The sequence below is a fragment of the Arachis hypogaea genome, chromosome 15, assembly GCF_003086295.3.
Source record: "Arachis hypogaea cultivar Tifrunner chromosome 15, arahy.Tifrunner.gnm2.J5K5, whole genome shotgun sequence".
NCBI lineage: Eukaryota > Viridiplantae > Streptophyta > Magnoliopsida > Fabales > Fabaceae > Arachis > Arachis hypogaea.
In genome coordinates, this window is record NC_092050.1 from 74148995 (window position 1) to 74209942 (window position 60948).

General features: G+C 36.9%; 1 protein-coding gene and 1 non-coding gene across 6 annotated transcripts; both read right to left on the bottom strand.

The window, feature by feature from the left end:
- Positions 1 to 42705: 42705 nt before the first annotated feature.
- Positions 42706 to 47818, bottom strand: LOC112750301 (uncharacterized). Of its 5 annotated transcripts, none has more exons than XM_072216368.1 (10): positions 47453 to 47818; positions 47074 to 47161; positions 46821 to 46950; positions 45963 to 46243; positions 44794 to 44997; positions 44593 to 44685; positions 44413 to 44520; positions 43878 to 44324; positions 43189 to 43326; positions 42706 to 43011 (listed from the first exon to the last, which is right to left on the bottom strand). In XM_072216368.1, exons 8-10 carry the CDS (start codon positions 44091 to 44093, stop codon positions 42907 to 42909), a joined length of 459 nt encoding a protein of 152 aa, XP_072072469.1. In that variant the 5' UTR covers positions 44094 to 44324; positions 44413 to 44520; positions 44593 to 44685; positions 44794 to 44997; positions 45963 to 46243; positions 46821 to 46950; positions 47074 to 47161; positions 47453 to 47818; the 3' UTR covers positions 42706 to 42906. The 5 variants fall into 5 exon arrangements, with proteins under 5 accessions (XP_072072469.1, XP_072072468.1, XP_072072470.1 ...); XM_072216367.1 differs by having other exon boundaries at positions 47068 to 47161; XM_072216369.1 differs by lacking the exon at positions 47074 to 47161 and having other exon boundaries at positions 47453 to 47797.
- A 1556-nt stretch (positions 47819 to 49374) lies between these two features.
- Positions 49375 to 49482, bottom strand: LOC112752746 (small nucleolar RNA R71). Its single transcript, XR_003177165.1, has one exon. It is a non-coding gene; the product is annotated as a small nucleolar RNA R71 (small nucleolar RNA).
- Positions 49483 to 60948: the final 11466 nt, after the last annotated feature.

The following is a 60948-nucleotide window of genomic DNA, read 5'->3' on the forward strand; positions in this document are numbered from 1 at the left end:
AAGAGCAGAACCTTCTGGCTAGGTTCAAAAACTTTGGACGATATCTTCCTGTCATGCCACTTCTTGGCTCTCTCCTTCTAGATTTTTGCATTCTCGAATGTAGCAAGTCAGAATTCATCCAACTCATTCAGCTGGAGTAACCTTATTTTTCCTGCTGCCTTAGTATCAAAGTTGAGGAATCTGGTTGTCCAGTAGGCTTTGTGTTCTAGTTCCACTGGCAAATGACACGCCTTCCCATAAACTAGTTGATACGGTGACGTTCCTATAGGTGTCTTGAAACCTGTCCTGTATGCCCAGAGAGCATCATCAAGTTTCTTTGCCCAATCTTTTCTAGAGGTGCTCACGGTCCTTTCTAAGATTCTTTTCAGTTCCTTGTTGGAGACCTCAACTTGCCCATTTGTCTGCGCGTAATATGGGGTTGCCACTCTGTGGTGAACGCCAAAATGGTGCAGAATGGAGTCCACCTGTCTGTTACAGAAATGATTGCCTCCATCACTAATCAGTGTCTGTGGGACACCAAATCTACTGAAGATGTGTTTCTGGAGAAACTTCATCACTACTCGAGTGTCATTAGTGGGTGATGCGACTGCTTCAACCCACTTAGACACGTAGTCCACTGCTACAAGGATATAGGTATTTGAGTATGAGGGGGGAAAAGGTCCCATGAAGTCTATACCCCACACATCAAATAGTTCAATCTCTAGGATCCCTTGCTGAGGCATGTGGTGACCATGAGGGAGATTGCCAGCCCGTTGGCAACTGTCACAGTTACGTACAAACTTTTGGGAGTCCTTGAAGAGTGTTGGCCAGTGATAAACCGCTAATTTACGATTTATTTTGTATTGAATTGAGTGAATTTTATCCATTATTCTCACACTTATTCATATAATTTGCATGATTTACATTTTCCTTCCTAATTTTGTGCTATGATCGAAAACATGATTTTTTTCCTTAAATTCGCTAATTTTAATCTTCTCTTATTACCATTCGATGTCGTGATATGTTTGTTAAGTGTTTTTCAGGGTTTATAGGGCAGGAATGGCTTAGAGGATGAAAAAGAAGCATGCAAAAGTAGAAGGAACACAAGAAATTAAGGATTTTAGATTCTGGTAGCGACGCGCACATGTGGATGACGCGTACGCATGACGAGCGTCACGTGCTGCAATTAACAGAATTCGCTGGGGGCAATTTTGGGCTGCTTTTGACCCAGTTTCAAACCCGAAAATACAGATTAGAGGCTGCAGAGTGGGGCTAGAAAGGGGGAATCATTCACTTTTTATACACACAATTTTAGATTTTAGATGTAGTTTTCTAGAGAGAGAGGCTCTCTCCTCTCTCTAGGTTTAAGGTTTCTTCTTTCAATTTCTCTTTAGGTTCAGGTTCAATCATCCTTTAATTTAGTTTTTGTCTTACTTTTATTTGTTTAAGCACTTTAGTTCATCATCTTCTCTTGTTAATTTCCCTTTTTTGTCATTTTTATGTTTATGAGCTCTTGTTACATTTGATTTCTGTTAATGCAATTTATGTTTTCCATGTTTATTGCTGCTCTCTTTAATTGTTAGTCATTGATGCTTGCAATTGGTTGTTTGGATTTAATATTCCTTGTTAATTTTATCATGCTTTTATTTTGTGCCTACCAAGTGTTTGATAAAATACTTGGGTGGATTTTAATTTAGCTTTTTACGTTCTTCACTTGGATTGATTATTTAGAGACTCTTTAGTTATCAAAAGTCTTTTGTTGATTGGTGATTGAAGATTGCCGGTTAGCTTGAACTTCACCAAAGCTAGTCTCTCACTATGAGTTGGCTAGGACTTGTGAACTCAAGTTGATTGTATGCACTTGACCTTCCTCCATTGGTTAGAGGTTAATTTTTAAGAGCTTTCGTAATTATTACATTATTTTCTTGCCATTTTGACTTTCTGGTCTCTTAATTCAAAAATTCCAAAAACATTTTCCCATAGTCAATAGTAAGTACACTTCTCTGCAATTCCTTGAGAGACCACCCGAGGTTGAATACTTCGGTTAATTTTATTGGGTTTGTATTTGTGACAAATAATTTAAACATTGATTGAGGTTTAATTGTTGGTTTAGAACTATACTTGCAATGCAATATTTTTGTGAAAATTTTTATCGACATTTTTCTTCCGTCAGCCAGTAGAAGGCGCTTTGGAGGACCTTGGTGGCTGTTCGCTCTCCTCCAAAGTGTCCTCCATAATCTGAGCCGTGGCAGTACCATAAGATTTTTTATGCTTCTTCTTCAGATACACAGCGGCGGATTATACCGTCTGAGCATCTCTTGAAAAGATATGGTTCATCCCACAAGTAGTACTTTGCATCATGTATGAGTTTTTGAACTTGTTGTTTGCTGTATTCCTTGGGAATGAACCTTATGGCCTTGTAGTTTGCAATGTCTGCAAACCAAGGTGCTGTCTCGATTGCAAAGAGTTGCTCATCAGGAAAGGCTTCTAACACCTCAGTAGAGGGAAGGGATGTCCCTGCTATTGGTTCAATCCGAGACAAGTGGTCAGCCACTTGATTTTTTGATCCTTTTCTGTCTCTGATTTCTATATCAAACTCTTGCAGGAGTAGCATCCATCTTATCAGCCTTGGCTTAAAATCCTGCTTGGTGAGGAGATATTTGAGAGCAGCATGGTCAGTGTAAATAATGACCTTAGATCTTATTAAATAAGATCTGAACTTGTCAATGGCATAAACCACTGCAAGTAATTCTTTTTCTGTGCATCATTTAGAACACAACTGGCATAATAAATGACATGCAAGAGCTTATCATGTTTCTGTTCCAAGACTACGCAAATGGCATAATCACTGGCATCACACATCAGTTCGAATAGTAAGTCCCAGTTAGGTGCAAAAATGACCGGTGCAGTGATAAGCTTGGCTTTCAGAGTTTCAAAGGCATGCAGGCTCTCCTTGTCAAAGACAAAAGGAGTGTCAGTGACTAACAGATTGCACAGGGGTTTTGCAATTTTAGAAAAATCTTTTATAAACCTTCAGTAGAATCCTGCATGTCCCAGGAAACTTCGGATTGCCTTAAATTGGTGGGCGGTGGTAATCTTTCAATTACTTCCACTTTAGCTTGATCCACTTCTATCCCATTGTTTGAAATCCGATGTCCAAGAATAATTCCCTCAATTACCATGAAGTGGCATTTTTCCCAGTTTAAAACCAGATTTGTTTCTTGGCATCATTTCAGAACTAGGGCCACATGGTCAAGGCAAGAATCCAAGGAATCTCCAAAGACAGAGAAGTCATCCATGAATAGTTCAAGGTATTTTTCAACCATATCAGAGAAAATAGAGACCATACACCTCTGAAAGGTTACAGGTGTGTTGCATAGGCCAAATGGCATACTTCTGTAAGCAAACACACTATATGGGCAAGTAAATGCTGTCTTTTCTTGATCCTGAGGGTCTACTGCAATTTGATTGTAGCCTAAATAGCCATCTAGGAAGTAGTAAAATGAATGACCAGCCAGTCTCTCCAGCATCTGGTCTATGAATGGTAAAGGAAAATGATCATTTCTTGTGGCGTTGTTGAGTCTTGATGAGCGAATATTTTATATGCTTTTGGCATCATTTTCATATAGTTTTTAGCATGTTTTGTGTAATTTTTATTCAGTTTTCATAGGTTTTAGTGCAAAAATCACATTTTTGGATTCTACTTTGAGTTTGTATGTTTTTATGCAATTTTAGGTATTTTCTAGCTGAAATTGAGGAGCTGGAGCAAAAGTTAGCAAAAGCCTGATTCAGAGACAGAGAAAGCATTGCAGATGCTGTCCGGATCTGACCTCCTTGCACTCGGAAGAGCTTTTCTGGAGCTAAAGAAGTCCAAATGGAGCGTTGATGAGTCCATATTTTTCGATGTATTTTTGACTTAATTTGGATGGATTCTAGCACATGAGCTCACACGTAAGCACCAAAATAGCATACCTTTGTGTTTGATCCCTAATTTGATTCTAATGTGAAAACATGCATTTTAATGCTTAGATTAGTGATTTTTAATTCCACTTTTATGTGATTCGATGCCGTGATATGGTTTGTGAGTGATTTCAGCCTTGGAGGCAAAAATGGATGGGCAAAAGTTGAGGAAAGCATGTACAAGGGAGAAAACACGAAGAAAACGAGAAAAAGCACACACAGCGAAGTGTGCGTGCACACAAGCGAGGATTTCCACGTGTGCATGCGCACAAGCACCTGTGCGTACGCACAGGTCAATTTTCAGCCGAGTGTGCGGACGCACATGTCTGTGCGTCCACACAGGTCCCTGCACGTGATTGCATTAATGAAACACGTGCTGCGCAAATTAGGAGGCCCTTGGCTCATTTTTGGAAGGCTAAAATGCTGTTTTGGAGTGCTATATAAAGGAGACTTCAACACTTATCAAAGGGGGGAGGCATTGACGCATAATTTACATAGTTTTTCATAGTATTAGGAGTAGGAGTAGTGTAGAATAGAAAGCTCTCCTAGGGTTTATCAATTTCCATTGTAGCAATTTATAGCAAGCTATGATTTTGAATTTTCTTCAATTGTAAGTACTCTCAATTTCCTCTTTAATTAAAGCACTTTTACTTTCAGTCCCTTTTGGTTCAAGTTACTTTGTTCATATTGCAATTTTGTATTTCTTGAAATTTTGATTAATGAATTTCATGTTCCGTGCTTCTTTTATGTTTGATTGCTTGTTTATGCTTGGTTCTGTTGATAGTTGGTTATAGTTTTCCATTTTACTTTGCAATTTTCCATGTTTTACTTTTATGCATACAAGGTGTTTGTGAAAATGCCAACTCTAGGTTTTGAGTAGATTTTCCCACCTTGGCTTGTGGTTTGAGTTCCTAGGATACTAGAGTCATAATGTCCGACATTTAGTGGTAATTCTTGGGTAGTTAGTTGACTCTTGTTTCCATTGACGCTAACCTTTTATCAACTCGTTTGGTAAGTTGGTTAGGACTTATGGATTAAGGTCAATTATGCTTGCTTGACTTACTCCTCGATGGTTGGGGTTGACTAGGCGAGATTGACTCATCATAATTACCATAGTTGTGGTTATGGCGATGATAGGGTTCCTTGGATACTCATTCCCAAGTCAAGGCTCTTTATTGCACTTTCTTGCATCTTCATTAGCTTTGATCTCATCTTCTCCTTAATTGCATTGATTATAATTTTGAGCATTCCTTAGTTCTTTTATTTCTTATTTCTTTTAATCTTTTGTTCTTTGCACAAAACCCCCCTTTTGTCCCTTTAACAACAGAAAGCATAACATTTCATTTGCATTCCTAGGGAGAACGACCCGATGTTGAAAGACTCTCGGTTATATTTTGTTTTGAATTGGAATATTTGATTTGAGCATTACTAGTTGGCTCGGAACTATACTTACAATACCAATCTTTTCTTGAGATTAAATTCCTAGTCGACGAAAATGTTCAACTATCAAATTTGGCGCCATTGCCAGGGAGTGCAAACGGTGTTATATCTTTTGGTTGTTGTAAATATGTTAATAGTGTAAATAGCTCTTTTTGGTTGTTTGGTTGTTTTTCCTAGTAGAATTTTGTTTATATTTTCTTGATGACTTTTTCACACCATCACCACAATACACCCCAATTGAACCCAAACACCTACCTTTATAATCACCAATCTTATACACCATCACCTCACTACATACAAAACCCTTACCCTCATGAGTTTGATTGTCAACCTTTATCACCTCAATCTTCATCTTCATATATGGATCAAGCCACACAAGAAGTACTTTTCATGCTCATTCAAGAACAACAAGAGTTCCGGGAGAAGGAAGAGCAACTCATGTCTACCTTAGCAAAAGCTTTGGATCATTTAGCTTCATTGCGTTCGTGCCACAAGCAAGAAGTTCTAGTGGGTGAATGCATGGGACCAAGTGAAAAGTGTGGAGTGAAAGAAGAATTACAAAATCAAGAAGAAGATGTCAAGTCACAACACGAAGTGCAAAAGGAGATAAATGAAGAGTGGGTAGGAATTGATCAAGAGGATTCCATCATTCAAGATTTTTTGTCCAACTTGGGTAATTCCTTCTATGACCTTCATGGACCTCCATTATTAGATTTGGAAAGAGATGTTGATGTGAACTTCACATAACCTCCAATTTTTGACTTGAGTGATGATGAAGAAGATTCAAAAGAGGTTGAGGAAGATGGTAGTTGCCAATAAGTGAAAGCATCTGTGCAAGAGCAGATTGAGTGGGTGAAGACTTCTCTAACAAGCTTTCTAGCCCCACATCAATATGCCGTTTTAGAAACAAATGGTCAACTTTGAATCTTTCTTGGAGTAGTGGATGGTGAAGAGAAGAATGTTAATTGGCAAAGAAGCGGAATGTTCATCAAAGGAGCCAACTTAACATTTGGAACTCAATTATGGTGCAAGAGTCAATGTAGTGGACTCCGGAGAGTGCACTGATGAAAAGTCATTTTATGCTAGTTTCACAAGCATTTTTCATTTGTTTCATTAGGTTTTATGCACTTTCTTGCACAATAAGTAAATAGTTAGAGTGGAATTTTGTGTTTATTTTAGTTCAATCAAACATCATTTATTTTAGACAAAATCATGAGATTTATGCAAGAATTAAGTGGTTATTATGAATGATGCAAATTCTTATGATTTTGGTGAGACTTTGATTGCGTGTTTGCTTGATTTTAGGTGAGAAAATGAAGAAATGGAGAAGCATTCCAGGATAGCATTGCGTTCAAATGAAGAACGCCACGCTCAGTAGGTGCGCGCATGCGTATAGGACGCTTACGAGTCAGGAAGCAATTTTCGAAGATCCACGCGTACGCGTGCATGACGCGTACACGTGGTAGTGGTTGGCACTCATTTTCAAAGAGAGCGCTACGTTCATTTACTCAGCGTTTTCGGGCAGATTGAAATTTGGAGGCAAAGTTATGCAATCGACGCGCACGCATGGGCAGCGCTCACTAAGCCAATGTAGCGCTCACTAAGTAAACGCTATCAACGACGCGTACGCGGGAAAGGGGCGTGCGAGCATGTTTGGAGTTGAGGATTGATAGTGACGCGCACGCGTACATGACGCGCACGCGTCGATGAGCAAAAGTGCAAAAGGACGCGCACGCGTTAGAGACGCGTACGCGTGGATGAATGAACGCTGCGCTCACTTTGAGAAAGCAACGTTCCCTTGGAAGCAGCAACCAAGTGCCATTTTGACCCACTTATTCACAGGCCAAAAAGCCCACTCCAAGTACTGGATGACAGATTTAGAAAGTGTATAAATAGAGAAGAATTTGATTTCATTGGGGAGCTCTCTTTTAATTTTCATTTTTAGAATTTTTAGAATTGAGATCGGATCTGAATTTTTTTCTGTTTTGTCTTTGTCTTCTGTAACTTTTACGTTCTGTTTTGGGTTTTGGGGATTGAAGAATTCTTCTGAATTTCTTCAGCTTGAAGTCATCTTTTACTTTTTATTTTTTATTTTGGAGAATTGGAGATCTGATCTTAGCTTTCCTTCCACTTTATTTCAATTGCGATTTGTTGTTTTCTGTTTTGTTAAGAGAGCAATTGAGATCTTAGTTTTCTTTTTGTTTTGTTATTCTTCTGCAATTTTCCATTCTCTTTTAAGATTTCAGAATAGATCTAAGTTTTCATTTTTCTTTGATTCTTCTGCTTCCATTTATGTTTTGAAACTAAAAGCATAATTTACCTATTTTCTGCATTCCTTCATCTGAGGGTTCCCTGATTTGCTGTAATTTACTCTTTCCAGTTCTGTTTTGACTCCCAATACCCAAATCCCTTTATCGTTCATGCAATTTAAGTTTCCCAGCAATTTAAATTCAGCAATTTACATTACTTGCACTTTAAGTTTCAGTTATTTACTTTTCTTGTAATTTAAGTTTTAGTTCTTTTAATTTCTTGCACTTTAAGTTTCTGCAATTTTACTTCTTCTACATTTAAGATTCTACAAATTTTCATTCTACTCTTTAGCTTAGCTGCAATTTATATTCTGTTAATCAAATTTCACCAAAATTATCAAATATTCGCTTAACTAAATTCATCAGCATACTAAAGTTTTTCAATCCATCAATCCCTGTGGGATCGACCTCACTCATGTGAGTTATTACTACTTGATGCGACCCGGTACACTTGCCGGTGAGTTTATGTGGAATCGTTTTTCCCTCATCAAGTTTTTGGTGTCGTTGCCGGGGACTGATTTAGATTGACAATGATTAAGTAGGTGATAATCTAGATTAAGCACTTTTTCTTTGTTTTTGTTAAGCATTTTAACTGTTTGAGATTTTGTTTCAACTAACCTTAACCACACTCTAGCAGTAGAGTATTTTATTTTAGTTTTCTGGTTTTGTTTGTGTTGTATGCCAGGAGGAAGAAGAGGTTCATTCACCTCTTTTGATTCTGAGCCAGAGAGGACATTCCTGAGATTGAGAAGAGAAGCAAGAGAAAAGGGAGTTATAGGAGAAGAAGAATCAGAAGAAGAGGATCAAGAGATGGAGGGTAACATCCCAAATCCACCTGAGGATGCGGCTAACAACAATGGCCAGCCTCAGAAAAGAGTTTTAGCCTCTTACACTATCCCCAATCCAAGGAATTGTGGGAGCAGTATCCTAACCCCCAATTTCCATGCCAATAACTTTGAACTCAAGCCTCAATTGATTACCCTGGTTCAGAATAATTGTCAATATGGAGGAAGTGCTGCTGAAGACCAAACCAACACCTCTCTGTATTTTTGAGAATTTGTGACACTGTCAAAACCAATGGAGTCCATCCTGACATCTACAAACTCTTGTTATTCCTATTTTCACTAAGAGACAAAGCCTAACATTGGTTAGAAACCTTCCCTAAAGAAAGCATCACCAATTGGGATGATTTGGTTAGCAAATTTCTAGCCAAATTCTATCCACCCCAAAGAGTCATTAAGCTGAAAACTGACGTGCAAACCTTCAGACAGCTAGAAGGAGAATCATTGTATGAAGCATGGGAGAGGTATAAAGCCTTGATCAGAAGGTGTCCAGAAGGAATGTTCAGTGAATGGGTGGAAGGCTTGTCCTTGCCTTCAAGGAAAGCTTTGGATTATTCTTCAGGAGGATCCTTGCAAATGATGAAGACTGCTCAAGAGGCACATGATCTTATAGACATGGTGGCCAACAACGAGTACTTTTACTCTTCTGAAAGGCAAGCAGCTCCAAAGAAAAGTGTATTTGAGCTTGAAGGAGTTGATACAATATTAGCTCAGAATAAACTCATGCAACAGCAGCTTCAACAGCAAATTGAGATGATGACAAAGAGGATGGATGGATTACAACTTGTAGCAGTGAGCACAACTAACCAACCACCAGTAGTGTGGGGACAGCAGGAGGAAAGCTATAAAGAACATCAGCCTGAACAAGTGCAGTACATGCACAATCAAGGTCCTGGACCAAATGATTTCCATGGAGACACTTACAACTCATCTTGGAGAAACCACCCCAATCTGAAATGGGGAGAGAACCAGAACCAGCAACCTTGGCAAAGGAACTCTAACCAAAATAATTTCCGCAACACAAACCACCAAAACCATCAAAACACTAACCAAAATCCATACAGAAAACCACAAAACAATCAACCCCAACCCAACTTCTATCCACCCAATAACCCATCAACCAATAAAAATAACTTTCATCCCCCATCAACATCCCACACTCAGTCACAACCACCCCAAGAATCTCAAAGAATCTCCAACCTGGAAATGATGATGGAGAAAATGATCAAGCATCAAGAATTGGCCAACAAGAACCATGAAGCTTTACTGAGGAACCTGGAAAGACAAATTGGACAGTTGTCCAAGAAAACAATAGCTGAAGACCAACCAATGCTCTGCCAAGTGACACTATTCCCAACCCCAAGAAAGAATGTAAAGCAATTTAGCTTAGGAGTGGAAAGACATTGGAAAATAACAAAGAAGCTAACAAGAAGCCAGCAGAGGATGATAAGGCCAACAGCAAGGAAGAAGTGACAATTAAAGAGAAGGACCAGGAAGAGCTAAAAAAGAAGGATGAAGAGTCACAAGCTTCAAAGAAGGGAAAACAAGTCATAACAGAGCCTCCACAAGAACAGAGGAAGGAAGTTAAACACTACATCCCTCCTTTGCCATACCCTCAAAGATTGCAAAGAGAGCTCAAGGATCAACAGTTTCCCAAATTTCTGGAAGTTTTTAAGAAGCTGGAAATCAATATCCCTCTTGCTGAAGCATTAGAGCAAATGCCTCTATATGCTAAATTCTTCAAGGATCTCATCAACAAAAAAAGAAGCTGGAATGAGAAGGAAACAGTGATCTTAACACAAGAGTGTAGTGCAGTGATTCAAAAAGGCCTCCCATCAAAACTCAAAGATCCTGGGAGTTTCTTTCTGCCTAGCACTATTGGCAATATAGTCATTGATAAGGCATTGTGTGATTTGGGATCAAGTATCAATCTGATGCCCTTATCTATGATGAGGAAGTTGTTCATAGAAGAAGTGAAACCTATAAGGATGACCTTGCAACATGCTGACAGATCAATGGTGATCCCTAATGGAGTGGTTAAGAACCTCTTGGTCAATGTGGATAAATTTATATTTTCAGCAGATTTTGTGATCTTAGATCTGGATGAAGAGGAAGGCGATTCTATCATATTGGGAAGATCTTTCCTAGCCACAGTAAGAGCCATCATTGATGTGAAAAAGGGAAAAATGACTCTGAGAGCACATGATGAGAAGATCACTCTAAATGTCTTCAATGAAATTCATCATACTACTGAAGAGAAAAGCTGCATGAGATTTGAAGAGGAAGACTTGAATTGGAAGGAAAAGCCCAAGGAGGCACTCATCAGACCACCTTTGAAGCAAAAGACAAACAATGAAGAAGAACAAAAGGGTAATGAAGATGAGAAGGATGAAAAAGGGTTGCAACCCGAGGCCATAGGATCAATCATTAAAAAGAAAATTCCAGACAAAAAAATTACTACCAAGAAGGAAGGATCACTGAAGAAAGGAAAGAAGAGCAAGAAAAAGGTTCCAAACGGGTGGAAAAAGAAAAAAATACCAACGAAAGAATTCTCAGAAGGAGACAAAGTGAAACTGATCTACCAGCAGTTGGAGACAAACCTACAAACTGATGATTTCTACACTGTCAATAAGATACTCTCGATGGAGCATATAGAGATTATTCATCAAATCACAGGAAGAAGGCTCACAATGAGAGGGGACAAGCTGAGGCACCATAATCATCAACCACCCTAACAAGGGACCAATGTCAAGCTAGTGATAGTAAAAGAGCGCTCCATGGAAGGCAGCCCATGATTTAATGTTCTTGCTTTTGTTTTAATTTCAATAATTAATGGTCTTTCTAGCATAAATTTGAACTCTCATGGGTAAATTTGATAACTGCACACATTGTTTTGAAGCATATGTCTAACTCCTAAGTTTGGTGTGCCTAAAGGCACTCTAAAATGGCTTTTCAAGCATGCTGATCGTATAACCATTTTAGGATATATACTCATTCATTCTATTGAAGTATATAGCCAAACATTAAGTTTGGTGTCTACATATGCTATGAAATTCAGAAAAGTCACTTTTGCTTAGAGAGTCAAATTCATGAAAAGATAAACCATATCTGTATCATTCTTGTGAATTGATTTTATTAAGGTAGAAAATAAAATGTTCCTTGTAATGAATATACTAATTATGACAAAACATTCATTGGGTTTCATCTGAATCACTTAGCAGAGAACAAGTTTGGTGTTCACCAATATTTTGTTCAATTCCTAAGGGGCATAGTTGGTTATTTATAAATAAGGAACATATAGCAAATTTTAATTTTTTTTATATATACTTTGCACTTGATAACCACCACCGTGCTAAATTCAAGTTTTGAGCTTACTGTTGCCTTGATTGAAATGGATAGGTATGAAGACAAAAATGAAGAAAGGACAACACCGTGCAAGTACGGGTGTCACAAGGAGTAAAAGTGAGTCACATGTGCTTGGGAATTGCTTTTTGGGGAGCAAAAATCTGCAAGGTTCAACATCTAGGAGACCGAACCACATGCCCAATGAAGAGGTGGTCCTTGTCCTCATCCTCTCTTACATGCACACCATCCATTCTGACTCTTTCAAAAGACATCCTGGCCATCCAATCTTCATTAAAGTTGCTATAAATAGAGTCACTTGGACTATGCCTCATAACCCAACTTTTACACTCTGTGCATTGAAAAATTTAGCTTTCGGTTTCCTTAAGAAAAAGAATCCTAGTAACCGTGTTCTGTGAGCTCCAAACCAATCTTGTCTCCTTAATCTTTTCTTCTTGCTTCACCAGTAAGCCAACCACTCATCCTAAGAGTCACATAAATCCTCTCTCCCTCACCATTCTCCAATTCTCCACTCAGCCTCGTCCTTCCCTAATTAATGGCTTCATCAAGTTCCAGAAGAAGGAAAGGGAAGCAACCAGTTGAAACTGAACCACCAACTTATGATGACAGAAGATTTAAATATCAATTTTATGAGTCACAATATCATAGGTTGATAGAATCAAAAGAAGTTATTCCAGAGATTGGCTTAAGACTGAAAGAAGGAGAATACCCCAGCATGAGGAGGATAATCGAACAAATAAGATGGGAACTCTTGTGTGAACCTCTCACGGACATAAGTGCAACCATGGTACGGGAGTTTTATGCAAATGTTGTAAGACCAAGCAAAACTAGCCCTCCCTACAAGAGCTATGTTAGGGGGGTTGATGTGAATTTCAGCTCATCATCCATCATGAGGGTCTTGCAGATAAGAGTGATACCCTTTGGAGAACCTAGCTTTGATGAAAGAATGAAGGGTGAAAATAATCCTGATGAGCTACTAAATGGTTTATGCTTGGAAGGCAAAGACTGTGAAAGGGATTCAGATGGAGATCCAAGCTACTTGAAGAGGATTGATCTCATACCTAAAGCCAAAGATTGGTATGAGATAGTAAGAAGATCCATACTCCCCACTGGAAATACCTCAGAGGTCACAATAAAGAGAGCAATTCTAACATACTGCATACTCAAAGGAGGAAAAATTAATATCCCACAAATCATAGCAGACAGCATCCAAGAGATGGCTGAGGATGCAGATACAGATCAGGTAAAGGAAGGCAGAGGAATCACTAAGCAAAGGATGGAAGGTGTCACTGACACCCAGGAGGAGAGAAGAACTCAAGGAAGAAGAAAAAGGCCACAGACGGAGGAGGAGCACACTTTTGGTGCAATGGACTTAAGCCAGATGCAAAGAGCCATTGAAGAAATGTCTCAGCAATATATGAGAGCACAGGAGCAACAACAAGAGCAGTACTTGAGAGCGCAGGAGCAGTAAGAAAGCTGGCAGCTGAAAATGATGGAGCAACAAGAAAACTTCCAATTGAGAACGATAGACCAGCAGAGAGAATTTCAAGCAAGAATTCTGGAGCAACAGAGGGAACAATCTGGTCACTCTCAAGAATCATTCGACAAATTATTCCAACAACACGCTGAACAGGAAAATATCTCTAGGATCTTCGACAATGGAAAAGCTTATACCATGTAGCTGGAAAGGCTCGGCACTTGGACAGAATTGAGTATGATATAGAGACTCAAGCAAAGCTAAACTACGTGGTCTGTGGCATGCCAGTAGTAAATAGAGAGATCAAACCATTCGTCCAATGCCAGGAATTAGTGAACAAGCAAAGAGCAAGAGCCCATGGAAACATAGAAAGAATGGAACAACGGTTAAAGGAAGCTGGACTCTGGGATCAGGTAGATTTCTCTTGGCCTCTGAAACAACCTGCTGAAGAGCCACAAGAAACAAACAAGAAGAGGAAGCAGGAGCCAAAGAAGAAAGGAGAGTCCAGCAAGGAAAAAGAGTACAAAAAGTAGAGGTGGTGGAGTTCTTTCATAATCTTAGTAAATAAGGAAGATGCATATCTGCAACATGATATGCCTTCCAAGTTATGCAGCTTCTATGATTAAGAGTTTGTGTTTTGCACTTCTATGTTTTGAATAAGTTTTGCATTCTGTCATTTGTTTTCTCAAACTCTCATAATAAATGTTCTAGTATAAGTGTCTGCATCACTTTCATCTACTTGAATACATGTCTTGTTCTCCTTTGCATAAATAAGAGAAAAATATTGAAATAGAAAGTAATTGTCCAATGTGGTAGGAATAATAATAAAGTTCAGTGGTGGTATGCATGTTTGATTGTTAAAGTAAGCTCATTAATAAAGGATAAAGGTTAGGATGATCCCTTGTAGTGTGAACTTAGTTGCTGTTGTAAAGCTTTCAATTAATAATTATCCTTGGAAAAAGAAAGAGCAAGAAAAGGAAAGAAGAAAAGCCAAGAATTGGCAAGAAAAATGAAAGAAACAAATAAAAAGGCTAGACACCAATAGCTTGGACCTTAGGACATATGCCTGTGATGCTATTGTATTAGGATCTGCTTGGATTAGTAGGTTCTGAGGAGTATTTTAAAACTTGGTAACTTGGATTAACTAATCCGGGATTACCAACCGAAAATCCACTATCAAGAGCAACCTCATTACAAAGTATTTAGTAGCCCAAAGAGATGCTGGGCATCAATGTCTTCGGATGAATTGTGAGCCAAGTGTCTGTGATGGAGATGTGTTGACTGAAAAACAAAGCTAAAAATCTACTGCAACACATAACACTTAGCTTTGAAAAAAAAAATATAAGCTTATCAGCATGAAAGACAAAAGAAAATCAAACACCAACGATGGATGAATAACAAGACTCACAGCAGCAACTTTGTTTATCATTTAAAGGGACATTTCAAGCCTGAAATCTAATAAAAGTAGAGCTTCAATTACATCTGCATAAAACCCCATGAACCAAATCCAATTACCTGCTAAATAAGGACATATATGCTTCTCTAATTTCTTTCATTTCTTCTCATGTTTTAGTGCTTGCTTGGGGACAAGCAAGATTTAAGTTTGGTGTTGTGATGACAAGTCATCTTATGCTAGTTTAACAAGTATTTTTCATTTGTTTCATTAGGTTTTATGCACTTTCTAGCACAATAAGTAAGTAATTAGAGTGGAATTTTGTGTTTATTTTAGTTCAATCAAACATCATTTATTTTAGACAAAATCATGAGATTTATGCAAGAATTAAGTGATTATTATGAATGATGCAAATATTATGATTTTGGTGAGACTTTGATTACTTGTTTGGTTGATTTTAGGTGAGAAAATGAAGAAATGGAGAAGCATTACAGGATAGCGTTGCGTTCAAATGAAGAACGCCACGCTCAGTAGGCGACGCGCACACGTATAGGACGCTTACGCGTCAAGAAGCAATTTTCGAATATCCACGCGTACGCGTGCATGACGTGTACGCATGGTAGTGGTTGGCGCTCATTTTCAAAGAGAGCGCTACGTTCATTTACTCAGCGTTTTCGGGCAGATTGAAATTTGGAGGCAAAGTTCTGCAATCGACGCGCACGCGTGCATGACGCGCACGCGTTGATGGAGTACCTGTGATGAAGCACGCGCACGCGTGAATGGCGCTGAATCCTGGAGTTGGTATTTTGCTACCCACGCACATGCACAGAGGACGCGCATGCGTGGGCAGCGCTCACTAAGCCAACGTAGCGCTCACTAAGTAAACGCTATCAACAACGCGTACGCGTGAAAGGGGCGCGCGAGCATGTTTGGAGCTGAGGATTGATAGTGACGCGCACACGTACATGACGCGCACGCGTCGATGAGAAAAAGCTCAAAAGGACGCGCACGCGTCAGAGACGTGTACGCGTGGATGAATGAACGCTGCGCTCACTTTGAGAACGCTAGGGGTGTGCATGGCCCGGCTCGGCCCGAAGACCCGACTCGGTCCCGAGCACTTTAGGGACTAATTTGGTGTGATTTCATCGGGTCTAGGGTCGGGTATGGGTCTCAAAAATGGACCCGGTCATTATTTTGGGTCGGGTCCGGGCCATGGCTCGGGTCACCCGAAGTCGGCCCGGTGGCCCGGTCATCATACACAATTAATATTTTGTGTTATTAGTGATGGATAATGGTTATTCTTATGTGGAATTTAAGTATTATAAATCTTAATATTTTGTGTTATTAGTTATCATAAGACTATAAGTTAATGTTTTCTGTTTAAAATGCATAAGATTTTAGACTAATGCATAATATTGTGTTATTTGTATTGATTTAAATATTTGTTATTATTATATAATATTAATATTAATTATGGTTATGCTTTAATTTTAGAAAAGAGTTGGTTCTTGTTATATTTTTCTAAGTGAATTTTACTATGTCAAATAATAGTTAGAGCCTTGGAAATTTGGATATTTTCACATGCTAACTTATAAGAAGGTATAAAGGTAATGTAATGTTAACGGCCCGGTTTTCACCCGATTTTTACCCGGTATAATCGTGGCCCGAAAATGTATAGGTTTCATCGGGTCTAGGGCCGAGTTCGGGTCTAATAAATAGACCCGGTATATATTTCGGGTCGGGTCTGGGTCACGCCAAACCCGGTTTCACCCGGCCCATGCACACCCCTAGAGAACGCAACGTTCCCTTGGAAGCAGCAACCAAGTGCCATTTTGACCCACTTCTTCACAGGCCAAAAAGTCCACTCCAAGTACTGGATGACAGATTTAGAAAGTGTATAAATTGAGAAGAATTTGATTTCATTGGGGAGCTCTCTTTTAATTTTCATTTTTAGAATTTTTAGAATTGAGATCGGATCTGAATTTTTTTCTGTTTTATCTTTGTCTTCTGCAACTTTTACGTTCTGTTTTGGGTTTTGGGGATTGAAGAATTCTTCTGAATTTCTTCATCTTGAAGTCATCTTTTACTTTTCATTTTTTATTTTGGAGAATTGGAGATCTGATCTTAGCTTTCCTTCCACTTTTATTTCATTTGCAATTTCTTGTTTTCTATTTTGTTAAGAGAGCAATTAAGATCTTAGTTTTCTTTCTGTTTTGTTATTCTTCTACAATTTTTCATTCTCTTTTAAGATTTCAGAATAGATCTAAGTTTTCATTATGCTTTGATTCTTCTGCTTCCATTTCTGTTTTGAAACTAAAAGCATAATTTACCTATTTTCTGTATTCCTTCATCTGAGGGTTCTCTGATTTGCTGTAATTTACTCTTTCCAGTTCTGTTTTGACTCCCAATACCCAAATCTCTTTATCGTTCATGCAATTTAAGTTTTCCAACAGTTTAAATTAAGCAATTTACATTACTTGCACTTTAAGTTTCAGTTATTTACTTTTCTTGCAATTTAAGTTTCAGTTCTTTTAATTTCTTGCACTTTAAGTTTCTGCAATTTTACTTCTTTTGCATTTAAGATTCTGCAAATTTTCATTCTGCTCTTTAGCTTAGCTACAATTTATATTCTGTTAATCAAATTTTACCAAAATTATCAAATATTCGCTTAACTAAATTCATCACCATACTAAAGTTGCTCAATCCATCAATCCCTGTGGGATCGACCTCACTCCTGTGAGTTATTACTACTTGATGCCACCTGGTATACTTCCCGGTGAGTTTGTGTGGAATCGTTTTTCCCTCATCATGCACAAGCATATCAATGGTGACAGAGGAATTCATGTATGGGATCCAGGCATTAAGTTCAAGAATTAATACTTAAGGATCTTAGTTGCTATCTTGAAGTCTCTTAAGAGTTTGACACAATTCATTTGGGACCCCGAGGTCGAACCAATAGCAAACTTGGTTGGAGATTCAAGGAGGAGTGGAAGCATAAGCCGCCCTAACAATGATCTCCTCACCAAGTCCAACTTAGCACTATAAACCAAAGTGCTAGGTGGGAGACACCCCACCATGGTAATATCCTTCTAACTCTCTCTCTCTTTTAGCTTTTATTTCATGAATAAATTGGTTATTTTGCTTGGTTAGTTGGTTTTATTTTGATGTTTGTTAAATACTTTTAGTGAAATAATGTGTTTTTGGGAGTTTTATGATGTTTTAGGGCCTGAAAACCTGTTTTGGATGTCAAGTTTGGTGCCTTAGAGCCAAAAATTTCATTGCAAGGACAGAGACCTGTGCGTCCACATAGCTCTGTGCGCGTGCACAGCTCCCCTGTTTTCCATTCCTGTGCGTCTGCACACCATCGTGCGCACGCACAACCCACAATACTCCCTCTGTCCGCAGCATGCGCACGGCTTGTGCGTGTGTATACCACCCTCTTTTTCGCTTCTGTGCGTCCGCATACCATGAGTGCGGCCGCACATGCAAAAAAAAATCCCACCTGTGCGGGTGCATAGCAGCTGAGTGCACGCACAGCAATGAACAACCTCCCTGGTCGCAGCGCACGCATAGGCTGTGCGTGTGCACCCAACCCCTTTCCTTCTTATGTGCGAGTGCACACCTTCTTGTGTGTCCGTAGCGTCTGCACGCCCTTGTGCGCGCGCATACCCCCTGCTTTCTCCTTGTGTGCGTCTGCACACGACCCTGTGCGTCCGCACAGGTCCCTTTTTGAACGTTAATTCGAAAAGGGGGACACTCGCGCTTCAGTTTCCCTGAATGCCCAAACCTTTCTTCTTCTTCTCTCTGAAACCACACCAGCTATCCACACCACCACCCTCCAACCCCGTCCACACCACTATGCCGCCAGCGACCGTACCACCGTCGCTTCTCTCTCTCTCTCTCTCTCTCTCTCTCTTCCTTTTCCTTTCTTCTCTCTCTTCTATATTTCTTTCTCTCTCTTCCCTATCTCTGCCACCACGTCACAGCCCTAGGCCGCGCCGTCGAAACTCTGGTGACATCACCAGTGGCGGCGAGCTTCTGTGTCGCCGTGACGTTTACCACCTTCCCCGCTCCATCTGCTCCCTTTCTTCCTTCTGCATTATAGGTTCCATATCATTCCCTGTATCATGTTCTCTTCTATTTCTGTTTCATTTTCTTTTCTGCTCTTTGATTTTGTTCTAGTTACTAAGTGGTTTTAGGTTAGATGACCTGTGTTTTTGGATTGAATCTATAATGTTGGCTGATATTGTCGGATGTTGCTGAGATTGAATGATGTTGCAATGTCTGAGACTGTATGTTGCTGTTCTTGCCTGAGTGCTCTGACTGCCACCAAGTACAGTAACCTATGTTTGCTGCTGCTAATTTTTGCACATGTTATGATTATTGAAATGCTGAATAGGAATTTTTGACTCATCTTTTGTGTCTGATCAACACAGATTCTGAATTTTGTTTCGATTCTGCATTGTGGCTTTCTAATTGTGCAAATTTTCTTTTATTCTAAATGCTGCCTGAGATGACATTGTTTCTGTACTCTGTATTTCTGCTAGAACACCCATTTGAACCTGAAATTTATAGCTTTGTTTCTTCTGTTGGTGTTCATTGCTCCTATGCATATTAGATTCCATTCGATGCATTGCTAGCTGAGCACATATTTGTTAATTCTTGCTGATACATCAAACTGCAGTTGCAAGCTAAAATTCATTCTGTTTGATGCATGTGCAAATGAATAACATGCTAGTTACTGCATTATGTGCTAACTGCCCACTGCTTTTTATTTCAAGGCCAAACTAGAATTACACTCGAAATTTTGGAATCTGTTTGGTACCTTTTCCAGCAGTACACATGATGTTCATTTTGTGAATTGATCAAATGCTTATTCATGTATCTTTAATATCAATGACAATATACATAGCAACTTGTTCCTTTATGTTTTTGAGCAATACACCTTGTTTTTCAATCAAGCATTGCTTTGGACAAGAGATTATGTATACGTGATAATTTCTTACTTCTCAACATGAATAGGTCATGCTTTCACTATGGCTTTGATTCTTGCCTTTTGTGTCAAATTCTGCAAACTCTTTCAATTTCCAAGGCACAGTTGCAACTATCAATTCTTTCAATTCAATTCACCTGCATCGCACACCTGAGTAATGTATACCCTTTAATTGTTGATTACTCTCTTTTATGACACTTAGGTTGCTTGATTTTGGGGAAGTGCATTTTCTTTTGAGCATTCAACTGTTTTATACATGTTTTCCCCTGATTGAGTGTTTGTTTATCTAACTAGCTCTTGATTGAATTGTTTGATTATATCCTTCTTCCTGTGAATTTTATCTGTTTTCCCTGAGTTGTATTCTATTTTTGTCTTTTTCAGGATGGCCTGAAAAGGAAAGGAGAAAGACAACCCCTTGGCTCGTCTTCCTCCTGTGCCACCAAGTGACCAACCAGACACATTCATTAACTCTGAAGCCCAAGAACAATATAAGAAATTGGAAAAACGGGCCTTCCATTATGAGAGAAAGCTCAACCTGCCTGAGAAAAATGCGGACTAGATCCTTAACTGACTAAATTTTTATCATTGGAAATTCGTAAAATCCGACCCAATGGGAGTAAATGAACACCAGGTCAAGGAATTTTACGCAAATTTCCTAAAGAGGGATGCCCAAACTATTTTTCTAAGAGGTGTCACCTTGGACACCTCTAATACTGCTTTAGAGGCCCTCTTGGATATTCCGCATATTCCTCCGGCTCGAGACGCTTACACTCAAATAATGACGGATGTGACAATGGACAAGATTTCTTTGGATGTGGTCCTGGAAAAGATTGGCTAACCTGAGGCTAGATGGGAATACAGCAAGGGAGAGCAGGCAGTTCCGTTGAGCATTGTGTGCACCGACCTCAACCCAGAGGCAAGGATCTGGCAGCAGATCATTGCTGACTACATTCTTCCGAGCACACATGCCACGTATATCAGAGTCCGTGTGACAGTTTTGCTGTGGGCTATTCTGGAGGAAAAGAGGATCTCTGTTCTTCCCCTTATCAGAGAGTCGATGATGAAGGTGAACCAACAGCTGAAATTCAACATTCCCTTTCCATCACTGATCACCAGATTAGCAGCTCTATCTGGTGTAGAGAGACGCCCAACAGACCGGACATCTGTCTATATCAGTAAGCAGCCATTTCTGCCATACGGCGATTATGACGGGCCGCCTCAAAAGAAGAGGAAGATAACTGAGCCTATATCAGCAGCAGTAGAGCCTTCAGCACCTCCTACAGCTCCCGCACCCACACCCCGACCTCAGACACCATATGAGTTGTGCCGGGAGATCCTTCAGGCCGTTCACTGATCCGAACGCTGCAACACTCGCCGCTTCCACTGGATAGTGGCGAAGTTTGAGGGTAGAGACCCTGGGCCACCTCCTCTAGATACACCAGAGCCTGAGGCCGAGGAGCCTGCATCTGAGGAGCCAGCAGCTGAAGCTAACTAGGCAATCCAGACACCTGAGCAGAGACTGAAGGAGCATAGAGCTAAGGAGCATAGAGTTGAGGAGCCGGCAGCTGGAGCCGAGCTGACAGTTAAGATGGCAGTCGAGACAGCTGACCAGGCAGTTGAGCAGCCGGCAGTTGAGTCCACCCCAGTGACATCAGGAGCCCTCATTATTTATCAACGTCATCATCACCCACCACCATCTGACGGTGGAGCTTCTCACGGTTGATTCTTCCCCAATTGATTATTTTGAGCACTAAGGACAGTGCCTGACTTAAGTGTGGGGTAGGATCTATGACATTTTGGGTGTAAACATTCTCTCCTGAACACTCTTATTTAGTTATTTTTAGTTTTTATGCTTTTGTAGATATTGTCCACACCTTACTTTTTGCTACCGTTTAGTACTTTTGTATATATAGTAGCTTGCTTCGCTTCTAGTTATCTTTAGTATTGCATATTCTAGTTTTGGTATATATATTGCATCCTTATATTGCTGGTATATAGTATAGATATGGATTGTGATTGGATGATGTGAATAACTTATGCCTAGTTTATCTTGATCCTAATTGTTCATATTACTTTTTACTTGTTGAAAATTAGGAAAAGAACTAGGAAATTTTGAAAAATTTTGCATCCATCACATCATACATACATATAGGAAATAAATTTTGGTGAAAAAACAACAAGAACTTTTCAAGAATTTTGGGCTTTCTATTGAATTGATTGAGAAAATTGTTTTCAAACTTGCTTGAATGATTTCTTATTGGAACATAGATGAGTAAAGAACAATTACCCTGTGAGTTTTTGGGCTATATTGAGTGATTGCACATTTTAACCACTAATTTTGTTCATTGTGTGATATATCTCTTCTATAATTGTAATCTTGGTTTTGCTTAATTCTTGGTTGCACATTTTAACCCATATAGCCTACCCTTTGCATTTGCCATTGTTAACCCCTTTTGAGCTTTAATTGACCCCATTGTTTTAATATTACCACATCACAACCTTAAGCGGAAAACCATGTCTTACCTTGGATTGTATCCTTGATTAGCTTAGGTTGGAGAAGTGTGTTTCATTTAAGTGTGCGAGAATCTTTTGGGAAACATTGGTAATGAATGAAAATGTTTAATTTAGGTATTTCATTAAAAATTTTGGAAAATGGGTGCACTCATGTAGAATCATATGCATTTTATTTCTTTAAAAAAAAAACATCATCATCATAAAAAGGGGATGAAAGTTATCCCGAAGAAAAGAAGAATGAATAAGAAATGCATATGTGATGTGAATGATAAGCCATACATGAGTGTTTGTGAGAAAGAATTAATGGAAGGTTAAGATTGCATTTTGCTTTGATTTGGTTGATATAGGTTGATGTGGATGACTTAAACTAATCAAGGATTCAACCATTTTAGTCCATTTAGCTATATCTATCCCACATTTACCATAACCCCATTACAACCATATGAAGTCCTCATGATAATTGCATTCATGCATCACTTATTGTTGATTGTTAGATGAAAAGTAATTCCTTGAAAGCATGATTAGAAAGAGACTTGAGTGATTAAAACCCTAAACACCGAGTGATCAGAGTGTATACACACCTAGTGAGGGTTCAATTACTCAATTCTATGTTTCCATACTTCTTATCGTGCATTCTTTCAAGTTGTTTCACTATGATGAGTTGAATCAATTCTTTAGATTTTGGATGCAGTGGATTATCTCCTTGCTTAGCCCTATTTGTCCATACTTGCTTGGGAACTGGATTGTTTGTTTTCACCAATTTCATATAGATACTATAGATAGATATATAGATATAGATAGTATATAATATACTTGCATGCATATAGGTAGTTGCATTTAATAAGTTGATTACCCCTTTGATAATTCTCCTTGTTAGTTTAGCATGAGGACATACTATTGTTTAAGTGTAGGGGAATTGATAACTCCATATTTTCCGATGTATTTTTGACTCAATTTGGATGGATTCTAGCACATGAAATCACACGTAAGCACCAAAATAGCATACTTTTGTGTTTGATCACTAATTTGATTCTAAATGTAAAAACATGCGTTTTAATGCTTAGATTAGTGATTTTTAATTCCACTTTTATGTCATTGGATGCCGTGATATGGTTTGTGAGTGATTTCAGGCCTTGGAGGCAAGAATGGATGGGCAAAAGTAGAGGAAAGCATGTACAAGTGAGAAAATATGAAGAAAACAAGAAAAAGCACACACAGCGAAGTGTGCGTGCGCACAAGCGAGGATTTCCACATGTGCGTGTGCACAAGCACCTGTGCGTACATACAGGTCAATTTTCAGCCGAGTGTGCGGACGCACACGTCTGTGCGTCCGCACAGGTCCCTGCACGTGATTGCATTAATGAAACACGTGCTGCGCGAATTTGGAGGCCCTTGGCTCATTTTTGGAAGGCTGAAATGCTGTTTTGGAGTGCTATATAAGGGAGACTTCAACACTTATCAAAGGGGTGAGGCATTGAAGCATAATTTACATAGTTTTTCATAGTATTAGGAGTAGGAGTAGTGTAGAGTAGAAAGCTCTCCTACGGTTTATCAATTTCCATTGTAGCATTTTATAGCAAGCTTTGATTTTGAATTTACTTCTTCAATTGTAAGTACTCTCAATTTCCTCTTTAATTAAAGCACTTTTACTTTCACTCCCTTTTGGTTCAACTTACTTTGTTCATATTGCAGTTTTGTGTTTCTTGAAGTTTTGATTAATGAATTTCATATTTCGTGCTCCCTTTATGTTTGATTGCTTGTTTATGCTTGGTTCTGTTGATAGTTGGTTATAGTTTTTCATTTTACTTTGCAATTTTCCATGTTTTACTTTTATGCATACAATGTGTTTGTGAAAATGCCAACTCTAGGTTTTGAGTAGATTTTCCCACCTTGGCTTGTGGTTTGAGTTCCTAGGATACTAGAGTCATAATGTTCGACATTTAGTGATAATTCTTGGGTAGTTAGTTGACTCTTGTTTCCATTGACGCTAGCCTTTTATCGACTCATTTGGTAAGTTGGTTAGGACTTATGGATTAAGGTCAATTATGCTTGCTTGACTTACTCCTCGATGGTTGGGTTTGACTAGGCGAGATTGACTCATCATAATTACCATAGTTGTGGTTATGGCGATGATAGGATTCTTTGGATACTCATTCCCAAGTCAAGGCTCTTTATTGCACTATCTTGCATTTTCATTAGCTTTGATCTCATCTTCTAGTTAATTGCATTGATTACAATTTTGAGCGCTCCTTAGTTCTTTTATTTCTTAGTTCTTTTAATCTTTTGTTCTTTGCACAAAACCCCTTTTTGTCCCTTTAACAACCGAAAGCATAACATTTCATTTGTATTCCTAGGGAGAACGACCCGAGGTTGAAAGACTCTCGGATATATTTTGTTTTGAATTGGAATATTTGATTTGAGCATTACTTGTTGGCTCGGAACTATACTTACAACGCCAATCTTATCTTGAGATTAAATTCCTAGTTGATGGAAATGTTCAACTATCAAGAGTTCTTAACCGCTATGGAAAGCTGACTTCTAGAGCTTTCCAACAACGTTTAATAGTCCATACTTTGCTTCAGAATAGAAGGCCCAAAACTGACATCCAACACCAGCCTCCTGCCCCATTCCAGGCGTCCAGCGCCCAAAGGAGGAGACCAGCGTCCAAACGCCCAAAGAGGACCCCTATCCAGTTTTCAACGCCCTAGATGCCTCTTAGCACGTGGATCTCATCAAAGCTCAGGCCAAATACTCACCAAGTGGGCCCCAGAAGTGGATTTTAGTACTAAAAGACTATTTTACCCTTTCTTATGCGTGCCTGCCAAAAATGTCTCTTGTTGCATGTACGTGTGCTGTATGCGTACGCATGACTTCTGCGTTATACGTGAAACCTCCAGCGTACTACGTGAAAAGTGATGGTCACGCATACGCGCACTGTATGCGTACGTGTGACATGTAAAATTTCTCCAACGTAGTAGGTGAAAGCTCCAGCGTTGCACGCCCTTCACCTTTTCTTCTTCCAGGGAGCCTTCTCCTTTCAGGGAATTTTCTGTTAATTATAGAAAGTATTCTGCTTGCTACTGTTTATCATAAAGAACTTTCTGTGTCTTGCTCTCCATCCTCCTTTCTGTTCTATTTCTTTCTATTTTCCTTCTAAAAATTCCTGTAATCAATGAAATTCAACTAATCAAAGTAATATCCATTCTAACCTTAAATTCATTGATTATTCACAGAAATTCTTAATAAATCAATTAAAATAAAGAAGGAAAAATACTAAAGATGCACACGCATCACAACACCAAATTTAAAATCTTGCTTGTCCCCAAGAAAGTAAAGAATCATGGCTTAATCCAAATATCTTAACCTTATATAATAGGGGTAAGGGATTGCAATCTAAATGAGTTTGGTTAACTGTTTCACTTATGCACAATTCAACACAATTGATTATAAATTATGGAATCCTTCCTTGAATCTTTCTTTCCACCATTTATGTTCATTGGGTGCTTTGCACCTTGAGCCTAGCAGTGACTCTAAATGTTTTATCTCAAGCTTTTGCTCGACACAGAAACACCACAAACACATAGTTGGGGAGCTCTTTGAGCTTTTTTTTCTTTCATTTTTCCCCACCATTAGTGCTTATAGCCTTTAGCTTTCTCATTTTAGAGGGTGCTTTGCACCTTGAGTCTAACTATAACTTCTAAATACTTTGTTCTTCAAGCTTTCAGCTTAATACATAAGCACCAGAAGCACTTGACTAGGATGCTCTTTGAGCTTATTTTTCTTTTAATTTCCTTAGACAGTCGTACTCAGAGCCTTTGGTTTCTCTTATAACCCCTTTTTCTTACTTATTATTTCTTATATTGTTGCTTTTTCAAGGTTTTGTCAAGTGTAAGGACCCCATAATAGTCCTCTAGACTAAAGTCTGAAACAATGTGGCTCAGATCAAGTTGAATATTCTTAGTTAATTTGGTTTTCCAAACTCAATTTGTCATGCTCTTTTATATCCATTCTCTGTTTTTTTTTCTTCTTTCTTAGCACATGACTCATTGCTTACATTCAGGAGCAAGCACAATTTTTATTGTGGATTGTGATGGACAAGATATGTACTTGACAATTGGAATTCTTAAATACATTCTAAGGCTATTTTTTATATCACGTATAACGTGGCATAAGCCACGTACTACTTCGGCCTTGGTACCTCTTCCAGGATTTCAATTCAAGATCAGCTCTTCTCCAATTTTTCAACCTTTTGGAAGATAAATCACCAGCCCATTGATGACAGTATTAAATAAAGATTGCATGGAAATAAAGATTGGAAGTTATGCTAGAGGAAATCATTATTTAGATAGATTTGATTCTATTGTAGTTTTGATTCTGTTTTAATTTTAATTTGAATTTAAATTAGCGTTAGTATTTAAGGTAGAGGGAGACTCTTCGGATCTCTCTTCTTTTCGACCTCTTTTCTTTAGCACTTTGTAATTTTAAAATTTCAAGGATTTCAAAGAAGAACATGAGTTTCTAAGTCTCCTCGGTTAAGGTTAGAAGCTCTATTAGTTCTATGGATTAATACAATAACTTTTTTACTTTTGATTTATGCAACTGATTACTTCTTAAGAAACAGTTTTTTGTTCTTCGTCTCAAAGGATTTGAATATGTTGGAAAATAATTCTTCTCTAACTTGAATTTTATTAATCTCTTGGAAAAGTTGATTAATTGAATTAAGCTTGAAAACTGATTCTCATAATTCTTAAGTTTTGAAACTAGTTTGATAAGTGACATCAAATCAACTAGGTTACGTTCTAATGAATTGTGTGGCTTTATAAATCAGAGATGTGCGTAACTCTTTTCTTGATTAAATGACTAAGGGATTAGCATTTAATTAGGCTAAAGAGAAATTGAATCACCAAGGGATTGGGGTTTAATTACTAATGATTTGTCATAAAAGAATCGTTGCATAATTGAAGTAGAAAGTGAAAAGTATTAATTCAGACAATCTAATGTCTCTGAAACCTTAACTTTCTCAATGATACATCTTTTTCACACTCACTGTTTACTTCTATTTTGCTCCATTCAATTGCAGTTTATATTCAAAAGCTTTGAAAACCTTAATTTGCTAGTCTGACTAGATTAATCGGTTGATTTTGCTTGCTTAATCCATTAATCCTTGTGGGATTGACACTTACTCACCGTGAGTTATTACTTAATACGACCCAGTGCATTTGCCGGTGTTTTATGAATTATAAAATCCGCATCAATATACAACCCAAAAATAAATCAAAAGATAAAATATAAAACCTGATTCTTTGAGTCAACCTCTAGTAGGAATGATACAAGTTTTAATACAATAGTGGAGAATATACATATACATAGATAACCTAAGTACATAATATAAAAACCCCAAAAGTAGATCTTTGCTTCTGGAAAAGTTTTTAGCATGCTCAGTGAGGTGCATCACGTCTTGCATATGAAAAATAACAAAATACGTATGGAATGAGAACCAGAGGTTCTTAGTATGGTAACAGTGTCCAAAAGATAAGATATAAGGCTCCGTGAAGCCGAAGGCAATCTTAAACTTCTATAACCCAGACCAAAGCCTAGAGTTCTCACTAACCAAAAATATGGTAATTCTACCTAGGGATTCTAATCTATCTTCCCAGTTTCAGTTCTGTACAAACCTCTCAATCTTCAGGTGGAACAACCTTCAGCTCTCCTCTACCACCTAAGGGATTTCTCAAGGTCAAACACATATAAAGCATACAAGTAATACACAATTAAGAAAACAGATACAACATTTAAGTAATGTAGCATATAGCATATAGAAATAGATAAATAATTAGGCAAACCAAAAATATGCATACTCAAACGAACCATACAAATGCAGATGATGCACGTCTGTTGTATGGCCGATGATATCATTTGTTGGTTATATAGCCAAACCTGACGTGTCCGATAGCGAACCTTGGACAGTCTCCGTGGTGTGTATTCCCAAAAGCATTTGCGTATATTATTATTCAATCACTCATCGTGCAGGCAGCGTCAAAGGAATCTCAATTTAAACTTGGAGTAGTGGGGCAAGCCAGTGCATTTACCCAGGGAGATGCTGATAAATTGAAATTACTAACCTAGAGCAAGTGGGGCGAACCACACCTTTGTATCTACCCAGGAAGCTCAAAATCACCTCAACTTGGAGCAAGTGGGGGCATACTATACCCTTGCATCTACCTAGGGAGCTCAAACCATCTTAACGCGGAGCAAGTGGGGCAAACCATGCCCTTTTATTTACCCGGTGTGCCTCAACCAACCGACTTGGAGCAAGTGGGACGAAACCACAATCCTTGCGTCTACCCAGAGGGTATGTTCTCATATGTCTAGGAGGAACAAATGAGGAGATCCTAACCTTCCACCATCTTGATGGAGGCGATTTTACAATACCAGGAGGATCAAAGAAGGGGATCATCGCCTTCCACCATCTTTCTAAAGGAGCCACTTCAATGGTTGCCCAAATAGTAGCGTTGGAGATGCCATACATATCCGAGAATTGTGAGAAAATTTTGAGTCCCTGGATGTGAGTGACAATGATGTAGGAGACACCATACTATAGAGGAAGGAATGGGTGTTTGAGACGCCACAAGTTTGCACCAAATGGAGCTCCATGGGGTCGCGTTGGAGGCGCCACAAACTGTCTAGGAAAATGGCATCTAAGACGCCACAATGAGGGTCCCTAGAGTGTGCTAAATCTTGGCGTTGGAGGTGCCAATTTGACAGAGACCATGGAATGGCATCTAAGATGCCAATTTGGTGTTTGAAAAATCGAATCCTGGAGTGTGTAGTGGAATGGCATCTAACATGCCATAAAATGAATTTGGAGACACCAATTTCAAGTCCCTGGGAGGAACTCATTTTTGCAAGCTTCTAAGACGCCATAGAATTGTTGTCTTTGGATGCTTCACTCTTTGGGTGCCAAAAGATGCTCGTTTTTCATGGCCCAAACTGAACGTCACCATAGACTATTGTATATCATTGAAAAACAAAAAAAAAATGAATTGAGATGGCTGCCAGAAGAGTATGCATGTGTGTGTGTCTCACTCCTTTTAAATGTTAATCACCTTAATCCTAGAATTCAAAATTCAAAACTCAATTAAAAAAATAGAATAAAATCTAATCTAATAATGTCTTTTCATATATTTTTTCCTCTCAAGTTAAGCTATAGGTGATCTTCTTCATAAATGACAATCAAATTGGATCAGCAAAGTAAATGTTTGAAATTTGGGGAGATTAGTGAAGGATTTCGTTAAATTTTCAACTCCGAGAACCTAGTTACGATCCTCTGAAATTGGTCAAAAATTATTTTTTGCCTATAAATAGAATTTATCAATTTTTCAAAAGGTTCCAAGCCACCTCAATTCCTACTCAATAAAATGACCCCTAAACCATCCAATTCAATCATTTACAATCAACTAAGTTTAAAACCTACTCAATTCATACATTACAACCCTAAATCATTAACTTTACATCTTAATTTCAAGCTTAACAATCCAATAACTTATCAAACTTACCTTTCACAGCCTCCAACCCAATATTCATCAATTCAACTAATAATTTTTAAATACATAATCACCAGCTAAATTCAATTTCAACAATATATCAATTACGCATATTCATTCCATCCAACACACAATTCAAACTTATTCCTAGGGCATCTTGCCTAGGATTTCATGCCACATTATATGATATTTAAATAAAACTTAAATCGTACCTCTAGAAAGCCAAGATCAACCCTCAATTTTTGAATTTCACCAATGTTAGGCTCCAACTTTCACCTTCACCAAGCTCAAGCATCACCAATAATCAGTTCAATGCCTCTAATACTAAATCTACACTAATTTCACATATTATTCACAATATTCAACAAATAGGACTTCATTAAACTTCATAAACACATGGGGAGAGTGGTTCTTATCTTTACTCACTGAATTTAGTGATGAAACCTAGCTAGAACTCAAACTTGAGCTTCCATAAACATAACAATCACCAAGTTTCATAAACACACAAGCCAAAAATGTTATTCACATAGGAAAAATGAAACCAAAGAATGGTGAAGGAGAGGCTTACTAAAACTTTTAGATAAAATAAAAGAAGATGAGATGAGCTTCGTGTGATCGCAAACGGTGCGGTAATCGGAGCTCTGGAGAGGAAGTTATGGAGCTTTGAAGATCAAATAGGTTAGATTTCTCTCTTCTTCCCTCTCTTCTCTATTTCAAAATGATATTCATAAATGCGGGGGGTGATGGGTTGGAAATAGATTTCCAACACCTAAACTCACCGGCAAGTGTACCGGGTCACATCAAGTAGTAAAACTCACTTAGAGTGAGGTCGATCCCACAGGGATTGATGGATCAAGCAATTTTAGTGGGTGATTAGTTTAGTCAAGCTAACATTGATGTGAATTGAAGTGAAATTGAAGCAACAGAGAGTAAATTTGCAGGAATTATAAAGTGCAGAAAGTAGATTGCATTGAAACTTAAAGAGCAAGAAATGTAAATTGTAGAAACTTAAATGACAAGAAATGTAAATTTCAGTGAATGTAAAGGGGAGTGGGTGCTGGAAATTAAAGAAAGCAATAGATCAAGCAACTGGAAATTTAAATTGCAGGAAGAATAAAGGAAATTGGATGCTAGAAATTAAAACATAATTGAAATTGTGAAGTGCAGAAGAATTAAATTGCTTGAAAGTAAATTGAGTTGGATGTTGGGAATTAAAATTCAACAAGAAAGTGTAAAGTGCAATCAATCAGAGAGCTAGAGTATGAAATAGGATGCAGCAGATCTCAAATAGAAAAGAAGAATTGCTAGAAGAAGCAATGCAAAAACTAAATTCAACTCAGTTGCAATAGCTAAAAGAAAAGTTGAGGATCTCAGGGGTGGAGAAGACTAGAAAACAAGTCTAGATCTCAATTCCTTTCTTGATCCAACAAGAGAATAATTGCAGAAGAAGTAGAAAATAATTGCAGAAGTAGAAGATGAAAGCAATAAAGAGAACTTAGATCCAAACCACAATTCTTTGAAATTATGCAGAAAGTAACAAGAGAGATTTTAGATCAAGATTGAAACAGAATTCCTTCAATTCTTAATCCAAGATTCAAAAATAGAAAGTAAGAAATGCAAAAGTGAGAACCAGGAGGAAGAGAACTCAGCTCTCAATCCCAATTCTCCAATTCAAGCTAAAATGTAAAAGTGAGCTCTCTATTCTCCTTGCTCCCTCTTGGAGCCAGCCTCTAATGCTCTCTATTAGAGCCAACCTCTATGCCCTCTAATGGAGCTGACCTCCTCTCATGAAATGAGAATGATGCCTTTATATAGTCTTTTTACAAAATAAAAAATAAAATAAAATTGAAATTAAAAACAAATTACAATTTAAATGAAAATCCTAATCTAATTGATCCTTGTGCCTTTGAGTGATGATAATGGGCTTAGCTTACTTTGGATTTGAGGAAGAGTGGGTCTAGATGGCCTTGGTTCAATTAGTGATGAATTGTGTTCAAAGGGAATTTTAATTAAATTTTGGCCCCTGGGTGTTGCTTCCAGGGTAATGCTCAGCTCTCCCCAAGAGTGCAGCATCCAAGCTTGCCAAGGCTCTCTTGGTGCGTGACAAGCTCCCTGGACAGCATCAGGGTAGCGCTCAGCTCTCCCCAAGAGCGCAGCATTGGTGCTTCAAAAGAGAGGCTCCAGGTTCGAGCCTTGGTGGAAGCATTTGGGGAGCAATTTCTTTGTGAAGCAAAAAGAGGTAGCACCTTGCCTTGAGTGGAAGGTCTCAAGTTCGAATCCTAGTGAAGCCATGTTGGTTTATTTTCCTTGCATTTTCTTTGGGAGAGAGCACGATAATGCTCTCCAAGAGAGCGCTGTGCTCTCCTTGAGAGCTCTACTTCCTTAGCTTCCCTTGGTCTCCCTCTTCGAATCTTGGTGGTTGCACTTTGGTCTATTTTTGCTTATTTTTGGTCCTTAAAGATACATTTCACTCGTGCCTCAATTTCATGCCAAATATGAATTGCCATATATCGTTGGAAAGCTCTGAATGTCAGCTTTTCAACGCAACTAGAAGCACATCAATCGGACATCTGTAGCTCAAGTTATAGCCCTTTGAAGGAGGCATGGTCATGTTGTAAGCGCCCAGGTTTTAACTTAGCGAAAATTTTGCTTCCAAGCTCATTTTGCATCACGATAGAGCTCTGCTCTTGGCAAGAGCGGAGCTTTGTGTGCTGATTGCCAATCTTTTTTAATTTGGTCATGGGCCACGCTTTTAAAAGCGTGGCCTAAGGCTCCAAAGTGTGCTCTAACTTCAAAGTGTGCCCCAAAGCTCTTTTTTTCTCCTTTTTAGCTTATTTTGTGCTTTTTGCTTCTTTTTCTTCTTATTTTCTACAAAATTTATAAAATCAAAAGATCAAGGAAATATACCATTTAAGTACAAAAGCATTCATTATTCAAGCACAAATCATCAATTTCTTGTATGAATAAGCATAGAAAAACATGACATGGTGACATGTCATCACAACACCAAACTTAAACCTTGCTTGTCCCCAAGCAAGAAAAGAATCATGCAATAAAGATTGACAATCCAAGGTAAGAAGAATAGCAAATCAATGTTCATGGTAAGCTAGTTTTCTATGCATGCTACAATCACAAAAGAAATGTAAATGGTTGATGCTTCTATCTAGCTCATTTTATGAAATCTTTTTCTTATAATTTTTCCTTGAAACAAGCTTTTGATTTTTTTTTAGCTTCTCCTTTTGGGTGTTTTACCCATGAGTTGATAACAAAGCTACAACTCTAAATGCTTTATTTTCAAGTATTGCCACTTGATACATAAGCACCACAAGCATTTAATTAGAGGACTTCATTAAGCTCATTTGTTTTTTTTCTTAACTCTCTAATTATTGATGCTCAGAGCCTTGAGCTTTGAGGGAGTGCTTTTGCACTTTGAGCCTAACCTTGACTTCTAAGTGTTTTGTTTTCAAGAATTTTACTTGATACATAAACACCACAAGTACTTAACAATGAAATTGTCATTGGTACTCAGAGCCTTCAGCTTTCTCATTCTTTCCCTTTTTCTTTTCTTGCTTTATTTGCATTTGCTTCTTTCAAGGTTTTCATGATTTCCAAAGATTTCATAAATGTACTAGATGAAAACTTCAATTAAATAAAATCTAATGCAATTGAGCAACAATTAACCATACTAGCTTTCCAAAACTTGTATGCACATGCTAAACTCTTCTTTAATTCCTTGTTTGTTTATGATCATGATGCTTTATTGCTTTTGAACTTCACAAAAGTCAAGTTGGTGGTCATAATGTCACAGCAACATGTTGCAGATAAAAATTCAGGCTATGCTTATTCATACCAGACATGCATACAGAGAAGATAAAGATAATCATGCAATTTTTAAAGCGTTAGAAACAAATGAGAGGAAAAAGAAACTCTACAACCTTGTAATTCATCTTCTCAATTGTTGTCCTTTTCCTTCAATTTTTCCCTTTCCCTTGCCAAACTCAGAATGCTTGCTCATCCTCAAGCAACAATTAGAACAATGGCTATGGGGCTAAGATAGATCATGAATGTCTTACACAATGAAATGTTAGTAATACATGTGTTTTAAGCAAGCAAAACTAAAGATAACAATCAAGGCACAAAGGACAGAGACATTATGATTGCATAGATAAGAAGGTGTGCACAATACATTGCATAAAAGATAAGTGGCACACCAAACTTAGTGTGACACTTTCACTTGGAATTAATGCAAGTATCTTGTGAGAATTGGAACCAAGTTTTGTTGCATAGCAACACCAAACTTAGAATGCAATCCTATGTCAATTTATTTGACATAAGACTAAGCAAATAAAACTGTTATTTGTTAAGTACAATCACCAAGCCAAGAATCTGTCATAAATAAGGATCTCTTGGTGATGTACTAACAAAGACAGTTAATAAGCAAACTAGAGGAAAGCATTTAAAAACAGAAAAATGACTAAAGCAAGTAGAATGAAAAAGTGTTAAATCAAAAGAGAAAAATAAAACTGCAGAGGCATTATGATTATGCAGAAAGTGAGAATGTGTTTTATGATGAAGTTTTTTTGTGGAACACCAAACTGAGAATACTTCATTCTCCCTTAGATTATTTTGGTGTGAAACACCAAACTTAGTTTCTTGCAATGTAGATAAAACTAATTGACCTTTTTTATTAAAATAGCTATGAAAAGAACACTACCTCAGGTTGGGTTGCCTCCCAACAAGCGCTTCTTTATTGTCACTAGCTTAACATCCTCCATCCTTTGATCATGGAAGTTGAGAATTATGTTGCCTTTGATCTTCTACTCCTACTGTGGGCTTCCTTTCCTCTATTTCTTCTTGAGGAACTTCTATGTGGTGCTTCTCTTTGATGATTGTTTCTTTTTCCATAGCTCTCTTACTTTCCTCTATAATCACTTTCCATTTCTCCCATCTAGTAGTTTTTTCGTTGTCTTTTAGGTCATCTTCAGTAGCTCTGGGGAAGGTGTTTGCCCATTTCTCATCAATTTCTACAATGTTTTTAGCTATTTGTTCCATTTGCCTCTCAAGTTTTCTGATTGAGGCTTCTTGGTTTTTGCTTATTGTCTCTTGATTTTTCATAAGTTTTTCCATCATCATCTCTAGATTAGAGATTCTCTGAGAGTCTGGATTTGGTTGTGGTTATTGTGGGAAGTTCTGGGGGCTAATTGCATAGGCATTGTGTGGGTAAAATGTGGATGTAGAAGAGGTATTCTGGTGATTTTGAGAACGATTGTGAGGCTGGGTGTGTGTGTTTTGTGAGTGTTGGAAATGGTTGATGTTACGTGTTGGGTAATTTTGGTTGTTGCTGAAGTTGTTATGATTGAAGTTCCTTTGTCCTTGATTTTGGTATCCCTCCATTTTCAAATTAGAATAAGGCCTCTAGCATGAGTTGTGTGTATTTACTGCAGTAACTTGCAGCCGATCGATTTTTCTGGCTATCAACTCCAGTTGTTACAGAGTTTGTTGATGCATCTGCTTGTTTTGGTTTATGATTGCATTTACACCTTCAATTTTCATCACTCCTTTCTCCTGTGTGGATGGTTGCACTTCTACTTCTAGCTTACCAATTTCCTGGGGTGGTTTCAACTTGGCCAGGAATTCACTCACTAGATTCTCCCATCTGATGATGCTTCCTTGTGGGAAGGCTTCAAGCCATTGAGCAACATCGTTCATGGTGATGAGCGGATACTTCAATTCATGGGTTGCATTGTCATCTGGGGTGAGGACACTACTCCCACAATGATTGGGATTCGTTGGGTTCTCCTCCATGATCTGCACAATCATAACCAATCCAAATGAAGATTGAATATACTCATGCCAAAATGGGGTTAGAGGGTCAGTTGACACAATGTGTCAAACAGTTGATAGGCTTAAAAGATTAATGGAAGAAAATTGCTTCTGTCATATACTCAACGAGCAAAGACATAGGGAATGCACAGAACCAGTGAAACCAGGAAAACTTCACTCTATTGCTAAAGTGAGGTTTTAGTTAGCTTAAGCAAAAATTCAAACAGTTAGTGTGTTAATCAAAGAAAAATGAAGAAACAGAAAAGAAAAAGTGCTTGATCTAGACCTCCACTTCACTTAATCATTGTCAATCTAATCAATCCCCAGAAACGGCGCCAAAAACTTGATGGGTTGGAAATGAATTTCCAACACATAAACTCACCGGCAAGTGTACCGGGTCACATCAAGTAGTAAAACTCACTTAGAGTGAGATCGATCCGACAGGGATTGATGGATCAAGCAACTTTAGTGGGTGATTAGTTTAGTCAAGCTAACATTGATGTGAATTGAAGTGAAATTGAAGCAACAGAGAGTAAATTTGCAGGAATTATAAAGTGCAGAAAGTAGATTGCATTGAAACTTAAAGAGCAAGAAATGTAAATTGAAGAAACTTAAATGACAAGAAATGTAAATTTCAGTGAATGTAAAGGGGAGTGGGTGCTGGAAATTAAAGAAAGCAATAGATCAAGCAACTGAAAATTTAAATTGCAGGAAGAATAAAGGAAATTGGATGCTAGGAATTAAAACAAAATTGAAATTGTGAAGTGCAGAAGAATTAAATTACTTGAAAGTAAATTGAGCTGGATGCTGGGAATTAAAATTCAACAAGAAAGTATAAAGTGCAATCAATCAGAGAGTTAGAGTATGAAATGGGATGCAGCAGATCTCAAACAGAAAAGAAGAATTGTTAGAAGAAGCAATGTAGAAACTAAATTCAACTAAGTTGCAATAGCTAAAAGAAAAGTTGAGGGTCTCAAGGGTGGAGGAGACTAGAAAACAAGTCTAGATCTCAATTCCTTCTTTGATCCAACAAGAGAATAATTGCAGAAGAAGTAGAAAACAATTGCAGAAGTAGAAGATGAAAGTAATAAAGAGAACTTAGATCCAAACCACAATTCTTTGAAATTATGCAGAAAGTAACAAGAGAGATCTTAGATCAAGATTGAAACAGAATTCCTTCAATTCTTAATCCAAGATTCAAAAACAGAAAGTAAGAAATGCAAAAGTGAGAACCAGGAGGAAGAGAACTCAGCTCTCAATCCCAATTCCCCAATTCAAGCTAAAATGTAAAAGTGAGCTCTCTATTCTCTTTGCTCCCTCTTGGAGCCAGCCTCTAATGCTCTCTGTTAGAGCCAACCTCTATGCCCTCTAATGGAGCTGACCTCCTCTCATGAAATGAGAATGATGCCTTTATATAGGCTTTTTACAAAATAAAAAATAAAATAAAATTGAAATTAAAAATAAATTACAATTTAAATAAAAATCCTAATCTAATTGATCCTTGTGCCTTTGAGTGATGATAATGGGCTTAGCTTGCTTTGGATTTGAGGAAGAGTGGGTCTGGATGGCCTTGGTTCAATTAGTGAAGAATTATGTTCAAAGGGAATTTTAATTAAATTTTGGCCCATGGGTGTTGCTTCCAGGGCAATGCTCAGCTCTCCCCAAGAGCGCAGCATCCAAGCTTGCCAAGGCTCTCTTGGTGCATGACAAGCTCCCTGGACAGCATCAGGGTAGCACTCAGCTCTCCCCAATAGTGCAGCATTGGTGCTTCAAAAGAGAGGCTCCAGGTTCGAGCCTCGGTGGAAGCATTTGGGGAGCAATTTCTTTGTGAAGCAAAAAGAGGTAGCACCTTACCTTGAGTGGAAGGTCTCAAGTTCGAATTCTAGTGAAGCCATGTTGGCTTATTTTCCTTGCATTTTCTTTGGGAGAGAGCACGATAATGCTCTCCAAGAGAGCGCTGTGCTCTCCTTGAGAGCTCTACTTCCTTGGCTTCCCTTGGTCTCCCTCTTCGAATCTTGGTGGTTGCACTTTGGTCTATTTTTGCTTGTTTTTTGTCCTTAAAGATGCATTTCACTCATGCCAAATATAAATTGCCATATATCATTAGAAAGCTCTGAATGTCAGCTTTCCAACACAACTAGAAGCACATCAATCGGACATCTGTAGCTCAAGTTATAGCCCTTTGAAGGAGGCATGGTCATGCTGTGAGCGCCCAGGTTTTAACTTAGCGAAAATTTTGCTTCCAAGCTCATTTTGTATCACGATAGAGCTCTGCTCTTGGCAAGAGCGGAGCTTTGTGTGCTGATTGCCAATCTCCTTTAATTTGGTCATGGGCCACGCTTTTAAAAGTGTGGCCTAAGGCTCCAAAATGTGCACCAACTTTAAAGTGTGCCCCCAAAGCTCTTTTTTTCTCCTTTTTAGCTTATTTTGTGCTTTTTGCTTCTTTTTCTTCTTATTTCTTACAAAATTTATAAAATCAAAAGATCAAGGAAATATAAAATTTAAGTACAAAAGCATTCATTATTCAAGCACAAATCATCAATTTCTTGTATGAATAAGCATAGAAAAACATGACATGGTGACATGTCATCAGGGGGTTTGGTTGCTGAATGACTGAGTTAATGAAGGTTATATATTGGGGCTTGGGCCATCTTGGGCTCGGTTCATTCATTTTAGCCCGTTGGCCTAGTTTTGAGACAAAACATTTAAGATTAGTGTTTTAATGTGTATTTTAACTATTTCCTTTTTCCCAAATTATGAATTTTTATTTCTTAACCCTCTTTACTCATAATTAATTTTCTTAGTCGCAGTGTTGGACAGATTTAAGCTGATATGCCGGTTATAATACCAGTATGCGTTTTTAAGCATTTTTCTGCAGAAAATTATATTTTTTCACTCGAAGAAATTCATTGAATCCAATTATTATTATAGTTAAATTTTCAAATTATGAATTCTAAATTTACCAACCCTTTTTGCCCATATTTTAATTTATTACTTATTTAATTATGGTTTAGCCGGATGTTACAACAAGGGGGCTGGGTGTCACATTTTTAGGCTGCTGAGTCAGCGATTCAAGTTATAAATCTTAAAAAGATAATTACGAGAACTGTGTACATATAAACACAAGTAATAATATATATTAAGGTGGAGTTTCTACACCTCATAGATTAAGGTGTGGAGCTCTGCTGTTCTTCATGAATTAATGCAAGTACTATTGTTTCTCTTTCAATTCACGCCTACTTCTTCTCCAAGATATACTCTCGTACTTAATTCAGTTAAGTCAGAATGAAGGGGTGACCCGTGACCATCACCCACTATCTTCGTTACTCGCGTGCCTGACAACCACAAGCGGTCTACATGATGTTCAACGTAGTCATCGGACGACAGCCGGAGTATATTCTCTTGGGTCTCTAATCCATGGATCGAGTCCGTGAGATTAGAACCTTCGTAGTAGAGGCTAGAATCAATTGGCAGCATTCCTGAGATCCGAAAAGTCTAAACTTTATCTGTGGTATTCCGAGTAGGATCTGGGAAGGGATGACTGTGACGAGCTTCAAACTCATGAATGTTGGGCGCAGTTACAGTGTGCGAAAGTATAGAGAGATCCTATTCCGACACAAGTGGGAACCGACAGATGATTAGCCGTGCGGTAGCTGTGCCTGGTATTTTTCATCCGAGACAAGAAATTCGACAGTTGATTAGCTGTGCAGAAACCGTACCTGGTATTTTTCATCTGAGAGGACGGATGGTAGCCATTGACAACGGTGATCCACCAACATACAGCTTGCCATGGAAGGGAGCATGCATGATTGGATGAAGACAAAAGGAAAGCAGAGGTTCAGAAGCAACAAAGCATCTCCAAACGCTTATCTGAAATTCCCACCAATGAATTACATAAGTATCTTTATTTTAATTTACGTTTTTTTTTATCTTTCAATTAACAAAACTCATAACCAATTGAATCCACCTGACTAAGATTTACAGGATGACTATAGCTTGTTTCAAGCTGGCAATCTCCGTGGGATCGACCCTTACTCATGTAAGGTATTACTTGGACGACCCAATGCACTTGCTGGTTAGTTGTACCGGAGTTGTGAAAAGTGTGATCACAATTTCGTGCACCAAGTTTTAGGCGCTGTTACCGGGGATTGTTCGAGTTTGGACAACTGACGGTTCATCTTGTTGCTTAGATTAGGTAACCTTTTTTCTTGTTTCAACCTTTATTTTCCTTTCAAAAAGTTTTTAAAAATATTTCAAAAAAAAGTTAGTTTTCTAAAAATTCATCAAAATTTTTAAGAATGAATTCCACCTTCGAGCTTCATGAAGATATGTTAAAGCTTGGCTGGCTATTAAGCCATGTCTAATCTTTTGGACCGAAGCTTTAACTTATCATTGCAGCTATTGAAGGAGCCTTTGAATTCTTATTCATTGGATTGTTGTATGTATTTGTTATGCAAAAACTTGGCTGGCCATTTGGCCATGTCTAATTCTTTTGGACCGAAACTTTAGACTAACATTTCATGAATCCTAGAATTCTTATTAAAAATTTTGAATTTCTTTATTTTCTTTTTCCAAAATAATTTCAAAAAAAAATTACAAAAAAATTTAATAAAATCATAAAACAAAAAAAGTGTGTTTCTTGTTTGAGACTTGTGTCAAATTTTAAGTTTGGTGTCAATTGCATGTTTTAATTTTTCTTAAATTTTCGAAAATATATGCATTGTGTTCTTTTTGATCTTCAAGTTGTTCTTGATGATTTTCTTTGTTTAATCTTGGGATTTTCTTGTTTTGTGTTTTTTGTTGTTTCTCATATGCATTTTCGAATTCATAGTGTCTAAACATTAAAAATTTCTAAATTTGGTGTCTTGCATGTCTTTCTTTTCTTAAAAATTTTCAAAAATATGTTCTTGATGTTCATCATGATCTTCAAAGTGTTCTTGGTGTTCATCTTGACATTCAAAGTATTCTTGCATGCATTATTTGTTTTGATCTTAAATTTTTATGTTTTGTTTCATTTTGTTATTTTTCTCTCTCCTCATTAAAAATTCAAAAGAAAAAATATCTTTTCCTTATTCTTCTCATAATTTTCGAAATTTTGAGTTGACTTGGTCAAAAATTTTTAAAATTTAGTTGTTTCTTGTTAGTCAAGTCAAAATTTCAATTTAAAAATTTTATCTTTTCAAATCTTTTTCAAAATTAATTTTTTTTCATTTTTTATGATTTTCGAATTTCATTCTTAAAATTTTTCAAAATCTTTTTCATTTTTCTTTTAATGTTTTCAAAAATTTAAAAAAAAAAACTAATTTTTCAAAATTTTTTCTTAATTTCATTTCATATTTTCGAAAATCCTTGCTAACAATTAATGTTTTCATTCAAAAATTTCAAGTTTGTTACTTTCTTATTAAGAAAGTTCAATCTTTAAATTCTAGAATCATATCTTTTAGTTTCTTGTTAGTCAAGTCATCAACTTTAATTTTAAAAATTACATCTTTTTAATTTTTTTTTCAATTCCTTTTCAAAATAAATTTCAATCATATCTTTTTAAAACTTTAATTCAAAATCTTTTTCTAACTTCTTATCTTTCCAAAATTTATTTTCAAATCTTTTTCAATTAACCACTTGACTTGTTTGTTTTAATTTTAAAAAGTTTATTATTTTTTATCCTTTTCAAAACCACCTAACTACTTTTCTCTCTCATTAATTTTGAAAACTAACTAACAAATTTTTCAAAAATCTTTTTAATTAATTAATTTATTTAGTTTTCAATTTGCTTTTATTTCTTTTCTTAAATTTCGAGTTCTAACTTATAATTAAAATAAAAACAAAAATATTTTTCTTTTCTTTTAATTAAAATTCGAATACCCTCTCTCTCATCTCTTTCTATTTATTTATTTATTTACTAACACTTCTCTTCTACTAATAATTCAAACCCTCTCTCTCTCTGTGTGTTCGAAATTCTACCTCATTCTTCTATTCTTCTTTTTCTCTGACACATAAAGGAATCTCTATACTGTGACATAGAGGATTCCTCTTCTTTTCTGTTCTCTTCTTTTTTTTTATATGAGCAAGAACAAGGATAAAGACATTCTTGTTGAAGCTGATCCTGAACCTGAAAGGACTCTGAAGAGGAAGCTAAGAGAAGCTAAAGCACAACACTCCGGAGAGGACTTTACAGAAAATTTCGAAAAAGAAGCAGACATGACAGCCGAACCCAACAACAATGCTAGAGATGCAAGGAAGGTGCTTGGTGACTTTACTGCACTAACTTCCGACTTCTATGGAAGAAGCATCTCAATTCCTGCAATTGGAGCAAACAACTTTGAGCTTAAGCCTCAATTAGTTTCTCTAATGCAGCAGAATTGCAAGTTTCATGGACTTCCATTGGAAGATCCTCATCAGTTCTTAGCTAAATTCTTGCAAATTTGTGACACTGTTAAGACCAATGGGGTTAATCCCGAGGTCTACAGACTTATACTTTTCCCCTTTCACTACTACATATTTGACTTTCACTAACATTTAAAAAATATTACTAAATCATATTAAAATGTTACCTATGTATATTAGCAACATTTTTACAAATGTTAAATATACTCTATGTTACTAAAGAATTTTACTAACATTTTTCTAAAGATTTAATAACATTTAATAAAAATATTACAAAAGATATTCTATAGTAATATTACAAGAAATGTTACAATAGATCATTCATAGTAACACTTAAGAAAATGTTACCATAGATATTTTTTATAACACTTAAAAAATGTTACCATAGATATTTTTTGTAACACTTAAAAAATATTACAATAAATCTTCTATAACAACACTCTAATAAATGTTACGGTCTATTTTTTTTGCTAACATTGAAAAAATGTTACAAAAACTCTTCTTTAAGAATAAAAAAAATATTACCATAAATTTTTGGTAACATTTATAGCTATAATATCTATTTACTATTCATATTTTAATATGTAACCATTTATTTATTTATTTTTATATACATTAGAAGGGTAATGCCACTAATTTAAATGCACAAAACATTGAAGATAAATACATAATAAACACAAAGTATAATAAAAAGAAAATTAATAAGCCAATTAAATTTCTTTTCTTTAATATTGTCTAAAATTACCACAAAACAATTCTAAAATAAACAAAAGATTATAAAATCTAAATCTTCTCTATTTTATCATCTTTAATCAATATTAACAATTCAAACAAACAAAATAGAACATAAAATCTAATCTTTTTTAATTTGTCATCTCAATATTGCTAACACACCACTTTCTTCTTCTTTAATTTTTTCTTATGTTGATCATGCTTCTTTTTCTCCAATTTCAAGTCGAAAATCTCTTGAGTAGAAGAAGAATAAAGAGCCTGCAAAAAGATAACTATTTTAAGACACCAATACTAATATTCTCACTGAACAAGAAGGAAAAAGTAATATCAACTTTATTTAAAGGTAAAACATGTCACTTTAACTAATCTCAATATGATTATTACAAAATATGAATCACAGATGCTATTTTAACTTCATTTTAGTTCTAAATATACCTGCTTCTGTTTAGGTGAAACAATCACATTCTTCTTCTTTGTTCGAGGTAATAGCTTAGCTTGAGACTTAGAAACACCTTCTGTAATAGTAGATGATTCTAGAATATTTCTACTAGCTGACTTTGAGTTACTTAGAACCTATAACATGAGAAAATAATAAACATCAAATCTATCATTAGAGCATATGATGATCAGTGTATGTATGCTATGCTCTAGTATGCTATCTATTTGACATGTAAATTTCTATATAAAGCATGATTATGCAGCTTTTTCAATAAATAAATTAAAATCCTTTTTTCTTTCTTCTATCTATCTATCTATCTGTTCTAATTCTACTGCTACAAATTATGCTCCTCTGCCACTGCTTCTATGTCTTTTTATCTATCCATCTATCTATCTCTTTTATACATTCAAGTCATGTTCCATAACACATCATCTACATCATTCTCTCATTGCCACATCGCTTAACACACTATTCCATCTCAACTTTTATTTTTTCACACAAAAATGCCAAATTAACATAAATATATATGCCTAACTTAAAACCAGCTCTCAATACACCAATTATCCACAAACACATTACTTTAGTGTAATGTAGATTAAATAATTGACTACATTTAGAAAAACACTATGAAGAGTAAATTTATAATTAATTATTAAGGAAAAGATACAAAGAAAGTTATAAACACCTCTTTTTCAATAGCAGTAGTAACTTCATGATGTGTTGTTGCAGTAGCTTCTACTTCCTTCTCATATAGAGTAGTTGACATGAAAGACAGATTCGAAATCTCTACTCCTGGGAGGTTTTTTTGTAGCTGATTTAAAAATATATTAAATCCATACAACATCTGAGACTTCATGGCTTCCATTCTTTCTTGAAGTTTTGTTTCCATCTCCTCTTGCATTTTTTGTTGTATATTCTGAATTTCAGCTTGAGCATTCTCTTTAACTTCTTCAATTAACCTCTTCGTCTCAACTTGAGATTTAGGTCCCCACAAATCTGAAGCTACAACACCTCTACCATAAGTTCAGACATGACCGGGTTGATCTTTCCCCAACACTTGAAAAAGTATATCATCTTGATTTGTACTTTCTAATTTTTCAGGATGTGAAGCTATGGCATCCTTAAGCTCTAACTAAAATCCAGAATTCAAACTATATTAATTTATGACAAAACATCTATATCACACAATATATATATATTAAAAGAAATACATATCTTACAAAAAATTTGCTTGTTCCCTCACTCATTGATTTTCCATCTCTTGGCTTGTGTGTTAAAAAGAACATGTTCACCCGAGATGGTTCTCTTCTATCAGGATTTTTCATTGCCTATTAAGAAAAAACACAATTAACTAAAAAATAACCAATGCAAATAAGACAATGTAAACACATTAATTCTACCTCTTCTTCACGTATTTCAGCAAATGTTTTTGATCCTGTTGTATATTGACTTGTATTCTTTGCTCTACTAGCTTTATTCTTCTTGCTTTGTTCCTTTAAAATCATAAAAAGATAATTGAATAATTAAGCCTAAAAGTAGCAAAATTAATTAGTATAACTAATTATAGTATGAAGGAAATTGCATGCTAAGAATTAGTATACCTTAATCATATCAAAGCTCCAAAATTGAATAAGAATCTTCTAATGATCAAGTGAAACAGTACGAGGACAATTTTTCATATTGTAAGCTAGTGACATGTTTTCCTTAAAATACTGTGTTTTCAACCGACTTTTATATGTCCTCCAAGATGAACCCAAGGTTTTGAAAACCCACGCTTTACCAAGTACTCCGATGTCAAACTTTTCCTACACCATAATGAACATAGATATGTTAATTAATATTTAGTTTTTAAAATCAATAAAAGAAAAACACCTAAGTTAAAAGTGTAAAAATGTAATACAATGGTAGCTTCCCACAAATCTTCCCAATTATCTTTAAGTCCATGCCAACTTGTGTATGTCAATGGAGCAAGGCGTGCATTTCTAACCAAAGTCTCCAAATGACTGCTTAATTTGGCGCGATTACAACCAATTGGTTGACCATACTTATTTAATCTAATTGGCAACCGATCCTCATAGCTTAAACCATGAGTTTTAAGGCACTTTGTCGGACCCCTTTTTCTCTTAGTTGCTGGTCTTGTTATGGGAATCAATAAATAAAAGGCAATTATACAGAAAATACTACACATTTATTATTAATATTAAACTAAACATAAAAATGATTACTTACTATCATTATCATTAACTTGGGGTGCTAAAACTGGTCCTATTATCAAGAATGAGAAAGTTTAGAACAGAGAGGAGATAATTTTTAAAAGACATCTATCTATTCATTCAATCTAATCTTATAAAAGTACAATTTCAAATTAATTCAGAATCTTTATTTGTTTTCCCTTCTGAAAATTGGCAATGACCACTGTATATCAAAGAGCCAAGTATAATAGTTCTCATAAGAACTCTTATGATAATAAAAATGGTGATCCAATAACACAATATAAACCCAAATATTTAGCTAACAAAAAGTTCCAGCATCACTTTGAATGAATAAACTCAAAATTTCCCTAGAACAAAACTCTTAAGAAGCTTTGGCTTTATTCATGTGTATATATACAAAACACATTACCGTAAGTTCACTTTCTCATCATCATGATTCATTACGCATCAGAACAAACATGTCTTAGATTATAATAAACCACAAATTATATATGACTTTTTTTTCAATTGATTCTTTGTAAACTCAAATTAAAAAAATGTAATAAAGGATCACTTACCATCATCATTAGTATGAAATACTAAAGGTGTTTGTGAAGGGCTTGATGCAGTATCTTCTAACTCACCAATGATATTAACCATAGAACCATTTTTCAATCCTCTATTTTTCTTCATAGATGATATTAATTGGGATTGACAGGACCTAATTCAATTTGCTCTTCTTATTCATAGATGATATCTCTCATTAAGATGCTTGACCTTAAAGCTTTGTCTTTCTTGTTTGCCATAGCACTATTATAAACCAGAATCACAGAATTGATACCACCAATGCCTAACTCCTCTGTAAAATTTCAATCAAATCCATATTCATATAAAAATTAAAAAAAATACTGTCGGCTTGTAAACTTCAAAAACTGAGCAGAAAAGTCTTGAGTATTAACTATCATAAAGTAATTGATGAGTTGTTTTTAAGCCTCTTGTTAATGTTTTGTGAGAAAAGGAGCTATGACCAAAGCTTGTTTTGCTTCCAATTTTGGGTGGCTAAAGCTAAACAAAGCATGGCACTAATCTTGTATTTTGATACACTAACCTTGTGTCAGAAAAAATAAATAACAAGAAGAGCATCTAATGAGGCATCACATACAGAGAAGAATCACAAATTATATATCATAATAATACATTATTCTCAAGCGAAGCAACTATGATTGATTTAAAAAAAATAGGGAATATATATATATATATATATATATATATATATATATATATATATATATATATTCTTCTAGAAAACACGGCTTCTTTCTACCTCTTCTTCAAAAGCATAATCTGATTTAGGTTTTTATCAGTATCCTCTTGCATATTCATGTTGCATAACTATAGTTATTATGTAAAATTTGGAAATATTTCTGAAAACTCACCAATATGCTATAGAACATGCAAGCTGAGATCCTTCTAATTTTTTCTTCCAAGATCTTATTCAAGCTGAGATCTTCAGCAGGGTCCTCCAAAATTGGGACAATTCAACTTTTGAAAAATTCAGCTACAATCCTAGAATTAAATAAGTCAAGAATATTAGCTCAAAGCAGGAAACATAAACAACTAATATAGCAATAACAACACCTGAGCTCTATCACACTAAATAAAGCCAACTACATTTGATGAGACCTTTACTTGTGTCTTTGATAGTCACACAGATGTAGCTCCAAATTGCAACTGATATGAGTTTATTATTATTTCACCCAAAAACAATATGTGAAACCTGAAAATTCACATAATTTATGAAATCTAAAAATTATGCCCATACTTGTTAATAAACCATATTGAAAAAGGACTTTTTATAAACCAACAACATAAATTAAGAGAAAGAAAATTATTCTCCAAACACCAACTAACCAAGGCAGCCAAAATTGAACAATTAATAGCAAACACAGCCATGATTGAACAATTAAATAAGAAAAAATAAGAACAAGAAATCAAACCAGTAAATCATAGAAAACACAGCACGACTAAGAACTAAACAACAAGAAAAATAACTTAAATCGCCGCAAACCTTCACTCGAATAGAGTATGAGGGAGAGGGAGCATGATGGAACTCGAGGGAGAGAGAGCACGGCCGAAAACTGCAACAGACGGTGGTAGAACAAATCGACAATGGCGTGACGCTGGAGTGACGTCGCTTGGCTTGGGTATCTGGAGAGTGGAAGGCTAATTCCCTTGCTTTGATAGAGATTATTGTCCTTATTTATGAGGGTTTTGTAATTTCATTTCTTGCTCTCCATTCAATTCCTATGAGAAAGATAAAAATCAGTGCTCTTACTATGAAGAAGAGAGAGATTGGTCATCATTGCTTCTTCATTTCTTCTTCTTTCTATATTTTTGTTAGTATATTTTTCATAAAAAAAAATTCTTAGTTTTCTGTATTTCTATATTAGCTTTTTTCTTTTTTCTCTCTCTATAATATAATGCTGGCTGTAATTTAGTTTTTTAAGAAAATATCATTTTTGTTATTATGTTCGCTCAATTGATCCTACTTATAATTAGATTCAAATTGATGATCTTTTTGAAAAAATTGCTCTGCTTTACTTTTTAGTTTTTACAGTTATCCTATTTTGCATGGGCATAATCAAAAGAGAGAATATACAAACAGAAATAGATTACTTTTATGGAAATGGATTATTGTATGCAGAAAAACACAATGTATGCAGAATTATCTATAAAAATCTATAACATTAATGGATTATTGTATGCAGAAAAACCATCAAAACTAATTCCCTTTCCACCAAGAACAACCAAACAAAAACACTCAAATCTAGTAGTAACATTTCTGCCAAGAACCAAACCAAAACCAAAACCATCAAATCCGAAAACCTTTCCTCCAAGAGTTCATCATCTTCAAAAACCACAACCTCCGACACACTGGCTTCAAGAAGCTCAATTCCACAAGCTCCACCTCCAACAAGAGTAACAAGCAGCTCAACTCCCCTACTATTCCCTCATCCACTTCCAAGTTCAAGAAGCTCCATTCCACATCAACATCAAAACAAAAATTAGAATCTAAGCTTAGTAAGAAAAAGCAACTAGAAAATAGAGGATATGAAAACCTAATAATGTATGGTTTTTAACAACTTAATAAGCAAATAAACATGTTTCGAGATCGGTAAATAACCTAAATTCAAAACCTAACTACTAAATAACCAATTAAAAACTAAAATCAACTAATAATTATACATCAAATTAATTACTACCTAAAGATTAAAGAGGATTGAGGAGTAAGAAACTAAATAAACAATAGAACTGGAACTTACCAGGCCGTGGGACGAGCTGACAATGGAACCAGCGAGAAGACGGCGGTGCAGGCGAGAAGACGGCAATGCAGGCGAGAAGACGACGGCGTGAGAGGATGAACCATAAGCGAGACAACGCGAGCTAGAGTGAGAGTGAGAACACTGGATTGTGGTTTCGATTCACAAACCGTGAGATCGAAGAGGTGGAACGAGAGATCAAAAAGGCAGAACGAGAGATTGAAGAGGAGGAGCGAGAGGTGGTTTCACAGCTTCGAGAGTGGGAGTGAGAAGACGCGTGAAATTGGGGGAAAATGAAGACTGAAGAGAACACCCCACGAGAGTGGGAGTGAGAAGACGCGTGAAATTGGGGGAAATGAAGACTGAAGAGAACACCCCCTTTGTATTTGGTAACGTTTGTATCTTACTTTTATTTTTTTAAAAAAATAAAAATAATGTTTTCTAACATTTATTTTACAAATGTTACTAAAAGTATAATTTTATTAGTATAGCTAACATTTTAAAAAATGTTAGATAAAAAATGTTAGTAAATATCTGAATTCTAGTAGTGTTTGCTGTAAGAGACAGAGCTAGGATATGGTTGGACTCACAACCTAAAGAAAGCCTGAACTCTTGGGAAAAGTTGGTCAATACTTTCTTGGCCAAATTCTTTCCACCTCAAAAGATGAGCAAGCTTAGAGTGGAAGTCCAAACCTTCAGACAGAAGGAAGATGAATCCCTCTATGAAGCTTGGGAAAGATACAAGCAATTGATCATAAAGTGTCCTTCTGACATGCTTTCAGAATGGAGCATCTTATGTATATTCTATGATTGTCTGTCTGAATTGTTCAAGATGTCATTGGACCACTCTGCTGGTGGATCTCTTCATCTGAAGAAAACCCCTGCAGAAGCCCAGGAACTCATTGAGATGGTTGCAAATAACCAGTTCATGTACACTTCTGAAAGAAATCCTGTGAATAATGGGATGACTCAGAAGAAAGGAGTTCTTGAGATTGACACTCTGAATGCCATATTGGCTCAAAATAAAATATTAACTTAGCAAGTCAATATGATTTTTCAGAATCTGACTGGAATGTAAGCTGCATCCGACAGTACTAAAGAAGCCTCCTCTGAAGGAGAAGCTTATGACCCTGAGACTCTTGCAGTGGATGAAGTTAATTATATGGGAGAATCCTATGGAAACACTTACAATCCTTCATGGAAGAATTATCCTAATTTCTTATGGAAGGATCAGCAGATGCCTAATCAAGGCTTCAATAATAATAATGGTGGGAGAAATAGGTTTGGCAATAGCAAGCATTTTCCATCATCTTCTCAGCAACAGATAGAGAATTCTAGGCAGAGCCTCTCTAACTTAGCAACCATAGTCTCTGATCTATCTAAGACCACTCTCAGTTTCATGACTGAAACAATGTCCTCCATTAGAAATTTGGAGGTACAAGTGGGTCAGCTGAGTAAAAGAGTTACTAAAACTCCTCCTAGTACTCTCCCAAGCAATACAGAAGAGAATCCCAAAAGAGAGTGCAAGGCCATAACTATAGCCAAAGTGGCTGAACCTGGAGAGAGTAAAAAGGCAGTGATTTTCAGTGAGGAAGACCTTGCTGGACGTCCACTAACCAATAAGGAGTTCCCTATTGAAGAACCAAAGGAATTTGAAGCTCATATAGAGACCACAGAGATTCCATGGAACTTAATGCTGCAGTTCATGAGCTCTGATGAAGATTCTTCCTCTGATGAGGATGAAGATATTATTGAAGAGCAAGTAGCTCAGTATATAGGAGCAATCATAAAACTAAATGCCTTGGTTCAACAGAAGTTACCTCAAAAGAAACTGGATCCCGGAAAGTTCTTAATACCTTGTATCATAGGCACCATGACCTTTGAGAAGGCTCTGTGTGACCTGGGGTCAGGAATAAACCTCATGCCACTCTTTGTAATGGAGAAACTAGTGATCTTTGAGGTATAAGCTGCAAGAATCTCACTAGAGATGGCAGACAAATCAATGAAACAGGCTTATAGACTTGTAGAGGATGTCTTAGTGAAGGTTGAAGGCCTTTACATCCCTGCTGACTTCAAAATCATAGACACTGGGAAGGATGGGGATGAATGCATCATCCTTGGAAGGCCCTTCCTAGCCACAACAAGAGCTATGATTGATGTGGACAGGGGAGAGTTAGTCCTGCAACTGAATGAGGACTACCTTGTGTTTAAGGCTCAAGGATCTTCCTCTGTAACCATGGAGAGGAAGCATGAAAATCTTCTCTCAATACCGAGTCAAACAGAGCCCCCACACTCAACTTCTAAGTTTGGTATTGGGAGGCCACCATTAAGCTCTGAGTCTCTGTGAAGCTCTCTAAGAGCTCACTGTCAAGCTATTGACTTTAAAGAAGCGTTTATTGGGAGACAACCCAATGTTATTTAATTATATTTATTTTTTTATAGACATTTATTTTTCATTGTCATGTTATGTTTTTTTTTAGGTTGATGATCATGTGAAGTCATAAAAACAGCTGCAGAATTAAAGCAAAATCAAAAATAGCATCAAAAACAGCACACCCTGAAGGACAGGCTTACTGGCATTTAAACGCCAGTAAGAATAGCAAAATGGGCGTTTAATGCCCATGCAGGCAGCATTCTGGGCGTTTAATGCCAGAAATGGCAGGATTCTGGGCGTTCAAAAAAATGGCCAGTAAAGAAGGATTCCTGGCGTTTAACGCCAGCCAGGGTATCTGGCTGGGCGTTAAACGCCCAAAGAGGCAGTCAAGTGGGCGTTAAACGCCAAAATGGATAGCATTCTGGGCGTTTAATGCCAGGATGACGCAAGGAAGGTAATTTTGTTTCCAATTCAATTTTTTTCAATTTTTCATGTTTTAATTCATAATTTTTTGCATCAAACATATTTTAAACGTTCATCTTTCAATTTCTGTTTTCAAATATTAATAATCTTTCCAATTGGTGTGCAGATGCTATTGGATTCTGACCCTCCTGCACTCGAAGTGGATTTTCTGGAGCTGAAGAAGCCCAATTGGTGTGCTCTCAATTGCGTTGAAAAGTAGACATCTTGGACTTTCCAGAAATATATAATAGTCCATACTTTGCCCGAGATTTCATGGCCCAAACTGGCGTTCAACGCCAGCTAGCCTTTTTTGGCGTAAAACGCCGGAACTGGCACCAAAACTGGAGTTAAACGCCCAAACTGGCATCCAAGCTGGTGTTTAACTCTAGAAAAGGCCTATGCATGTGTAAAGCTCAATGCTCAGCCCAAGCACACACCAAGTGGGCATTGGAAGTGGATTTCTGCACTATCTGCACTTAGTTACTCAATTTCTATAATCCTTAGTAACTAGTTTAGTATAAATACTAGTCTTTCCTATTGTATTGGGGGACTTTTTGATCTATCTTTGGACTTTTATGTTACATTTGGGAGGCTGGCCATTCGGCCATGCCTAGACCTTTTTTTCTTATGTATTTTCTACGGTGGAGTTTCTACACCTCATAGATTAAGGTGTGGAGCTCTACTGTTCTTCATAAATGAATGCAAGTACTATTATTTCTCTTTCAATTCACGTCTACTTCTTCTCCAAGATATACTCTCGTACTTAATTCAGTTAAGTCAGAATGAATGGGTGATCCGTGACAATCACCCACTATCTTCGTTACTCGCTTAGCCAAGATCCGCGTGCCTGACAACCACAAGCGGTCTACATGATGTTCAATGTAGTCATTGGATGACAGCCGGAGTTTATTCTCTTGGGTCTCTAATCCATGGACCGAGTCCGTGAGATTAGAACCTTCGTGGTAGAGGCTAGAATCAATTGGCAGCATTCCTGAGATCCAGAAAGTCTAAACCTTGTCTGTGGTATTCCGAGTAGGATCTAGGAAGGGATGACTGTGACGAGCTTCAAACTCACGAATGTTGGGCACAGTGACAGTGTGCAAAAGGATAGAGAGATCCTATACCGACACAAGTGGGAACCGACAGATGATTAGCCGAGCGGTAGCTGTGCCTGGTATTTTTCATCCGAGACGAGAAATCCGATAGTTGATTAGCCGTGCAGAAACCGTACCTGGTATTTTTAATCCGAGAGGACGGATGATAGCCATTGACAATGGTGATCCACCAACATACAGCTTGCCATGGAAGGGAGCATGCATGATTGGATGAAGACAATAGGAAAGCAGAGGTTCAGCAGCAACAAAGCATCTCCAAACGCTTATCTGAAATTCCCACCAATGAATTTCATAAGTATCTTTATTTTAATTTACATTTTATTTATCTTTCAATTATCAAAACTCATAACTAATTGAATTTTTCTGACTAAGATTTACATGATGACCATAGCTTGTTTCAAGCCAGCAATCTCTGTGGGATCGACCCTTACTCACGTAAGGTATTACTTGGACGACCCAGTGCACTTGCTGGTTAGTTGTACCGGAGTTATGAAAAGTGTGATCACAATTCTGTGCACCAGCCATCTTTCAGATAAGACTCCCGCTTACTGAGGAGTGCTGAGATCTGCATCTGAAAAACATAAATAATACATGGGTGAGAACTCAACCCAAGGGGGTTCCCAGTAGGGTAAAAGTGCTGAATCGATACAATATAAGATAATAGAAACTCTCTAAGAAATCTTAATCTTCAACGTCTCATTGATCCAAGCCTAGGGTTCTCACTAATACAAAAATAAGGTAATTAAGCTAAGCATTCCACTATACTGGTAATTCATAATCTCAATCCTTCACAATATTTTTTAGCCTTTCTCTTTTTATTATCACAGTCTATCAGCATATAATTCAATAATTCAGTATCAAAACTTAGCTTTCCACAAACCTTCAATCACCACATTCACATCAGGACAAGTACAACACTCAGCGTCACCATCGCCAGCATAAGAGATCTCTCAGTTGTTAAAACACATACAAAGCAATACAAAGAATACATAGATAGAGAGAACAGATAAGACAATTAGATCAAGTAGCATATAGGTACAATTAATCAAGAAGACAAGCTAAATACAAAATACACACCTAATCAATGCACACAAATACAAATGATGCATGTCTGCCCTACAACCAATGAGCTCATTTGTCGGTTATACAGTCAAACCCGACATGTCCTATAGCGAACCCTAGACAGTCCCTCAGTACGCGCTTCCCCAAGAGGTATTCACTTTCCTTAGAGGAATTATCCGGAAAGGTCTAAGTGTCCGGCCACATCTTGTGACGAAGGGTCAACAAAGTCTCAAATCTCAACCCGGAGCAAGTGGGGCGAACTACTGCAAATACCCAGAGAGTCTCAATCTCAACCCGGAGCAAGTGGGGTAAACCACTGCATCTACCCAGGGAGTCTCAAATCTCATTCTCAACCCAGAGCAAGTGGGGTGAACCACACCCTTTCATCTACCCAAGGAGTCTCGAATCTCAACCCGAAGCAAGTAGAGCGAACCACACCCTTGCATCTACCCAGGGAGAAACCATTCTCAATCAAACTCATCCTCAAAATCCAATCATGTCATCTCATCCCCTTCAATGACTTCCAATTCATTCCAATTTTTACCCGGAGCAAGTGGGGTAAACCATTGCATCTACCCAGAAAGTCTCAAATCTCATTCTTAACCCGGAGCAACTGGGGTGAACCACACCCTTGCAGCAACCCAGGAAGGTACCATTCTCAATCAAACTCATCCTCATAATCCAATCATGTCATCTAATCCCCTTTAATCACTTCCAATTCATTTCAATCTAAACTCGGAGAATGTGGGGTGAACCACTGCATCTATCCAGGGAGTCTCAATTTCAACCTAGAGTAAGTGGGACAAACCACACCCTTGCATATACTCAAGCAGTCTCAAATTTCAATCGAGCTTATTCTCATCATCAAACCATCTCCACTCATCCCCTTCAATCACTTCCAATCTCATTTTGACTCAATAATTTTTTCCAAAGCTTTCTAGTCTCTAATCCACCATCTCTATATTATTATCGGGGTTCCAAAAGTTTAAAAGCTTGTCGAAAAAGTCAAACAGTCAAAAAACAGAATTTTTTGGAGAAAACAAGACTTGTGTGTACGTATCACCCTTATGCATACACATTGATCAGAAGCAAATTCCCAGCTTGTGCGTACGCACACCCCTCATGCGTATGCACTCGTTTCTTCACCTGTTCTTATTAGTGCGAGCGCACACATACAAGAAATTTCTGGTTTTTCTGAAAATTCTCAGATTTCATATTTTTACACCCAAATTCAAACTTTCATAACTTTCTCTACAAATTTTTTATTTCCTTGATCCTTAAACCATTTTAAAGCTCTCATCACCACCTTTAATTTAAGATAAATTTCACCCAAATCCAAACTCCAAGCGCCAAGTTATGGCCCATTGAAGTTAGCTAAGTACTCATTTTTACCAATTCCACACTATCCTTCAATTTCATCAATTCTCAATTTAATTCAATCCTAAATCATTCCAAAACCACCTCTATACATTTCAATCACTCATTTATCAATATTTAACCATTCTAAGTTGGTGCGTGAAATTGAACTCTGCACAACTGAACCGGCAAGTGCACTGGGTCATCCAAGTAATACCTTAGGTGAGTGAGGGTCGAATCCCATGGAGATTGTCGGATTAAGCAAGCAATGGCTATCCTATAAATCTTAGTCAGGCGATTAGAAAAGATGGTTGTTTGTTTGAAAGCATAAACGAAATAGTAAGAATGAAATACCAGATTAGAGTAAAAGCAATGATAGATATTCAGTTAAGGCTTCGGAGATGCGTATTCTTTCCGGATTAACTTTTCTTACTGTCTACTTCAATGGCGAATGATTCATTCAATGGCAGCCGTAATTGACTAACTCATGTAGCATCCTCACCAAGTTAGTCTCTTCTAAACCATAGCAGTCCACCATATCCGAGTAACTCATGTAGCATCCTCATCAAGTTAATTCATGGCTTCCCACTATAGCCGAAGGTGAAGACCTAAGCAATCCACTCCCCTTCGCGATTCTACTCAAAACGCCACAGACAAGGTTGGATCTTCCGAATCAGGGAACGCTACTTCTCAGACTCTAGCCTTAATGCCACAGAAACCTCAATAACCCATGGTCAACAAAATTTTATGTCACGTATCCAAAGTCTCCCAAGAAGCTCTTGAAAACCGTAATGCACTCTCTAGCTGTGGTTCAACGCTATCTGGGTCAGGACTCACACAGAACCCATGTAGAACTAGGATGATTGTCACGGGTTATCCTCAGTTCATAAGATGAAGAATGAAAATGCACAAGAGAATGGAATCAAATGTGTATTGAAATAGAAACAATAATATTATTAATCCATGAGAATCAGCAGAGCTCCTAACCCTAACTTAGGAGGTTTAGTTGCTCATGCTTTACAAAAATCAATGGTGAAATGTACAAATGGTAAAGATGAGGCAGAAGATCCTAAACATGGGTGATCTTCTCCTTTAAATACTAACCTAATAACTAAGAAGTACAAAAGTATGACAGACTAGACTAGTGGTGCGAAAATCCATCCTTGGACCCACTTTGGTTGAGTACTTGGGCTGAGCTTGGCGTCCAACTTGAGGAATGGGTGTTGAACACCCATTGGGGTGTGATTGGTGCTGCCTTGCTTCTTGGTGGGCATTGAACGCCCCAAAGGGGGTGGTTCTTGGGCGTTCAACACTGGCTTGTCTCTTTGGTGCGTTGAATGCCAGCCATGGGATAGCTCCTTGGCGTTCAATGCCCAATACGGGCAGGTTCTTTCGAAAAAAAGTATAAACAATTATCTATTGTTAGAAAGATCTAGAAGTTATCTTTCCAAAGCCATTGAGAACGCGTCATTTAGACCTCTGTAGCTCCAGAAATGCTCGTTTGAGTGCATGGAGGTCAGAATCTGACAGCATCTGCTACGCTTTCCTTGCCTCTGAATCAGACTTTGCCAAAGCTCCTCAATTTCAGCCAGAAGTTACCTGAAATCATTAGAAAACACAACAACTCAAAGTAGAATCCAAAAATATGAATTTAGCACTAAAACCTATGAAAATATAATAAAACTTAAACAAAACATAAGTAAAACAATATGAAAATAATGCCAAAAAGCGTATAAAATATCCACTGATCAGAACACCAAACTTAAACTATTGCTTGTCCCCAAGTAACCAAAATAAAGTAGGATCCGAAAGAAAAGAAGGATACAATGCATCTTAGAGCTTTTCAATGAAGCTCAGTTCCAATTGATGAGCGGGGCTAGTAACCATTTATTTCTGAATAGTTTTGGCATCTCACTATTCTTTGAAGCTCAGAAGTGTTGGTGTCTTTAGGAATTCAGAATCCGGATGATATTATTGACTCTCTTAGTTTAGTTCTTTTTTATTCTTGAACACAGCTTCTTTTAGAGCCTGGCCGTGACACTAAGCATTTTGTTATCCCGTATTACCACCGAATACATAAACGCCACAGACACTTAACTAGGTGAACCCAATTAGATTGTGATTCAGCTTTGCTAGAATCCCCAGCCAGTGGTGTCCAGAGTTCTTAGGCATACTCTTTTTGCTTTTGGGATCACAACTTTAACTACTTAGTCTCAAGTTTTTCACTTGACACCTTCATACCACAAGCATTTAGTTAGGAGAAGGAGCTCATTCGAACTTTTTAGGCCAAGATTTTGTTTCTTTTGGGCCCCCTAACCATTGATGCTCAAAGCCTTGGATCCTTGCTCTTGCCTTTTGGTTTAAAGAGCTATTAGCTTTTTCTTTTTCTTTCTTTTTCTATATTTTTTTTCGATTCTTTCTCTTTTTCTTTCTTTTTGCTGCTTTTTCTTGCTTCAAGAAACAATAATTGGATTTTTCAGATTACCAATAACACTTCACCTTTTTCATCATTCTTTCAAGAACCAACACACTTAACTTCAACATCAAATATGCACTGTTAATTCATGCATTCAAAAAGTAAAAGCAATGTCACCACATCAAATAATTGGACTATTCTTATTATATAACTCGAAATTATGTACCTTACTTCTTAAAAAATTTGAAATTTTATTCAAGCTCAATGGAATGATAAGAGGAATATTTTATACCTAATTGACAGAAGGGAAATAACTAAATAAAAATTTAGAATCCTAGTAGTGGTCATGCAATTCTCAAATTAAAAGACAGAAAAATAAAATACTAGATTAAGACTTAGATAGGATGAAACTCAACCACCTTAGTTATGGTGGTCATTGTTCTCTTCAGGGGATAATTTTTTACGCTTTAGCTCTTCTAGTTCACGACCCTGCTTCTCTTGTTCCTTAACCAGTTTGCACAGCATGCAAGTTTGATCCTTTTGCTCCTCTCTCAATTGATCCAGAGTGGATTTTAATTGTGCAACAGATGTTGCCAACTGAGTCTAGTATTCAATTGGAGGGTTATTCTGTTCTTGCTGAGGCTCAGGTGTCTTCCTCTTGGGATGATTGTCTGGTATTCTGGAGCTTTCCATCACTTCCTTGGTAATTGGGTTGTCTATTGGGATACATGAGTCTCTGTTAATCAAGACTCCAATCTCATTACACAAGCGAGAGATAAGGTTTGAAAAGGCCAATCTGGCTTGAGTTGGCATCCTGTTTGCAAATTTGTACAGTTCAATGGGAATCAATTGGTGAACTTCTACCTCATTCCCCATCATGATGCAGTGAATCATCACAGCTCTTTTAATAGTGACCTCAGAACAATTGCTAGTGGGGAGTATGGACCACCCAATGAAGTCCAGCCAACCCCTAGCAACTGGTTTGAGGTCCACTCTTCTCAGTTTGTTTGGTTTGCCTTTCGTGTCATTGATCCATTGAGCTCCAGGCAGACATATATCCTTTAGGATCTGATCCAGCTTTGGATTGGCTTGTACCCTCCTATTAAAGGATTCTGGATCACCCTTTGTGGGGGTAATTTAAAGATCTCTCTCACCTTGTCAAGATGAAAATAGAGAATCTTCCCTCGGACCATGGTCCGAAAAGTATGGAACCCTTGTCCATCTTTCTTTTGCTTTTTTGTCATCCACAGATTTGCATAGAATTCATGGATCATTACTATTCCAACATTGGTCACAGGGTTTGCTAGAGTTTCCCAGCCTCTCTTTTGAATCTGCTCTTGGATCTCCGAATACTCATCTTCTTTTAATTTGAATCTGGCCTCCGGTATCACTGTCCTCTTGCACATTATTTTGTAATAATGTTCTTCATGTTGCTTGGTGTAGAATCTTAAAGATTTAAAAATAACTGTTGGTGTTGGTAGGTCGTCTTCTTTCTTGCTTTTTGAAGTGGGTTTCCTACCCTTTGGAGCCATGGAGTTCGGCTGAAAGAGAAAGCAAGGCTCTTTCTACACCAAACTTAAAAGTTTTCCTCCTCCTCAAGTAAAAAGAAAAAGGAGAAGAAGATTAAGTAGAGGAGGAGAATTCAAATGGAGGGTGGATGAAGGAGTCAGTGGTACGAATGGTATATATATAGCGAGGGGTGGGTTTTTTTAAAACTAATTAGATAAAGGATAGTAAAGATATGATTCAAAACTTTTTTTTTTAAAAAAATATAAGATAGATAAGATTTTAAATGGTTAATTCATTAAAGATATGAGAAGGATAAAAAAATAACATGTAAGGTATTAAAAGATATGAAAAAGATTTAAAAGTTTAACAAAATATTTGAAAAAAAATTGAAAAATATTTGAAAAAGAATTGAGAAAAAATTGAAAAGATTTTAGAATTTGAAAGAGTTGAAAAGAATTTGAATTTAAAAGATGTTGTTCAAAAAGAATTGAATCAAAAGTAGTTGACTTTGGAAAAGATAGCATGAAAAGATAAGATTTGGAAAAGATATGAATTGAAAAAGTCAAACCTCCCTGTCCTGATTGGGGCGTTGAACGCCCAAAATACCACTATTCTGGCGTTCAACGCCAAGCTTGCGCTCCTCATGGGCGTTGAACGCCCAGCCAATCCTCCCTGGCTGAGAGTTCAACGCTAGCTCTCCATTCCTTTTATGGCGTTGAACGCCAGCCAGGGTGCACCATATCATACAATTTGGCACAATATCGGCTCATATAAATTGATGAACCATAGGAGAAAAAGAATCTTTACCTTTATCCGCTGAAATTGGTGATATAAACCACCAAGAACACAAGTTAGAGGACTCCTATAACATCAAAATTACAAAAAATCCTCAATACCCAACTACAAAATACGAAATTAGCTTTGAATAAAAAATTGGTGCTGGGATTTTGAGTTACTCGTTAAACGAATCAAATATAATTGAAGAGGAGGAGACAAATTTCACGTTGACAATAAACGTCTTGTCAATCAGTGTTCCAAATTATGGTGGTTTGAAGTTGATGGAAGTTAGGGTTTGCTCTCACCTCACTCTCTTCTCTTCTCCACGAACTCTCTCAATTGAGGGGGTGAGTGTTGAAATTTATTGAGTTATGAGCTTATATATGTGTGGGCTTAGACTTTGGGCCCAACATGGGCCGGTTGGTAATTTTTGGCTCGTTTAGTCCAACCTTAGGCTCGTTTATTCCAAATATTTTTTTCATCATTTCTATATTTTCAATTTTTTTCTCACTCGCAATACCGGACAGATTTAAAATGGTACGGGTAATTTTAACTCTGGTATGCATTTTTTCCAAAATAATTACGTTTTTGTGCTATATTTAATTTTCTTAATTCTAATTTTTACCGTTAAATTTTTAAATTATAAATTCTATTATTTTTACATATTCTGGGCATCTTAATCTCAATGCAATTTTAATTAATTAATTTGCTTAATTGAATTTTACAAAATAGATTAAAAATAAAATTAATTTGATAATTCTAGAGACCTAAAAAGCGTGTTTGAATCAATTAGGCACAATTAGGAGAAAATTCACAAAAGTATGCATTTACAAGTAATAAGCATAAGTTAAGTTGATAAATTTTAGTCTTTTCAATCTAAAAATCGTCATAAAATACAAATTTTTCATTAACTATGATGTGAGCCTTCGTATTTGCAAAACACTAGGTAATTCATTGTTAGATATATAAGAAATTAAAAACTGTGATTTAATGACCTAATGCACTATTGTCTAAGCTAACAGTTTTTAGATCTCTCTCACAAGTCTATTTATTACTCTGAATTTCTTTTTCTCTCATTGACCCCTCTTTCTTTTTTTCAGAACTCTCTCTTTCGCTCAAGTATTAACTCTTTTCACTCAAATACTCACTCTTTTTCTCAGTTTTTTCTTTTTC

Bases quoted from the DNA above. Each gene is read 5' to 3' on its own strand.
- LOC112750301 (XM_072216368.1), bottom strand. From the start codon at position 44,093: ATGCAAGAGGAGATGGAAACAAAACTTCAAGAAAGAATGGAAGCCATG. The intron at 43,327-43,877 runs GTGTTTATAACT...CTCATGTTATAG, and splicing joins CTACTGCTATTGAAAAAGAG to GTTCTAAGTAACTCAAAGTC. The intron at 43,012-43,188 runs GTATATTTAGAA...ATCTTTTTGCAG, and splicing joins TTTCACCTAAACAGAAGCAG to GCTCTTTATTCTTCTTCTAC.